This window comes from Numida meleagris, chromosome 27, assembly GCF_002078875.1.
Source record: "Numida meleagris isolate 19003 breed g44 Domestic line chromosome 27, NumMel1.0, whole genome shotgun sequence".
In the NCBI taxonomy this organism is placed as follows: domain Eukaryota; kingdom Metazoa; phylum Chordata; class Aves; order Galliformes; family Numididae; genus Numida; species Numida meleagris.
Genome location: NC_034435.1, coordinates 576,531 through 645,862, shown reverse-complemented (window position 1 = coordinate 645,862; position 69,332 = coordinate 576,531). Strand labels below are relative to the sequence as shown.

At 48.5% G+C, this 69,332-nt stretch overlaps 4 protein-coding genes across 15 annotated transcripts in view; 2 read left to right on the top strand and 2 right to left on the bottom strand.

Annotated features, from left to right (window-relative positions):
* Nucleotides 1-1,327, bottom strand: part of RANBP3 (RAN binding protein 3) — a 39,750-nt gene extending 38,423 nt beyond the window's left edge. For all 4 annotated transcript variants that reach the window (XM_021378552.1, XM_021378553.1, XM_021378555.1 and 1 more), the window contains exon 1: nucleotides 1,179-1,327. In XM_021378552.1, the coding sequence (XP_021234227.1) occupies nucleotides 1,179-1,200 (22 nt within the window). In that variant the 5' untranslated portion in view covers nucleotides 1,201-1,327. The remainder of the gene's footprint in view (nucleotides 1-1,178) is intronic.
* Nucleotides 14,396-42,876, top strand: SLC1A6 (solute carrier family 1 member 6). 9 transcript variants are annotated; one of them, XM_021378803.1, is made up of 12 exons: nucleotides 14,396-14,516; nucleotides 22,638-22,801; nucleotides 28,328-28,571; nucleotides 28,996-29,133; nucleotides 30,020-30,224; nucleotides 32,385-32,427; nucleotides 33,349-33,689; nucleotides 35,799-36,032; nucleotides 36,938-37,132; nucleotides 37,566-37,700; nucleotides 38,585-38,688; nucleotides 41,234-41,331. In XM_021378803.1, exons 3-12 carry the CDS (start codon nucleotides 28,358-28,360, stop codon nucleotides 41,263-41,265), a joined length of 1,641 nt encoding a protein of 546 aa, XP_021234478.1. In that variant the 5' UTR covers nucleotides 14,396-14,516; nucleotides 22,638-22,801; nucleotides 28,328-28,357; the 3' UTR covers nucleotides 41,266-41,331. The 9 variants fall into 9 exon arrangements, with proteins under 9 accessions (XP_021234478.1, XP_021234474.1, XP_021234475.1 ...); XM_021378799.1 differs by lacking the exon at nucleotides 14,396-14,516 and adding an exon at nucleotides 14,532-14,709; XM_021378800.1 differs by lacking the exon at nucleotides 14,396-14,516 and adding an exon at nucleotides 15,719-15,811.
* LONP1 (lon peptidase 1, mitochondrial) lies at nucleotides 44,515-60,866 on the top strand. Its single transcript, XM_021378651.1, has 18 exons — nucleotides 44,515-44,774; nucleotides 46,159-46,247; nucleotides 46,606-46,725; nucleotides 49,321-49,549; nucleotides 50,079-50,140; nucleotides 50,674-50,803; nucleotides 51,132-51,215; nucleotides 51,869-52,089; nucleotides 53,160-53,298; nucleotides 54,190-54,368; nucleotides 55,088-55,175; nucleotides 55,973-56,095; nucleotides 56,686-56,802; nucleotides 57,103-57,243; nucleotides 57,329-57,494; nucleotides 58,619-58,827; nucleotides 59,532-59,696; nucleotides 60,489-60,866. Exons 1-18 carry the CDS (start codon nucleotides 44,670-44,672, stop codon nucleotides 60,651-60,653), a joined length of 2,532 nt encoding a protein of 843 aa, XP_021234326.1. The 5' UTR covers nucleotides 44,515-44,669; the 3' UTR covers nucleotides 60,654-60,866.
* On the bottom strand, nucleotides 62,395-64,989 carry RPL36 (ribosomal protein L36). The gene is made up of 4 exons (XM_021378652.1): nucleotides 64,830-64,989; nucleotides 64,585-64,679; nucleotides 63,104-63,238; nucleotides 62,395-62,528 (listed from the first exon to the last, which is right to left on the bottom strand). Exons 2-4 carry the CDS (start codon nucleotides 64,675-64,677, stop codon nucleotides 62,439-62,441), a joined length of 318 nt encoding a protein of 105 aa, XP_021234327.1. The 5' UTR covers nucleotides 64,678-64,679; nucleotides 64,830-64,989; the 3' UTR covers nucleotides 62,395-62,438.

The following is a 69,332-nucleotide window of genomic DNA, read 5'->3' as shown; positions in this document are numbered from 1 at the left end:
GCACCAGATGACGAAATGCTGCTAACTTAGAACACAACTTCCAGTTTAATGTTTCCTTCTTGAACCGGGAGGTAAAGTGAAGGGCTTGCATGAACCATAACAGCCATTCCCAAACTTCTGGTGCTGAAAGAACACCACAAGACATCAAGATACATTATAAAGTCTTACATATAGTCACCAAGTTTCCCACCAATAATCATCACGTATTTCACTATTCACTGCTGTTCTCAAAACTACTTATTGCACCTCCCTGAGTGCACACAGCATCTCTTCATTTGGGAGCCAACAGCCCCACGTGTGCTGCATCAGAAGATTCATTGAATACCTTCAGTGCAATTCTGTGGTTAGCTGCAGGTAGGATCCTGTCCAAAAGCTATGCCAACTATAGATACTTACTTCCTGCTGTCTAATGTTAACATCAGAGCTGTAAATGCCATTGGTAGAAAGCCTAAGCATCAGGAAAAATCATTGAAAGAAAGCACTAGGCATTTTGCCTCCTTCAGTGCATTCAAAGCCTTCTGTTACAATGAGAAGGGAGCTGGACCCCATCACCCCCACGTGTCCCTCCTGCGACTGGGACTCTAGAAACGTTGCAGGATGCTGGGGGCTGAGCTGGGGCCACCGAGAGCCCACCAGGGGCTGCCCAAACTGCTGATACCCGGTGCCGTTTAAGCAACAGCCTGCATCCCTTGGAGCTGAGTCCTCACGTACTACACTTGTACACCCCACATCACCCCAACTCTTTGGAGTTCCTTACCCCCGAGGTTTTCAAGCCAAGAAATGACGACTACACCTCACCCGGCCGCACACAGCAGCCTCAAGGGCTCCCCGTGCCAAAAGGAGCAGCAGCAAGGGCAGGGCCCCGCCGGCCCACGAGCCCCACGCAGGGCAGCCCTCCGCCCGCGAGGACCGCGCAGGGCGGGCGGGAGGGGAGCCGGCAGGCCCGGCCCGGCAGGAGGCCCCGCGGGCGGAGCGGGGGGCACGGCGCGGCCCGGCGGCGCCGCCTTTGTCCGGCCGCTCTCCCCGAGGGCCGGGGCACGGAGAAGCCGCGCGGGGACGGTGCGCTGAAGGCGACCGGGAGCGGATCGCGGGGCCCGACTCGGGCGGGCACGCTCCAGGCTGGGGCAGGGCCGGGGTCAGGGCCGGCAGCAGCGCCGCGCACAGCAGCGCCCGCCTACCTTCGTTCGCGAGGTCCGCCATTTTACTTCCTCAATCACGCCCGAAATGCATCGCGCAGCCGGACGGCTTCCACCAGCGGGCCGCGCTGCGCATGCACCAATTTACGGGCACCCGGCGCATGCGTAGACGGTCGGCCTCGCGGGGGGCGGGAGCGGAATGGCCGATGCCTCCGCGCATGCGTAGGGCAGGTCGGGGTGTGGCGCGCGGTGCCGCCTTCAGGGCGGGCGCGCTGAGGGGTGGGTGTTGCCCTCTGGTCCGCAGCTGAGGGCTTGAGCGCTTGCAGCGGGGTTTCGTGGTTCGTTAATTGCTATTTACTACTTGAACTATTGCGCTACAGCTCTGCTCTTCCGGGATTTGTTGGACTTTAGTCCTGCGTTCAACTGTGACTACGTAAACTTTGAATTTCCCCCAGGCCGTTCTCCGGACAGAATTCAGACCGTTTCAGACTGCTGCTGCATCCCATCAAGCACTTCTTTACTGCTCTCTGGGAACTCTTAAGTCTTCTGCCGCTGATATAGCACGGTCTGGGTCTCTACTGAACTGCATGATGATGTGATAGTCAATGGCGGCGTTGTAGTAACTGCCAAATTGCAGCATTTGAGATCCTGAGGGCTGGGAAAAAGGCAAGAAGTGGAGTGAAACCCCTCAGGAGAACAGACTTTGGGTTATTCAGGAGATTGGTCGTTGAGACAGGCAGCTCTGAAAGTCAGAGGAGCTCAAGGGAGCTGGCAGGTCTTTACGGATAGCTTCCTCCAAATATAAGGGCTTTCTGGCCCTCCCAGCGTCAAGGAAAATAAGCAGATGTGTCAGGAGACACGCTGGGCTAAACAGAGAATGTGTGACTGATCAAAGAGGACAGGCTACTAAAGGGGAATATAGAAGTGTTGTTTGGGCATGCAGGATGGTGTCAGAAAAGCTAAGGTTCAACTGGAGTTGGAGCTAGTCAGGGACATCAAATGCTTCAGGTGCCACTGGGGAGGTCTCCCAGAGTTCTGTGCTTGGAGACAAGGTCGAGGAGAGGAACCAGCTGTGGAAGAACCTCTTGTGAACTCGCAGCCTGCCCACGTACATGTGATCCAATGGGCAGCATCACAAGGGGCTGTAAGCTCACTTATGTCACTGATCAGCCATTCTCTATCATCTTTAAAAGGTCTTGGAGATCAGGGGAAGCCACATCCATGTTCAAGGGGTGCTTTAAGCAAGCTTTAAGTAACAAGCTTTTTCCATCATGTTCAGCCATCCTTTCCTTGCTTGGACTAACTTGCCACTATATGATTGCAATGAGTGCAAGTCACCCCCAAGCCCTCTGAAGACAGGACTCTGGTCATGGGATCAACCGGCAGCGTTGCCCCTGAGGATGGTGGCACAGCACATTGTGTAATTCTCAAGGACCTACGTGCTTGAGATGAGAAAGCTCGCTCCCGTTTCAGCCTCTGAATCCTGTGGCATCACCTGCTTGTTGGAATGTTGTGGACAGCATTACCCAAGAGGTGCACAGAATGAAGGAAGAAACCTGCTCTAACACTGGGATCAGCATAGGCCAAAGCTGGAGGACAGGGCGGGGAATGTTGTTTTGTTGGCCAGCTTTACGAGCTCCTGAAGCAGGTACGGAAGAAAAGACTTGAGACTAACTAATTAGGAACTCTTTGGTCCCAGTTTCTAGCATAGGACTCCAGCCTCCTGAACTCCATGGATTAATAAATGCAATTAGGTGAAAAACCTTGTGATTCATCTAGTTGTGTCCTGCAGAATGGACAGCATAAGGGGTTACATGTCTCACTGTCACTCTTCAGTAAGAAAATTCCTATCAGACAAACCTCCATTTTGGCAGGGAAGTTCACTTAGATGTCTGGAGTACATAAGCAATTCTTAACTGTGTCAAGTACATCTAATATGAGCAGTCCTAGGAGCAGAGCTTTACTAAGTGAAAATAACTCTGTTTTTTATCAGTGATGAGGTTTGAGAGATGATCATTTCTTTGTATTGTAAGCTGAGCACCAGATGGTCTGAAATGTTTCCTTCTGCTCAGGGAAACTTTGGACCCATTGCTGGTCACTAAAGGTCTGGGAGATAATTTAGTCCCACCAGTGCGTGTTCTTCCCTCTCATACCCTATTCTGACGTGGGCACTGGTGAAGACTTCAGACACAGCACCTGTCAGGGAGGGAGAATGTCATAGGTGAGGTAGAGCTGCACATTGTATTGGTTTTGTCTCACATCGATTATTCTGGTGTGTTCATCAGTCGGGTGTCATGGAAAATAATGTGCACTAGAGGGATTGGTGCAATGTGTAAAAATTGCACTGGGATTTGTTCCTGCTGGTACTGCATGAGCTGTGTGTTTCCAAGCGGGAGCAACATTTCCGTGATCCAATTATTACTTGCTTGGCTGTAGGGCTGATAATCTAAGGGCAGTGCCATCCAGAGGATCTAGAAGAACTGACATGCCTTCTGTTTAAAATATTTTTCACAAGACATACCAAAAGCTTATGAAAAACCCTGGACTGAGAACCTGATCAGGAAGTCCTCGTGTGGATAAATGAGTGGTTAAATGGCAGGAAGTATGGAATACATGCTCTATTGGCACATCAGAGAGATTTCGGTAAAATCCATCAGGAAAAGGGCAGGAACATTGAGGTGCAAGAGTTTGCCTGCTATGCTAAGCTAATACAAATCAGTGAAAGTGATGAGGAGTTTAGTAAGATCCTCACAGTCCTGAGAAATTGGAAGTAGTGTGTACAGAGAAAGACAACTACATATAACAATGATTTATATACAGGCATGTATGTGAGAGTGTGTGAGTATACCCACACCCTTATGGATACACATATAATAACAACGACTTAGAACTGTTCAAAGAATTAAGTTGTTCTCTGAAAAAAATTGATCGATGATTAATAGCAAAGACAAATATCATGCCTGAAACTATGGGGCAGGAGAAAATGCAAACAAAAATCATCATTTGTTCGGGTTGCTACCCTTCCTCCACCTCACCCTTGACTTCTGCGGGGATTAAGCATCCGCATTCTGAAGAGGATCCAGGATTCTAAGTAAAATGGACACAGCAGAGAAAATTGTTCAAAAAAATAATAACTTACGTTGATTCATTTTTCTGTGTTTGGTGCAGAGTCTGAACGCAACATAATTGAACACAAAGCCTGATGTGTAATGCCCATGAAGAGGCTCAGATGGGAAGCTGGACAGATAACTCTGCAGTAAGAAGTGCTGCATCTGCTCCCAAACAGGAAAGAAGTTTGAGAAGACCAAGCTGCCATTGCTGTCCATCAAACATCCTATTCACAGAGCATCTGTGAGAAGGTGAGCAAGCTTAATGGTCTCTCCATGTACATTTTAGGCAGTAGTCTTCTACCCAGGAACAGGATTTTCCTCATGATGGGTAAAGCTGCAGCTGTGCTCATACTAAATCCAACTTGACAGAGACTTAATGCAACTTCTGACTTTCTTCTTCACAGAGAATAGAACTGCTCCTCCCCAGTGGGATGGGAAAGCTCTGATTTCACTTCTAGCTTTTTCCAATGCTTATGAAGAGAAACGATGACAAATGTAACAGTTTTCATAAAAGATCATGTTTTAAGCCCTACAGGTGAACTGAATCCCAGAGCCATGGGAACTTCAGCCTGTGTGAAGGGGAAGAAATGAGTTGGTGAGGCTGTAAATGCAGACAGTCAGTCAGTCCAGTTCTGAAATCCCCGTGGTAAATGCAAGTCCTTCCCAACAGATACATTCTTGTTCTTGCCCTCCTCATCTATTTTAATAGGAGTTTGGCAAAATAGAGACTGAGATTCCTTTCCAAATGAAAATGTTTTATTTCTGTCTGAGTTGTCATAATTAGATGCACTGTAAGCTTTTTATTATGAAGTGTTATCTGGGTTAGGAACACAACCTGCTGCAGTACCTTAGGAGCTCGCTCAGCCTGCAATGTGCCAGGACTAACATTATCACCTGGAGAAGTGAAGGGGTGCCTCTATTGGGTATTGAACAGCAATAGCAGCTGAACATTGAGCAGCTTTGCAAGATTGTATTATTTTTTGCACACCTGCTAGCAGCTTACAGGGCTAGGTGGAAGTGCTGGAAGCTGTGTGATGCCTGAACCTTGATGATGCCCAGACCGTGGTGTACCTCTTCACTGGAAAACCGGATCATGTTTGGTGCATACAACCTGCAGAGAATTTAGCTGAGAACATTAGCAGGTCTAATCATACGAGAACCGTCATTTTCACGGATACGCGGCGTGGCTGAATTTGCTCCAGTTTGCATGGAATTAAGTCTCTGTCCCAAAGCGGACATGTCCTACAAACTGAGGAAAACACTCATACTGAATTGGTGTGAGAATAATTACCCATTATGTGAGTATCTAAAAAACAGTAATTACATTTTGAACTTAAGCACGTATTCTGATATACTTTTCCATCACAGAAAATCTGGCTTCAGAGCATGAAAGCTGGTGAAACCTGTAAGAAACTGCAAACATGCTCTTATCGTGGAAGTGTTGGGAAACTTTAATTATAGGCACTGCTGTCCTGTGCTTCTCTAATGAACACATGGCATTGACATAGTGGGTCGTGTGACCTAGTTCAGGGAAGTGATTTAGCAAGAATTTACCTCAGAAAGTTATGCTCACTAGACCTTAAGAACCAGCAGGTCACAGTGTGTTCTCTATTCATGTTCTAATTAGAGCTCATACTTCTCTGGCATCATTAACATAAGAGAGGAAAATTAACAATTTTATGCTATCAGAGTTTGGAGGCCAGATTCTGATTTAATTTACCTTTGAGTAAGTCTATAATGATAGCAGGGTAGATGTGATTCTGGCACTTTATTATTTCAATAAAAAGTAAACTCCACCCATACCAACTTTACAGTTCCTGTGACTTTTAGAAATTAATTACAAGAGTTATCTGTACCCTGTGAGCTTGTCAACTTGCTGATATAACTAGAATCTATTTTGGGTGCATGCCATTAAGATACTATAAATGCCGTGCTTTCTGATTAGTACTATTGTTAGGTCAGCATTTCTAAAGGGACGTGGCCTAAAAGTCACTATGACTTTGACAAATTAAATATTTTTTCCACGGCAGAGCTCTCTCTCCCTCCCTCTCTCAACAACACCCTATTTGAAGGCTTTCTTTCTTCTGCGACTTTGTAATTTGGATGAGCTCAGGCCCTGCCTCCATCGCCTCACACCTCATCTATCCATCCCATTGCTTCGCCATGACATTCAGTTCAAACCTGTCTCAGACAACACCATCCCATTACTACATCATGCACTTCACCACCACCAAAGCTTTGGTGACAGCAAGTTCTTCATCATGACACTCTTCAGTACTCCTGCAAACATGCTCACATCCATCCTGTCACTTCAGTGACCACTTCCTCACTGCCACGGGCATCCCATCCCCATCGCTCTCACTTCAGTTTCATAAATTTTGGCACCTCCCCACAAATGGTCACCACAGTGTCCACCTTGCCATGGACATTGCCACCCCCATCGCTGCAACATTCACTTCACCCCTGTCAATAGTTTCCTAGTTGAAGAAATGTGGAAACAGCTATTCTGACCCAAAGCAATAACCACTGCTGCCTCTATACTGTGTAAAGCTGTTGCACTAGCACCGACCCTGCTGCCCATTGACTGATTTTGCCATCACCTATGAAATTGCCAAAGGTACCATCCATCCTATGTCTGGGGTTGTTGATGGAGATCATCCCAGCAGCAACCCTGGGGAACATCAGCTATAACCAGGTGCTAGTTAGACACTGAAATGCTGACATCTCCATTCTGAGATGATCCAACTAATCTTCCCCCCACCTCACACAGCACCCCATCCAGCTCACATCTCAGTTCAGCTACGAGGATATTACGGGTAGGACACATGCCAAGACATCTAATTCCCTTCTGATTACAGACAGTATTGCTGTGTAGTTTTCTTCATTTTATTTATTTTAATCTTTTTTTTTCAGTCTTAAATCTTGATCTGAGCCTCACAATGTATCTGTAGAATGGCCAAAGCAGTGAATCCAGGGGAAAATTCTCAGCATTGTTCTAATCATGGTAACAATGCAGTGCTTTTTAAACAGTTTTAAAAGACCCACATGATGGATCAAGAGTGTCTTTCCTTGTAACACATTTCATATTTCTTTTCTGGTGACTTTAACTCTATTCCTATGGTCTCTGTAAGGTCCAAAGACTGAAGCTAAAGTATTTGAAAACCGTAGATGGTAAAACTCTTGAGTTTGTTTTAGTTCTTTTCACTTTTGATTTTATCCCTATGAAGTGTCTTCAACCCTCCTCTTTGGTTCCTTTCCCATGCAGTGATTTCTGTTACAAAAAATAACAACGCCATTCCAGCATGTGATTTTACACCTCCTTAAAAATACAGAGCTGCAACACTTATTCACAAAAACTGTCTTCATCACTGAGGCTTTCTGCAGACATGCATGCACACATGCCTAGACACACAGAGGCACAAAAGTCATAGCAGACTGGTGAGGTTCTCACTGATTGGAAAAGGGGAAACATAACTGCCATTTTTAAGAAGGGAAAAAAAAGAAGATCCAGGGAACTACAGGCCAGTCAGTCTGTGCCTGGCAAGGTCATGGAGCAGATCCTCCTAAAGGCACTACTAAGGCACATGGAAAATAAAGAGGAGGTGATTGGTGGTAACCAACTTGGCTTCACCAAGGGCAAGTCATGCCTGACAAACTTGGTGTCCTTTTATGATGCAGTTACAACGTCAGTGGATAAAGGAAGAGCAACTGACATCATCTACCTGGACTTGTGCAAAGCGTGTGATACCGTCCTGCACATCCTGGTTGCTAAATTGGATTTGATGGACAGACCACTTGCTGGATATGGCACTGGCTGGATGCTTGCACTCAGAAAGTTGCAGTCAACAGCTCAATGCCCAAGTGAAGACCGGTGATGAGTGGCATTCCTCAGGGATCGGTGTTGGGACTGGTGTTACTTATCATCTTTGTAGACGACATGGACAGTGGGATTGAGTGCATCCTCAGCAAGTTTGCAGATGACACCAAGCTGTGTGGTGCAGTCGACATGCCAGAGGGAAGGGATGCCATCCAGAGGGACCTGAACAGGTTTGAGAGGTAGGCCCATGCCAACCTCATGGCGTTCAGCAAGGCCAAGTGCAAGGTTCTGCACCTGGGTTGGGCAATCCCAAGCACAGATACAGGTTGGGCAGAGAAAGGCTTGAGAGCAACCCTGAGGAGAAGGATTTGGGGGTGTTGGTGGATGAAAGACTCGATGTGAGCTGGCAATGTGCGCTTGTGGCCCAGAAGGCCAACTGTATCCTGGGTTGCATCAAGAGAAGCTTGACCAGCAGGGAGAGGAAGATGATTCTGCCATTCTGCTTTCATGAGACCCCACCTGGAGTACTGTGTCCAGTTTTGGGACCCCCAGCACGAGAAGGACATGGAGCTGCTGGAGCGGGTCCAGAGGACGGCCACAAAGATGATCAGAGGGCTGGAGCACCTCTGCTACAGGGACAGGCTGAGAGACCTAGGGCTCTTCAGCCTTTAAAAGAGAAGGCTCTGAGGAGACCTTATAGTGGCCTTCCAGGACCTGATGGGACCTACAGAAAAGCTGGGAGGGGAAAATATTTTAAACTGCAAGTGGGTAGATTTAGACTAGATATTAGAAAGAAATTATTTTCTGTAAGGGTAGTGACGCACTGGCACAGGTTGCCCAGAGAGGTCATGAATGCTCCCACCCTGGAGGTGCTCAAGGCCAGGCTGGATGGGGCTGTGAGCAGCCTGGTCTAGAGGGAGATGTCCTTGCCTGTGGCAGGGGGTTGGAACTAGGTGATCTTAAAGGTCCCTTCCAACCCAAACCATTCTATGATTCTGTGAAATACAGAACCTCTATATACTGATACATGTATGCATGCACTTGTACATACATTCCTGCACAGGTACACATGCATGCACACACATGCACTCATGGAGAAATACAGTACCTCAACTTTCTTAATGCCTTCCATACAAAAAGGAGTCAGCTTTGTACGTGCTGCATGCAGTTGTACCTGGCCCAGCCATCACTGAAACTAAATGTCACAACACCTCTTACTAGGTCTCTACTGTTGCATGCACTTGTGTTCACCATGGTGGAGTGTTCACCATGCCTGGAAGCTCTCTGCAGGGGCTCTCTGTGTCCTCCACAGCAGGTCTGTATCTTCTCAGAACATGTGCTGCTGAAGCAGGCAGTTGCCTCTGTTCTCAGAAGACTTGCTATCCTGCTCTTCCCCATCAGCTGAGTGTTGTTCAAGGGTTGTGACTTCATGGAGTCAGAGGCCAAGACTGTTATCCCCCAGACAATGTCCATTGCCAGGGTGCAATGCCTTCCATGACCTCCTCAACTACAACAAGATACAGGGGTAGCTTGGGTTTCACACTTATGTGTTATGCCCACAAAACTCATATGACTGAATCATCTGCATAGGGAGTTGGCTGGCAAGCTTAGCAGAATACCAAGAAGTGTCATATACAGCTGAGACGTAGTGTTAGCCACAAAATAGATCTCCTTTTCTTTGTGTTCTACACCACCAGTCACTCAAGAGATTTACACCTCCCATTGCCAACAATCCGTCTCAGTGTTTTCATTGCTGGTCACTGTTGCTGTGCATACACAGGTGGGTGACACCTGCCTCACCCAGCAGCCCTGGTCATATCCAGGGTCACCTGTTCCTGGTTTGCTGCTGTGATCTCAAGGTCAGAAACGATGGTGCAGTGATTCTTCCCTGGGCTCCTCAGGAGTAGGTGGCCATCAGCACGAGGAAGGGAAACCTGTTGCTTCAGAAATGCTCATGGCTTTTGAGCCAGAAAGGAAGGCAAAAACAAGGCTTGCCATAGAGACAGTCAAGGCCTATGACTGTGAGATGTTGTTTCACTCAACACACGTGGTGGATGATGGGAAGCAATGCAGGAAGGGTTGGTCTCACTGACCTGGCTTTAAAGGTGGCACTGTGTCTTTAGCTCTGCAGGGGTTTGACCATGTCCAGGTGCTAGCCACTTCCACCCTGGGACATTAGACATAATGCCAATTTTTGTCTTCAAATGAATGGTGATAGAGATATCTAGTGGAAATGCAGCAGCAATCTCTAAGATCTGCTGCACCTCTGCAGCAACAGTTGTAGAAGGCGTTGGCAGAGGCTGCTGCTGTCACGCCAGACTAGTTCTCAGCTATTTTGGTTGCCTTATGCCATCCATGCTGGATTTCTGAGGGGCTAATAGCGGAGGGGTGATGCACCATACAGGTAAGGTGTGTGCCCTTCCCAAAGCCCCATTCTGCTGGAGCAGGATCAGAAGCAGGCCAGACAGGTGATGTAGAAGCCAGGTTGCCCTCCTGCCCCTCTTCTAGGGAGGAACATCTAGAGATCTTCAGGGCACTGCCTCGCAACACTCATGTGCATCTGACCGCTGGTCAGCCATCCAGATCTGCTGTTGGCATCGCTGGGATGCCACAAAGCAGGTTTCATCGTTTGGAATTTTTAGGATACTGTCCTGTTTCCTGCTGGCACACAACTCTGATCATCAGGACATCACTCTTGGGTCAGCTCAGAACCTGGTCTCCATAAGCCATCACATAGCCCTTGTATGCGGCTGTGGTGTGATCACCAGCACCCACTAGGTGGTGGCCCAGCACAACAAAAGGAGAATTCCTGGGCCCTGAGAACAGGAGGCCAGGTGTCATTTGCTTGAGGACTTCAGGAATGTGCTAAAGCACAAGACTAGTGGACAGCATCCTAAAAACGCCACGGAGAGATGAACAAAACCGCCTTTTGTTTTGAGAGTTTTGTCACTTGAAGTTGTGGCTGACTTCCAGCAAGGTGCATATGTGGGAGGGCAACTAAGCACACTCGTGATCACGAAGAAATGTCTTAGGATGGTTCGTGGTCTGTAACACCCATGCCTAATTCTCCATAAACTCAAACCCAGCTCTCAGGATTTGACTCTCTGAACCCTCTAGTCCAAAACTGGAATCAGTGTGCGAGTTGTCCTCATAGTTCTCGGTGGGTTCTGCGTAACAATGGAGCCTGAAAGGATGAGCAGGAGCCTCAGTAATTACAGCTGTTCAGGGGCTGAACTCAGTGGCTTAGAACCTTCACTGAGGACCCTGCATTGCCAGGAGACCCTGGAGTTTGTCCCTGTGCTTATTCTGTGATTCTAGGATTCGTGTTCAGAAGACTGTCCAGAATGAGCTGCGTGGGTAGAAGGGGAAGAAGACTTGGACTGGTTCTCACTGGAACTGCCTTTCCATCTGAAGGGGATCAGTATGCAAAAATGCGTACCACCACATCTGGGGCCCTGAATCCCAAAGGTGAATGCATTCAGCCCCAGCCTTGAGGCCAGCAGAGGATTTTTACCAGAGTCCTCATCCTTCTGAGCATAACCACTAGATGGGGAAACAGGCACTTCATTTCACCGGATCTCTTACTCTGAAATTACACTTTCTTGCTCATGTAATGACCGCATTCTTGCCTCTCTCTCTGGCATCTCTAAATGCCTACCTTAAAGGCCCGCTATGAAGCATCAGACCACGGGATTTCAGCCCACCAGGGTTTGCTAGTGCTGCACTAGACCCCAAAAGAAAGACCCTGAGTCTGGAGGCACACAGTGCACAGGTGGGCAGGAGGGTGTCTTCCAGGGAAGTGATTTAGCAGAGGTTGCAGATACATTTGCAAACAAACGTTACCTTTAATCTCTTCTCTGTCTTCTATACAGCTATGATGTTTTCAAAGATTTCTTGGCAGTCTGGTACATTTTTACCTGTAATAGAAGCAGTCAAGGCCTGTCTTGGCTTCATGACCTACCTCTTTAAAATGTCGTCAAAACCAATTATTAAATTAGAAACAAAAGCTACAGACGTATGCTGTAGTGCATATTATGGGGGATATTAAATCTTTGGGGTGTGATGCTGTTGTGCTTGATAATCATTGTTCTGAATGACGAGGTTATCAGCTGTGATCACTTTTACCATGACAACTTTGTGCATTTAGAATGTTTTAGTGAAATATCTCTCTTGTGAATTCCAGTTTTTATTGTAAGTGGCACCTTCCTCCAATAAGATCATAGGAGACACTGCCCAAGAAATATGTGTGAGCGTATGGATGTTGTGTTGGAGATGGGCTGCTGATGGAGCTGGAAGGGCTGCAGATGATGTGGTTGCAATGGAGGCAGGCTGTGAAAAGAGCCAAGTAACTGTGGCAGGTTCCCTCACAGGCCTTCACCTAGCAGGGGTCAGGAAACTGAGGAAACCAGTTCCTGCAAATTAGCTGAGAAGCAATTAAGGTTGGAATCCACCACCTGTCCAGAGTTAGGAGAAATTCATTCCCACTGCCCTGTGTCCTGCAGACATCTGCCAGCCCAGCCAAAACTTTCCCTTCTAGCTCTTCCTTACCGCAGAGTATCTACAGAACTGGACCCAACAATGGACATGAAGCATTCACAACTTGGAATAGCCTGCTAGGGAGATTACACCCCAGAAAGATGGGTTTCAGCCCTACCTGCCCCTGAACAAAGCAATGAGACAGTTCTTATCGAAGCAGGGAGAAAAAAATATGTGTATATATATATATATATATAAAACTCTTTTTCAAAGTCACATTAAAGTAAAATTGATTTCTCTACTGAAATAGCACTGGCAACTTGGACTGTTCTCATGTTTTTCTAAGGTGACCATTCTCTGAAGATACAGAAATGACACTTACAAGGAGGTCACTTTTTTTTGCCCTCTGTGTTTGCCCGCTTTTTTTCTACAGTGAGCTTTACAATTGTATTAGAACATATCCTTGAGAGGAGATAGCCAATTTGGCACAAAGCACGCTGAATTAAAGGAATTCTCAATGCCCCGGCACATGATAGGCACTAAGAATTGTTATGTCCTTAAAGGTAACTGTTGTGAATATGTCTTCAACACCCGACTGTGGAATTTTATTCTGCATTTGATTTAAATTAATATTCTCTCTCTTTAATGATTCCTGATGGCACTTGACTACTTCAAGCCAATGCCTTAAGCTCTTCTTGAGAGATTGAATTCCTCAGGAGCCTAAAAAATCACCTCCTGCATACTGTGATCACACCTAGGACTTCTGGAGGACTGCAGCAGTGCTGTGGAAGACCAGCTTTCAGGATGCGGGGTCTGTGTACACTCCACAGCACACTGGACTGGCTGCACAAACCATGGGCATGAGATGCTCCTTTCCATTCAGATATTACGGGAGATTTAAACAATTACAGGCTAAAAGAAAATGACAACTGAAAGCCTGTGTCTAACTGCCATGTAATTAAGTATTTGTATTTCTCATTAGAGTTTTTCAGTTTTGTTGAGTTCGGGTCATACTCGAGTTATCTTTCCTAAGCCTTTCTCTACTGGTTCTTTACTACCCGATGAAACTCTTGAAGACTGCATTGCACCCGAGGTCCCTATTTCTCACTTAACATGAGGTTTTGCAGGATAGGCTGCACCTAGCCCATTGTGTTGGAAAATCATGCATAAGTACTTCCAAGCTCTTACAGTCTGTTTACCTCTTGCACAACTTCCTCCTCTGAGCTGAGGTGCCCCTGCAATTCTATAGAATCACTGAAAGACATGAAGTGATTGGTATCTTGAAAGAAATGTGGACAACACCCCCATGAATTGGCATGTAAACTGTGTGTGAAGCACACAGTGCAGCACTGGCTGAGCACTGCGGGACTGCATTCCCAGCAGGGTGCCTGCAGGCCCCGTGCAGCTCCATGCAGTGCACAGCCCTGCAGCTTGGCTGTCCTGGCCAGCAGGCATGGCAGGGAGAGTGGCAGCAGCACCGTCCTGCAGCTGCAGGTCAAGGCTGGGGTGTTCAGGGCTCGGGAAAGAGCCCATCTGGCATTTACCAGGGAGCCCTGTGCATGGCCGTGTGCTCTGAGAAGGTCATCCTTTGTTCTAACTTTGCACATGGTTCATAATTAATGTCAGACAGCATTAGTACCACTTGCAGTCACTTTTCTCTCCAGGACAAACTGTTTCCTTCAGCTCTCTGCATTGCAAAACCTGATTTTGGGCCTCCTGGCTCCATCCCTCCAGCAGCTCCTGCTGCCCTCCACAGCCCTTGCCCAACATCTGCTGGCAGCATGAGAGTGGGGTCTGAGTCATGCCAGTATCTGTGCAGCGGGGCAGATATCTGCGATGCACCACGGGTTGCACTGACTCTGGCTTCCAGCCCAGCTGGGAGGGTGGCAGCGTGGCCTCGCTCTTGGAGGCCAGCAGGAGTCAAAGTCATGAGAAGGAAAAAGAAGCAAGTCACAGACGTGATGCTGTGTGGGGCTGGTGGGTAACTGCTCCTCTCCGAAGGATTTCTTTCCCTCTTCAGCTTGGTGCCTGGCTTTTTTCTGCAACTAGGATTTTGCAAATGCTGTCACTCAACCTCAGCAGGCAGAGTTTGGCCTCTGGGCAGTGCTGGGCTCCCTGCTGCCTCCTGAGCCCTCCTGATGCTTCACTCCAAGTGTTGTTCTGCGTGAAGGTACGGTGATAGCCCTGTAAGGGTAATGCTCGGTTTGCTGGCTGATTTTGCATGAAGGCATTGTTATCCATACAGGAGATTCCAAACTTGGAGAGGACTCCTGTTCGAGGGGAAGCATTAAAGGTTCTAGGACTTGCAAGACTGGGAAATACTCATTCTTCTTCCTGAGGTTCATAGATTTTGTGCCATTTCCTATTCTCACAGCAGTGGGTGATGATGGGATGTCTCTAGTACAGTTTGCTCTTCTTACAAAATTTGTGCGTATCCAGGCTTTATGAGCAGAAGCTCACACACCTGCAACCTTTCAAGAAGCAGCTTTTGTTTTTGGTTTCATGTAAGCAAAAGCAGGACACTGACTGTCACCTCACTTGCTTTAGTTCCATCTTTAACATTTTCTGCAACAGCTATGCAAGATATGCACTTTAACCAGAACTTGAGAATTAAGTTATATGCTAGATGCCTGGAAATGTTGGTTAGAGTGAGCAAACTTCCCTTCTTCAAATGTCTGTCCTTCTTCTGATACCTTATTTTAAAATAGCTGACCTGGAAAGTGGTAACAGATCTCCCCCATCAACTCATTTTTGAGGCAATATTTGAAATGTGTGGATAAAACTTAGACATGCATCTAGAAACCTGTCAAAGGGGAAGCACGCGGTGGAACTGAAGCAGGGTGCACACTTGTTTCTTGGATAATTGTGGAGACTTGCTCTGCACTTCCTTGTGCATCCAGTGATCACGTGCAGCTGGGTGCCTTGTGGTTGTTAGCAAGACAGGTGCTTTTTTAGGACTGTAACATTAGAAGTCTCAAAAATGTTTGTTTCTTGACTTGCTGTTTAAATGCGCAGGTTTCTGAGATGCCCTCTATACTACTTCAGTACGTGGTATTTAAAGCAATGGCACATTCAAAGTGTGAAGCACAGTTTCCAGGATTTACAGCTGCCTAATTCCCATGGGATTTATTCCCAGTGGCCACTAACGGGTGTATGGGTGACCTGAGTGACATTGTAACACGAGGCTTTCCGCCCAGGCACTTGCAGGCATTTCTCACTTCCTAACAGGGGATGAAACGTACCTACAGTGAGCACAGCTGCAAATCCAGAAGGTAAGAGCATGCGGATGGGAAGGGAAGTGCAAGCGTTGAAGAGGAAAGGGGGGAAAGGTGTGCACGGGTAGGCAAAGAGAGAGATTGGGGCTGGTAGCACTTGAAAGTTTTCAAATTGTCGGCCTGCCAGTATTCCTTCAGCACTGTAAGGTTACTGTAAGGTATTTGTTAGGATTACTTTAGTCTTGATGGATAGTCAGAAGTAAGAAAACCCCACTGTAAGTCATTTTACCAATCTTACACAAGTTAGCAGATTTCAGGTTAGTCTGGGGCAGAGATGTCCATGGCTGATCACACAGCAGAGGTGCCAGCCGTGAAAACATCACACAAACTGATTTCTTGTGCACAGCCTGGCCAGAGCTGCAGGAGAAGCAGATTCTGCTGGAAGTCGTGTTCCAGAGCTTCACCCTTCATGTCACCCTGTACTGTCAGCAGTGCTAAAAAAATACAGTGAAACAGAGCAAAGGAAGCAGGACACTGCTTCATTGCTAGTCCTTATCATGTTGCTAAGACGGCTGAGCAGATATTGTGGGTGTCCTGGTAAATGTGACATGGAAGACAAGCAAAGCAGCAGCCCGGCGAGCAGATAATCACACCGCCAGCAAGGCTTGCTTCCTGAGTGTGCTCTGCCATGACCAGCGGAGTGGAATTTTCCAGCTGGTTAGTCAGACTGCGCGTGCCATGCTCCCAGTTCCCCACCGTGGCCGCTTGCTGATGCCCGTTTAGCTGCAGGCTACAAACTGCGAGATTTCTCAGGGGCTTCTCCTAGGTCAGGAACAATCACTGGAAAAATAGATCAGAGAGCTCACAGAGGAGGTGGCCTGATAAGCTGCGAACGTGCCTTCCCTTTAGCTCAGTTTCTGTAATGAGCTGTGAGACAGTTTGCGTTGCTCTGTTGACAGAGTGCAGCCAGCACCACTCCAAGATTCTCCATGCTGCTGCTTGGGCTTTGTGTGCTTGCCTGAGCTAAGTCTGACGGCCTCCTGGCCACTGCCTCACCCATTTGCTTTAGGGTCTGCAATAGAGGAGAGGAAGAAAGCTGAGAACTCAGCAGGGATGCTGGGTTAAGGAAGGAGGCATCTCATACAGTGTGATCATTTCCACGTTGCCATGCTGCACGCTGGCAGGTGCGGCCTGCTTATGGCACCCTGAGTGTGCACAGAGACCTCCTGAATCACAACCCAGTGCTGCATGTACAGCTGGGTTCACCCTGGGTGCTTAGGGAGACACAGGCCACATACCCACACAGCAGGCCCCAAAACCACATGGCAGGCCCCAAGCCCAGGCAGCAGGCCCCAAACACACACAGCAGGCCCCAAGCCCACACAGCGGGCCCCAAGCCCATGCAGCAGGCCCCAGATCCACATGCCAAGCCCCAAACACACACGGCAGGCCCCAAACCCATGCAGCCTTTCCAATGAGAAGTGCCCACAGGCCCTTCCATAGCACTGTGTAGGGCAAAATTTTCACTGGACACCAGTTCTGGAGATCTCTGTGAAGGGAGGAGTGTGCTTGCACCTGGAATTCTTCAAAATATTGGCTTTCAGAGCAAGGTTCAGCACCAAGGCAAAAAGGTGCTTTGTCAAAATTAGGAGCCTAAGAAATGTGACAGAAGGGTAAATTTTTTTTCACTCTTTTGAGTGAAAAAAGTCTTTGAAGAAGAGCATGATTTTCCTAGAAAGAATTGGTGGGAACAAAAAAAGTCCATCAGGAGTGGCTACAAGCAGCTGATTTTAGGGGATTCTGCAATTCAGTGAAGGAAAGCGAAGGGTGTGTATTTCCTACACAGCTGTTTTCTCTGAAATCCTGTGATTTTGAATTATTCTCCTTCAAGAAAGTTAGCTGGTAAATAACTGGATAGATTTCTAAGGAAGAGCAAATTGCAAAGTCAGACCCCAGAAGTCAATAAAAATAGTACTCGGGTTTGTAGTCAAAGATCTGACTTGGGAATAGAAGACAGGGAATCCATTAATATATGTTAAGGGAAACAATTGTTTGAGGCAGGGATCTGGAAGGAACTTGGAGCTGTCAGCTGTCTAGTGTCTACTGCAGGATCGTGCACATTGATTAAGCTTTTATATCCCAGATCTCATGCACATTTTAGTCTCTAAGTCCGTGTTTGCAAGTGCTGAATGCACAGGTGTTTCCATGTCCACACTGACTAAGGTATGATACAGCCCCTTGATGTGTGTCAGTATTAATATTAACATTACATTCCATTCAACTCATCTACAGTAGCAGCTGACTGCTTCTTCCAAATTACCATACATAAATTCAAGGGTCAGGTAGTCCCAGGCTTATATAATTTGCCTGGAATTGTGGTGAATTCATCACCACCAGGAAAGAGTAATGCAGGTTCAGAAATTTTTCTAAATAGTATATTCTACTTAAAAGAAAATTAATTAACACAGGGCTATTCCTGTCCTAAAAAAGGAGGTCAGACTAAATGATCACAAATGGTCCCTTTTGTCCTTGTAATATACACGTATACAGAGTTAGGAACTGATGGAGAAGAGCATAATGCCAATGGTAATACCATGTGGAGAATACCAGAAAAAATGGGCCAAGTTAAATTTGGATAAATATATCATCAGAGCAGCAGAAGTATTGCCACTCTGTTTTCCCAGCTCAGAGAAGGCAGACTTAACCTGCACTAGCACTGGACCAAGCCACTTGAAATATCAGTAAGGTTTTTTGACATTCTCCAACTTGTACATCTCAGTTATGTAGGATGTAATGTAATGTTGATGGAAAGCCATGTAAGCCATTCCCCTACCGTCATGAATTGCCAGTTGAGGCATTTCAGGATGTTAATATGGAGCACAGTACAGGAGAGTAAGTGGCTGTGCTGCATCACAGTGTCTCATCCTCAGAAACAAACCACAGGCAGAAGTAACAATTGTGCCCACTACTGTTCTCTGGACAGCTACTCCTGGCAAGAAATATTGCTCACTGTTTTTGCATCGCTTGGCTGCACAACGATTGCAGTCAGACTGTATGTTGCACGCTGCATGCAGCTCAGCAGCTTCCTCTCAGCCCAACAGCTGTTCCAGTTCTGCTCTTCCTGCCACGTGGCTGTCCTGTGGGATGCCGTTCCCCCACACTGAAGATTAAACCTTTCCCTCCATGACTCCCCAGGTGCCAGGGACCTGCTCACACCCCTCAAGCCAGAGACCATCCCAGAGCGGTAGATGCCAACCTAATAACCTATTTCCTTAGGAGTCCAACTCTTATTTGAAATTGGGTGAGATTCTCTTCTTTCAAGCTGCTCATGGCTGCCCCATCAGCACTCAACTGTGTGGGCAGGGAGGTTGGGGAGCTGGGGAGGGGGAGCAGTTTCTTCAAGACATCTTAACAACAAATGCAAGCTCTGTGCTGATGTACAATGAGGCAGCTGATGTCTGTTGGCATCCTTGCTGGAACTCAACAAACTGCAGCAGTGAATAGGGAGAGACCTGAAAGTAGGAGAGCTGGGGGAGCTGTGCTGTGTGAAGTACAGCCAGGCATGGGCTGTAGAGGTAGGACGGTGGCAGGAGGGAAGTGTAAGTGAAATCTGCTTATGGAAGAGAAGAAATGAAGAAAACCATTTTCAGTAAGACATGCCACGTGCACGTTAGAACCGTGTCTGCACTGCACAAAGCACATTCCCAACAAGATATTGAGTAGAGTTCAATGTAAAAACACCATAAGGGAAGTGAAACAAAGATCCTAAGGAAGAACTTCTTTATGGCATGAAACCTGAATAAAGCCTTCAAATACATAAGGCAGAACTGCTAGACAGTTTGTATTGCTGTGAGGAAAGCAAGGAGCTGATAGGAAGAGTCAGAGGTGGATTTGGGCAGAGAAGGAAATCTAAATGACTCCTTGTGTCTATTCCCCCTTATTGGTGGGGGGATTTGGGTGAGATTTTCATGAGAGCTGCCATCTGTACCAACAAGGTAAAAATCTGATCATGAAGCAATGTTACAGCTCAAGTGGGAGCAGATTTACATCAGTCTGATCCCAAACAAAACATTTCTTTACATTTCTGCTAAGATTTCTCTGCACTTCATGTGTTGCAAGAGTTTACATTTTGAATTTTTGTTTCAAAATAGGGGAAAAATAAATGTTGAAATATTGGCTTTTCCCATAGGAAGGAAATGCCATTATTTGAGCAGCTCTGCTTAACACAGAGGAGATTCATTTGGAGAAACTCTGCTAACTTGGAGTGAAGGTCATGGCTGCATAATTGGACTCTGCTCCCTGGGCCAAGAGAGCAGCGCAAGATATAAAATTAATTCCAACCCCCAAATTAAGGTTACTGTAACGAGGAGAACCAGACCGCAGAATTGCAAAATCCAGGGGAGGAAGATTTGAGAGATTGCTTAACATATCAGAAAATCACATATTTCCCTGTGGCAATTAGCAACGGGGAATATGAGTACCTGGGTTTTTGCACTTGAGATTCACGGCCTCATGCTTCCTAGCGTCTTCTTCTCAGCAGTTCGGAGAAACTGAGCGCTGTCAGAAGGCTGAAGCAATAAATGCTGACCGTTATGTAGTGAACCTGTGGGACAGTGGGCATAGCTTTCTGCTGGATGTTTTCCAGCCCAACACTGCAGTTGTTCTACCGCGCCGAAGTATCTCTCTGTTAGAGGAACAGAAACCCTGTGCAAACTCTATCTCTAGAACTCTTCGCCCAGATCCTCATTCTTTTAGGACTGAGATCTCTCCAAGTTGGGGATAGGCACAGATTGAGGGCACGCTTCAGGAAGGGGTGGGTGCAAAGCAAGCTGCCCTGCACCTATGGGGCATTTTTAGTCTACTTGTGAGATTAGCATAAATCTTTCTGAAAGGCCTTTTGTGAAGGAAATTGCAGGGAGCTGATCTGGGAAAGCAGTTCCATGCAGTGTCAGGTTGCTGCGTGTGTCCTATTTTATAGCTTGAAGGTGCCTGGAAGTTGCAGCAGGTAAAAGTCAAAATGAAATGTGGATGAAGTTGGTGAAAGAGAAGTTCTAAGGCTCTCTCCATCGTGTGTTCATGGCTAAAGAAAGCACAGGGATATTAAATGGTGTTTAAGAAACTGGTTAGGAATTAACACCTTCTATGAGCCAAGCTGAGCTTCAGGCAGAGAAGGTGGAAACACGCAATTAACCACCGTTAATCAACCATTTTGTGCAACTGCTGAGATGGCCAAGTGCAGGGCAGCTCTGCCCCTCTCTGGGTAGTGCCAGAAATGCACGATGCATATGAGGAGCACTTTTGTGACTGCTGCCAATCACCGGGGCCTGCAGTGGGCAGCTAACAGCAAGATCAGGTGCAATTCCATCAGGACAGCTGCTGGCTGAAAGCAGGGGCAGAAGCCACGAGCCGCCTCCTCTTCCCCCTGCTGCTGGAGTCTGTGACACATAACCAGAGGCATTTTGGAAGAAAATCAACTCACATTCCAATATGTGGAATGGAAGGGCGACTGACACTTTGCAGCACATGGGGCTTGGGCTTCCAGTCCCAGCTGATGCTCACATGAGCTGAGACCTCATTGAACTTGTGCGGCCTTCGATAGGAAAACCTGCGCCTGTTTCCTCCATTTACAAATTGAGTCACATGCAGCAATTTGCCTGGTGCAGGCAATGTGTCCTTGTCTCCTGATGCGGCAATGGCCTGTGTCCATGCTGATTTGGCAGATGGAAGAAGGAAAAGGATAGAACTAGTCAGGCCTGCAGGCTCCAAATGGCCCATCCAGCAAAGCCCCACATGGTCACCCTGTGGATGATCGTCTGCCTGCTGCTGCAGGAAAGCCCGTGTGTGCTGGGAGCTGTGATCTGAGGCTGAGGAGGTTTCCCTTTCCCAATCAGTCTGATGGGGACAGAGGGCTCAAGGGCATTTCAGCTCCAGGGCTCTGCCAGATGAGCCTCCACATGAGTCTGCCCCTTGCTGGAGGAGTCACACTCTGGGGCAAATTCTGGCTGCAGACACAGTGCATTGCTGCTGCTCCATGATGGGTACACAGTGAAGCCCCTGCTCTGGGGTCACCTGGCACAGAAGGGTGTACTGTCTCCCTGTGACCTGTGTGTCTGGTAGGAACGGGAACAGAGGTGCTGCTGTAACCTTGGCAGTGGGGCTTGTACTTGGGAACTGAATTTTTCATTCTGCCCCACCTGGTTGTGTGACTCTCACAACCTGACCTGCGCATTAATGTAAATATTGAAATGCAGGGCTGCTATTGAAAGGAAGCACAGCGGGAACCAACATTTCACAGATCAGTGAGCAAAGGCAGTGCCTCCTTCCTTGAAAGCAGAGTTTGGCTCCCTGACAGACTCTGTTGCTAACACATTCCCATTGCACATTCAGTGACTGTGTTCTGCCTTGGGACTTGCTTAACCCACCACCAGGAAACTGCAGCTATTTGGCTGAGGCACAGGAGCATATCCATCCCCTCAGGCTGCTGTGGACAAACCACATCGGTGTCTGGATCTCCGAGGTCCTGCTCACACGGAGGGGGTTGGGAAGGAGCTGCCTGCTCGGGGGGATGCAGGTGCTGCTGTTCCTGCACACAGCCACCCGAGGCTGGCAGCAGGGGATGGGGATGAGAATGAGAGCTGGTTCTTGGTTAACATCTTGCGCTGCTCTCTGTTACTGCTAACTCGCATGTGTGAGAAGGGAGAAGAAAGTGCAATGGTAGTGTTCAATCCAGTACGGACTGCGTGCAACATCACGGTGACAGGTGCTTCTGTCCTCTGTTCTCCTGCAATCATCGAAGATTTCTTCAGTCTCCTCCTCCATGCCACTCCCCCACCACTACTGCCATGTATCCCGAGCATATTACAGTCTTCCTTTCCTCTCTCAGGAGGCATTGCTCAGAGCTCTCTGCTAACGCTGTACCTTTCGAAGGAGAAAATCCTACACCCTGCCTTTGAGTCTCAAGAATCTAGGAACAAAACAACTCAGAATAATCCCCCAAGGAGAGAAAGACCCGCTGTTGTCCTGCCTGACCACTGACACTTGTTCCAGGTGAGCAGTTTTGTCAGCAAATCTGAATGCATGAATCAGAGCGGTGCCCGGTCCAGTGATGGGATAGGGGCAGGAGGGTGGATGGAGATTGCCTTGGGCACAGGCATGTGGGGCAACAGGGACAGCTCTCATCCCACTTTATGAGAGGGCACTGCCTACAGGGGAGTGCTTTAGAAGGGGGGCTGTGTTTGGGGCTGGGTGCAATGCCGGTGGGCAGGTGGAGAGAGCCAGCATTGTCATGGGACATTAGCATGATTGGGGGCTATGGGGAGAAAAGCACTTGTTCTTCCAGGGTTGGATTTAGGCTCAAACCACTGTTGAGTTAGTGACCACCATCAGTGTGCTCAGTGGGGATGGAATTCCTGCCCCATGCACATCCCGCTTGGTCCCCTTGCACCGAGAGCTGGTCCCCAATACCCATAGCTGGGCCCGGGCAGATCTGCTGTCCTGCAGTGCCTGTTGTGGAGGGATGGATTGACTGGCAAGGAGCTGGGAGACAAACATGGGCAAACCCTAGCACTTCCTGAGTGCAAAGCCCTGCCATGGGCTGCTATAGCAACTCAGCGATGGCTGAGCCCACCCCAATTGGGCTGGCGAATGGAAACCTTCAGCGTAGGCACTGACAGTTGGTGTCACTGCTTTCAGCGTTCACTGCCCTTCTAAGGACAAGCTACGGGCTGAGCTAAAGCTCCAACCGGCGTAGGGATGAGGGTGTCTCCAGCTCATGGCCCATGAGCTATCTCTGTCCTGTCCCACTCAGTACTGAGGGCAAAAAGCAGGTAACAGCATGGCGGCTGGATTCAGTGCCGCTGACAACAGACACTGAGCTACTGCTGGGGTAGTAGGACAGGAGGGGGGCACCCAGGGCAGCCCCTGTGAACTGCTAGCTCTTGTGCCAGTCCCTTTCCCAGCCCCTCTCCTCCCTCAGAGATTCCCCTTCCCTTCTCTCCCTGCCAGTGTGCCTCCCTGCTGCTCCCCAGGGAGACTTCCCTCCCTGAAAATCCTACCACTGTTGACATTAAACACGATAGCAGAGTTTCCTTGGAGACGAGTGAAACAGTGGGCTCCAAAGTGCTGATTATTTGACAGTTTCTGGCTGGCTTTCAGCAATGAAATAAAAAGAAAAGAGTTGTGTTAGCAGAGGGAAGAGGGAGCCCAGGGCAGCCAGTGTTGAGTGGGGCACTGACTTTGCTTTTCCAGTGCCAGCTCTTTACAGCAGGGTTTCCTGAGCGTGCCCTGAGCAGCAGTGCAGCAGCACGCGCCGTGCCGAGCAGCGCTGCTCTGGGACTGCACTGCCCCTCTTCCCAGGCCCCTGGAGGCCAGAAAACTGGAGAAAGAGTTTACCGTGGGCAGTTCTAATTTGGCTGACTTCTGCCGGTCCCGGGAGTAAAACTGGCTAATTAGATTAACCCTTCTGTGCTATTCTACATCAACATTAGCAGCAGAGGGACAACAGTGTCAGCATCAGCATTTGGATTGTTGTCTCCTCTCCGTTTGTCTCAAGTAGCAACAGTGAAGTTTGGTCCAAGATGGCAGAACTTCAGCTTCGTATTTACCATCCCCAAGCCAGACACTGAGGCAGGAGTGCCCTGTGGTGCCACATCCCACTGGTGGCCAGGAGCTTGCTTATCCTGGAGGAGCATCTCACAGAGAACCCACCAGACTGATAGCCCCCCTCTGCTGGGACACCCCTGGGGTCCTCATTTGGACATTTCAATGAAGGAGCATTTTCTGTTTTATCTTTCAGTCTGGTACAAGAGTGCTGAGTGGGGTTTAGAGGGTGAGAGGAGTGAGGAACCAGATCTAGTTCTGTGCCAATAGGTCAGCTCCAGGACACTGCCGGGGACAGTCCTGCTGAGCCTTGTTACACAGTGTGCCACCGTCCCTGGAGGAGCTCAAGGAACGTGTAGATGTGGCATGAGTGACATGGTTTAGTGGGCGTGGTGGGGATGGGTTGACAGTTGAACTAGATGATCTTAGTGGTCTTTTCCAACCTTAATGATTCTATGAATCAATGCTTCTACGAGATGGAGGGACTGCAGAATGGCTGAAGTTGGCAGGGATCTCTGGAGATCATCTTGTGAGCATCCCTGCTCAAAGCAGCATCAACCAGAGCTGGTTGCTCAGGACCATTGCTCAGGACCATGTCCTGGCAGTTTTTGAACATCTCCAAGGATGGAGAACTCATAGCCTCTCTGGGCAACATGCTCAACCACCCTTACAGTAAAAAATGTTTTCTTATACATGAATTCTTGTATTTCAATTTGTGTCCATTGCATCTCATCTGGTCTCTGGGCACCGCTGAGCAGGGTCTGGTCCATCGACATACACCGTACTGTTAGTTGCCTTGTTCCATCTGCACAGGGATCCTGAATTCCAGGAACCCACATCTCCACCACATCCCTGTGAGCCCAGTGACAGTGCAGCCCTATCGCATTACGTGGATCTCTACTTTCTACTCTTGGTTCTGTGATGCTGTGCCCATTAGTGCAGAGGCACTACAGGGGAGCTCCCATTTGCGCTGTTCTCCGCAAAGAAGTGTGAGTTCTTTGTCCCTTAGTGCCATGTGCACACATCTCTTCAATACCTTCAGGGAGAAGGGCTCCACCACTCCCCTGCTCAGGCTGTTCCAACACCTGACCACCCTCTCCACGAAGTAAATCTTCCTAATGTCTACTCTAAACTGCCCCCTGGTGCAACTTTAGGCTCTTTTCTCATATCCTATAACTTGTCATCCGAGAAAAGACCGATGCCCTCCTTGCTGCAACCTCCTTTCAGGCATAAAAATACTTTAAGAAACCGGCCCTAGTGCTGAGCACTGGGGAACTCTGCTGGTGGCCAATTGCTGACTGGATTGAACTCCATTCACTGTGGCTCTTTGAGTCCATCCAGTTCAATGCACCCCAAAATGTGTTTTGCCCTTGGCTGCCAGGGCACATTGAGTTAATTGTGCATCACCAGCACCCCCAGACCCCTTTCTGCTGAGCTGCTCTCCAGTCACTCGCCTCCCAGTCTGTACCTGTGTCCAGCATTACTCATCCCAGGTGCAGAACCCCAAAATTTCCTTTGTTGGTCTTCAAATCATTGCTAACCTCTCTGTGCTCCCATGTATCCAAGGCTGCTTCTCCCTATATCTCCCAGTTTAGTATCAGGGGCAAGACTGCCCAGCATGCACTCCACTCTTGCATCCAGATAATTGATAGAAATGGTGAATATAGAACTGAGCCCCGGAGAACACCACTAGTGACCATCTGCCAGCCACATGCAACCCCATGCACTATGACCCTCGGAGCTCTACCATTGCTCCAGTTCATCACACAGCATAGTGTGAACTCTCCAGCTCTCAGCTGAACAATTTTTCCAGAAGGATGCTGCGAGGGATGGCACCAAAAACCTTACTGAAACCCAGGAAGGTCCCATCCATCACCTTCCCTTCATGCACCATGACCTTATCCCAGAAGGAGATCAGATCACTGAGGCAGGACCTTCCCTTGATGAGCCCATGTTGACTATGCTGATAACAGCTTTGTTCTATGAACAAAATGGTAAATGGGAAGATGGGCACACAAGACTCTGCAAAGAACACGACCAAACAAAAATAATACTGTAAAAGCCTTCCTTCCCCATTTTTTACTTTCACCAGTTTCTGACTGCTGGCCTTAAAATAGTCAGCATTCCACTGATTATGTGAAACCTCATTGCCAGGAACTAGGCATTAGTTTTGCAACACCGGGCTTTCTTACAAAATACCCTGTGCTTCCTGATCTGGCCTTGAAGTTACCTCCAGAACTGCTCTCTTGGATATCTTGATTCTTCTGGCAGAGCAGAGGCTGGAGAAGCAGCCGTGGTTAGGAAAGCCTTCACCGAGAGATCAAAGCTACATTTTTCCTCCCAGGAAGGAAAATCCATGCCATTGCAGACTGCTTATCTGCAAGAAGTGTGTTTTGACGACTTACTGCAGCAGCCGGAGGACTTCCAGCTGATGCAATAGAGAATATTTACACAATTTCAGGCTGGCGATGCAGCGGGAATGTGCTGTGGAGGGGGCTGCTGGATTGCAAAATATACAGATGGAGAAAGGCAGCTAGTCAGCAAGAGGGTGGGGACATCACAGGCACAAGTCCTGGTGGGCTCCTCCTGTGCGATGAGCGTTGCTCCGAGAAGGCTGCTGAGCATATGGTGGAGCATGGCATCCTAGTGATTCATCCTGAACTTTTCTGTATCAAAATAGAAATTTCATTTTGTTTGCACAAAAATACTTTTTCCTGGTACATGTGGATGGGGAGACATCTGGAGAACAAAGCAGGTGAGTCCCTCTGTAGGCGGGGGTGCTGCTCCCACCTTGTCATTGCTGTGATGTGGTCTAAGGAAGGTGAGGTCTGGAGGAGAACTCAGTCTGTATTCTCTTCGGTCAGTGCGGTCTCCTCAGGTCACCATGGCAAACGGGAAGCCTGCTTTGCACCTAGCAAGCCGTGGTGGTGATTGCAGATTCCATTCACTGAGAAACGGGAGCTTTGCATACAAAGTGCCCTTTGCCTTCCCAAGGTGGGCAGGGTGCTCTGGTGGGGAGCAAGCAATTCAGGAGCAAGAAAGTCTCGGAGGGTCTGACCCTTTCCTCGGCAATTCACTTTGCAGAAGTTTGTTTGCAGGAAGTCAGACCGCATCCCTCCAGCAAACAGTTTCTCACCATGAGGCTCCAGGGCAGACTGCTGGAAATCCCACAGATGCATTTGATCCTGTTTGGCTCAGGGAAGGAGTTGCTCAGTGAGTTTGTGACAGCTGTGGGTGAGATGTGAGAGGTGATGCTGGTAACGTCAGACAGGAGGACACGAGATATGTTGAGAGCCCTGCCTCATTCAGACCTGAAACTGAAAAATTTGAGTCGCCAAACCTATTGCTAGAAGGCTCTTCTGGGGCACAGGGACTGTTTCTTAATGTACCATGAAGGCACAAACACTCCTGTGTGGCCGAAGGCTGGATGCTTAAAGCCTTCTTTCTAAAGGTGGCTGGATTTTAGGGAAGCAAACAGACACGTGGAGGGACTTTCAGAAGCATCAATGCATCTTCTGTGTCTCTCAGGTCTTACATACATTTAAAGATCTGCTTCTCAGTAGCAACTTGGGTAAAGATGGAAACATCTATTTAATAACTCGGTACCAAAACTAAAATTAAAAAATAAGAAGGTGTCCAAATAAAACAAGTCATACTGTGAAGCATTGGCTGTTTAATGCCTTGATTTCATGGTAGGTGTTCATCTGGTCCAATGGCAGAGGTGGTGTGCACTCCATAGAGAATGGAATCTCGGTGTCTGGGGGTTTCTTTGACTTAAATTCGGGATTGCAAATGGAGAGGCTGTCATTTGCATGGCACCACCGAAGAAAGGTCTCTCAGCAGCTGCCGAGGTTCTGAGGTGCCCTTGTGCTCCTTGGATTGTCTGCATGCATCTAGTCTTATAATTTCTTCGCAAACTCTTGGGAACAAGACTCACTTTCAGCTCCCTTCCCTCCTGTGCTCCTCCCTGGCCAGCATAGGCAGAGCGGCGCGCGGGGGCCGACCATGAGCGAGCAGAGCCACGTCAACAGCCTGTTCCTCAACGAGGATGCAGCCAAGCGGCTCCACGCCGAGGGCCGGGTGCAGCGCCTGCGGCAGGTGGTCCAGAAGCGGGCGGCGCGGGCCAAGAAGCGGATGAGCAGCATCACTGCTGACAGCGCAAAGAGCTTCTTCCGCAGAAACGCCTTTGTCCTCTTCACCATCGCTGCGGTCTTGCTAGGTATGGGGCGGCGCTGAGCACCGGGTATAAGTGTGGGGAAAAGCCCATTTACTCCGTAAAGATTTTATTTTATTGTAATGGTTTGTCTGAGGAGATGGAGCTGAAGGGGCCCTGTGTCTGTCACTGCTCTCATAAGAGTGAGCACTTCCATGGTAATGGTCTTACAGGGAACAGAGCCCAGAGGAGCACAGGGAGGTGGTGGTTCAGCACAAGGCTGCCGTGCACATACATATGTAGAGGAGGAGAGAGCAGACAGAGAAAACTAGAGCAGAGCCTTACAGATAAGAAAGAGCATTAGGCCCCTTTGGGGAGGGGAGGAGCAGAAAGGGGAAGAGGAAGAGGGAAGCCACGCTGTAGGATGGAGTGAAGACAGGCCACTGGCTCACTCTGACCGTGCCCATTTTCATCCCTTGTTGATCCACAGGGATCATCCTGGCCTTTTCCCTCCGGCCCTACCAGCTGACCTACCGCCAGATCAAGTACTTCTCCTTCCCAGGAGAGCTGCTGATGCGCATGCTTCAGATGCTGGTTCTTCCTCTCATTGTCTCTAGCTTGATTACAGGTGAGAAGAGCTTTCTGGTGCTTTCACCCAAGGCGATACTCAGCAAAGTCTGGTGCTAGCTGTTGGTGGAGTTCCCCTTCGTGCTGCAGGTGCTTGGATAAGCAGGGCTAGTAATGACAAGCCTGAACCTACAGCTGTAGTGACTGTGGTTTACACTCATACCCCTGCTGGTTCAGTAGGGGTGAAGAGAAGCAGGCAGCTTTGTGCTTTCTCAGAAGGCTGGGGAGGGCACAGCGTGGTGCTTCCAATTCCCAACAGTTGAGCACTAAGAAGGATTTACCTGTTCTAGGTATCTCTCCTTGAGCAGGGTGTTGGACAAAGTGACCTCCAGAGGTCTCTTCCAACCTTAACCTTAACTGTGATTCTGTGATTTCATTCAGCATAACCTCGGTCATCACAGTTTGTTGTCCAAGTGTGATTCAGATTTCCTCTAGCCTAGGGGAGGTTAATTTGTGCCAATCCAAAAGAGTCAGAGTTGATCCTCGGCTGGAGCACCTGCCTCATCCATGTCCTCGTAGAAGACACCCCAGCCAGGCAACCCTTCAGGGAGCAGAAGGGGCTGCAATGCATTCCACTCTATGAAACATCCCACCACTAGGGAATTAAAGACCCTCTGTCTTGGGGGGGGGGGGGAGGGGCACTATTTCCCCTCTGAGAGCTTTAGGAAGAAGTCGCTATGTTCCCAAATTCAGCTTAAGACCTACAAATGTTCTGCATCTTCATAAGCATAAGCAACTTCCTCCCATTTCCACATCATCCTGGAGCTCCAAAGTCTGCCCCTTGTGCTTCCTAGAGACCCAACACCCCAACCCCGACCCCTGCACACTTTGAATCTTTCTCTAAGATAACAGACTTGCTTACCTTGTCTGTATGCCTGACTCCCCAGGAATGGCCTCACTGGATGGCAGAGCCTCAGGGAAGATGGGTATGCGGGCTGTGGTCTACTACATGGTGACCACAATCATAGCAGTCTTCATTGGCATCCTCATGGTGATCATCATCCACCCAGGGAAAGGATCTAAGGACAAGCTTCACCGAGAAGGCAGAATTGAGCAGGTGCAAACCACAGATGCTTTCATGGACTTAGTGAGGTAGGTGGACCATTTGGGCATCTGTGAGTCCATATCAGTGAGAGCACACTCCTCCACTGAATATCCCTTTGAAACGCCACAGCTTTAGGTGCATGCAGTCAGGGAAAGAGGTCTTTGGCTGAGTCTTTCCCAATGTGCTACTTTTAGCACAGTAGGGGAGGCCTATCACCTTCCTGCAGAGCTGCAGCCTCTGTCCCATGCTTGAGGGAATGGGGATTTTTTAGACTGGGAAAATTTGGGGGTGATCCTTTTATAGTTTTATGCTGCCTGGACAGGAGCTGAAGAGAATATGGAACCAGATTTTTCTAAGAGATGCACAGTGAAAGGCCAAGAGCAAGCTGGAACAAGCAAAACTGGCTGAGCACAGGGAATAAACCATTCCCCACAGGTAGCGTAGACTGGGTACTAGGAGCTAAGGAGATGGAGGAATCTCTGTTCTTGAAGATTCCCAAAACTCAGCTGAACACCCTGAAGAAATCTAGCACTGAATGGGGCCACCAGCAGTCATTTTTCAGTGATTTCCATGACTTAGAATAATGGTGATCAAAATCAGTATTTAACAATGAGGTCAGGCCAACACTTCTTGGTTTGACTACATTTGATGCCAAGCTTGGAGGACTGCAAGTTGCTTACCCAGCTTTGCCACTCTGAGATACAATGCTTGGTCTGGAGCTCTGGAGTCCTGCCCTTCTGTGAGGGGGACTAGTGCAAGAGGCCAAGGTGTGCTCAGCAAAACAAGCCACAAAAACTGTCAATGCATTGCTTTGCCGAGATTAGTTTTAATCCAAAGGCTAACAAACTAAGAGATGGGACTGAGACCCGATGAGTGCACAAGTCTTGTGCCCCTTCTCCACTGGAATTTCTGAGGTGTGCTATGTCTGACAGTGTTTCATTTCCTGCTCGTTTTACTTAAGAGTCTCTCCTGTTTGGGAAGAAAGGAAGGAGCGCCTCACAGTACAGTGGTTACACAAAATAATCTGAAAGGACTGGAAAACAAAAGACTGAAAAACAGTCATGAGGGAAATGTCAGAAGCAGAATTAGCAATGACCGCATGCACTTCAGAGATTCACCCAGCAAAGGCTGCCCCAAGTATCCAGCAAGTTGAGGAGCTGATCCCAACATGCTGCCTGTCCCTCCATTGCCATGACATTCCACAGCTGACTGTGGCATGAAGCTTTGTTTCTGAGGTACAGGATAACAGAGATCAGATGGTCGCTGTAGAGATGAGGCTGAGAACACACCAGTATTGTACTGTTTCAAGAATCAGTAAGGTCTGACAATGCTTTTACAGTGAACCCATGCCCGGTTGAAAATCTCCAGCCAGTGCCACATTCCAGGAACCAAGTGACTGGTTATGATATCTAAGTGCTGACTTTACAGAATGGGAAACCAGTCAGAAAACACCCAGGAGAAATAAGGCTGGCTGCTGGATGCTCTGGGTTCAGCTGGGAGTGATAGGATGGGATCTAGAAAGAAACCATTCAGACTGAACTTCACGCTTTGTGAGGACAGGCTGAAGGAACTGACCTGGTTCAATATGGAGGCCAAGGGGTGATCTAATAGCAGCAGAGAGCTACTTCAGCAGAGTTACAAAGATGACTTAGCCAAACTCCTCTCTGAAATGGCAGAAATCTGCACAAAATTTGCAAACCAGAAATATTGGCTTAGGAGGGTCAGGGGCACATCAGGAAATCTTTTTGCCCAGGACTACAGTGCAACCCTAGGACAGCTTACCAGAGACGTGGGAGATCTCTATCCTTGGGAGTTTTCAAGACTCAGCTAGACAGAGCCAAACGTCGTGTTTGCAGTGGTTCAAGGTGAACCTCCAGAAGTCCCTTCCAACTGCTCCTGTGATCTGTGACTTGTGCTTAAAAAGCCAGAAAGATAGAACAGATCGTTTCTGAGGTACACCCCCAAGTTATTTCATTGCTCCCTCCACTTTGATCTTGTAGGATTTTGCATGCATGTGTAGAAAGGTCATCTAGATCCAGATCAGCTCCAGATCTTCCACCAGACAGAAAAGGCCTATCTGCTCCATAGCCTGGCACTGTGGCTGTTGTGACAAACAATATGACTCTCAGACAGAAGCTTTGGCCATGAAGCCCATGTTTTCTGGCAAGTCAAACAAGACAAAAACTCTTTCCTTGTTTTACCTGCAGGAATATGTTCCCGCCCAACCTGGTAGAAGCGTGCTTCAAACAGGTAGGAGATCCCACCTGACCTATGGCCTCCCTTCATGCACTGTGCAGTAGAATGTATTCCAGCCTAATTCCACGAAGGGTGATCACAGGGGTTGCTTTTGTATGGCCTTCATGCTTCCCTAATTCCAAGCGCTCAAGGAGGCCTTGTGTCATTAGTCTGTATTGTAGCATCCCCCATGCAAGTGACCATGAGCCTTTATCCTGTGGTTAAACGGTCCTGTGTCAGGCCTGGATTTCCAAAGAAAAAAAGAAGGAGTTCATTTCTTGCTGGTATCTCTCACTGCAAAGAGAAATGTTGCATGCGGATTAAATAATCTGCTTTTTACAACTGTAAAAATTAGAAGATATAGGAAGTAGCTATGGTGCAGAGAAAAACTGATCAAGGATTAGATACAAGTGAACAGCTTTAGGGGATCTGACTGTTTAGTCCATCAAGTAAAGACAGAGCATCTGACTTGCAAGGTTATAGATGCATCCAAAGGAGAGAACGATCCTATCTTAAGACCTAAGAGTAGATATGGACTTAAAAGTAACAATGACTTAGAATGAAAGCAAGAGTTCAAATGGAGAATGTGATGCAGATTTTAACACTGAAACAAACTACCCAGGGAGGAATGGAATTCTGTCTTTTAAAAATGAGATAAAAAAAGAGGGATGTTTTAGCCATACATGAGTCAGCAGATGGTGTCTAGATGAAGTTCTCCAGATGCTCCAGGGCTCTCTTTAGCTTTAGGCTCTGTGAACTTTTCAGCCAATGCATTAAGGCTGGCAGTTTGAGAACATGCATGGCAAGTTTCCCACCGAGGTCAGTGAGAACTTGCAGTACTCTCCATTCCTTGGGAAGGGGTGTTCTGCCTGGCATGTTGTCCTGAGCTCCTGAGCGAGGGCCTGGGAGTGCATCTGACAATCTGTGTCATTGCAGTACAAGACCCAGTACAGCACCAGAGTCTTCACCAGAACCGTCCTCCACAGCAGCAATGTCACAGCAAGCGTGGCAACCACTCAGCTCCCCGCGCCTGAGAACTTCACCGGCATCCTGGAGAATGTCACTCATGCCCTGGGGACCATCTCCGAGGTGCTGACCTTTGAAGAAGTCATTCCCATCCCGGGCTCAGCCAATGGGGTGAACGCGCTGGGGCTGGTAGTGTTCTCCATGTGCTTCGGTTTGGTGATCGGCAGCATGAAGCAGAAGGGACGGGCCCTGCGGGAGTTCTTTAACTGCCTCAACGAAGCCATCATGAGGCTGGTGGCCATTATCATCTGGTGAGGAGCACGGCCGGTTGGAGCAGGAGGTCTGCAGGTGCAGTTTCCGCTGACCTGATGAGAAATGGAGTAGCTTTAAGGATGACATGCATAGGAAAAGTAGATTGGGCACAGCTCTCCTTTGGCTCCATCAGGCTGGAGGGAAAAGTCTGGATGGGATATTTGTTCACATTTCATTTCCTGTTGTTTTTTGTTTGTTTGTTTGTTTTGTTTTTACCTTAGAAATATCAGGTACACCAGGACTTGCTTTCCCTGAGGCTGCTGGAAACATCCTTGGAAGACCAGAAAGCTGAAGTGGAAGATCTCTTAGCCTTACCAGCAGGGGTAGGGCGTGAGGCTTTCCCACAGAAAGCTTTCCTTCCAGCTGTGTTCCAGGAGCCTGACTTAGCTGAATCACAGTCACCACTGCCCATTTCCTGCCGCTCAGGGCAGCACTCTCGTGCCTTAGCTCTGAAAGCTGAGATGGGTTGACAAGATCAACTCCAAGTTACTGCCTTTCAACTGGAGGTCTCCCACATCCCACCTCCTCCAGATCTCAGCTCCTTGTTGCTTCCTATGCCTGCGCTACACGGTCCAGACAAGCAAGGCATTGCTGCAAAAAGTCTTCTTTGTAAGCAGGATTTTACCAAATCTTGTCATTTTAAGTTCCTTACCTGCCCGTAACACAAGCTCTAAATGGGAGCTTGTGGTAGGAGGGATATGGGACTGGCAGAACACATGGAAATGCCTGACAGGAAAGGATCTGTCAGCTCCACATCTTCTCCCCCATTCTCAGTCACGCCAGCTTTCTTTCCCTGGTGTCCTAGTCACAGTCCTGAGCTCACAGCAGAGCCATGCGCTGCCTGGGAACCCCAGCCCCTCTGGGATCTTTTCCTCCATGGGTGAGCCAGAATCTGGGGCCTTGCTTTCCTAAGGGGAGATAAGAGTTGCCCAAGGGCAAAGAAGGGAGAGCGGAGCGGAACAAGAGGACCCGCACACTGTTCTCAGAGACCATTTCCAGCTGCCTTCAACTGCCTCAAGAGGCAGGGTGCTGATGGGTAGGACGTTGGTTATGCTCAGGAAACAGCCTGTGCAAATACATTAGGTAATGTTTGAAGACACCCCCTGACTCACCAAAACGCTGCTGGTACAGGAGGCAGGACTGTCCCCCGAGCACGCCTTCCTGAAGCTGCAGTCTGCAGAGCATCTCCCAGGAGCTGCTTTGTCCTGGGGAGATTTGGTCACTACCTGCAGCCAAGAATGTCTTCCAAGAAAAAGGTCAGAGGAAATGAAATATTTGTGAAATCCTTTCCTGAAACTTTTCCAAACCTCCCAGGCTAAGTTGGAGTTTGGCATGTGGACCTCTGAGCTTTGTGCATGAGTTGCATGTGAGCTCCTGAGCTGCAGAAGCCAAGCCCTGAGAGGGGTTGCCCCAGAGCTGGGATTTCCTTTGGTCCAGTTATTTGTTCATGTTTAATTTAGTGCCCATGATATTCCCCATGTCTGTGTTATGGCTTCCTTCCCGTGGAGCCTCACTGCTGTTCATGAGATGCATTGTTACGGGGGGCAAAAGCTAGAAGAAATGGGAAGGATGCCTCAAAAAGAGGTTGCACAAACTACAGCTGCCTTCACAGATTGATGTGCCAGTCCTCAGTACACCAGCTGTGGGTGCTCTGTATGTTCTTATTCCCTACACGTGAATCTCTAAAGATAACAAGGTATACTGCTAAGCACACAGGACACTTGCTTTTACTCCCCCTGCCCTCTTACTTCTGTAACTCCGTGCCTCTCGGTGAAAAAGATCCCCTCAGCCCAAGCTCTGCTAGGAAAGGAAGGGACTGTGAGGGCTCCTTATAACCCCCCCCAGAAATGCCACGAGGAGTGTTGAGGAGAGATGTGGGAACCTGGTAGGAGGAAGAAGCTTCCATCAGTGGCCAAGCTGTGCACACAGCTGGTTTTTGACTCTGGGATCTCTGCACATTGCCAGAAAAGAAACCAGCTGTACAGTCCACCAACCAACACGCTCCTGGTGTGCTGGCTTATGGAGGGTGTGTCCAGAAAGCATGCACTGTAGCAGGTATGCCAGTGTGGATGTCAGTTCTGAGCACTGTCCATATGTTTCCGCTGCAGGTACGCCCCAGTTGGGATCATGTTTCTAATTGCTGGCAAAATCCTGGAGATGGATGACCTGGCGGTGATGGGGGGCCAGCTGGGGATGTACACGCTCACTGTCATCGTCGGGCTCCTCATTCACGCCCTCTGCATCCTGCCGCTGCTCTACTTCATCGTCACCCACAGGAACCCCTGGGTATTCATTGCAGGGCTTCTGCAGGCCCTCATCACAGCCCTGGGCACCTCCTCAAGGTACAGTGGCTACATCGCCTCGGGGAGAAGTAAGGTTGGAGATGGTGTGGATGTTCCGGGGCTGCTGGTCAGTGCTTTGGTTGCCCTCAGTGCAGCGCTCAGGTTTCACCATTTTGGGCACTGCCAGCATTTTGCTCTGGTCCAGACAATTCATTTGAGAGTGGAAAGATTCCCAGGAGACCTTATTGTGTGGTCGTCTCTACTCATCAGCACATGACCCACGGTCCTCCTTACAAACATGGTGCTGACTATGCTTGCAGCCCTGAAACACTCAGCTCAGGACACACATCAAGCCCCTCTGAATCCCAGCATTATTTCCTGTGCACACACCTCCACACACATGCACTCACACGCATTTGCACACTTCTGTTTCCCAGGCACACGCGCTGTGTGCAGCTGGTGTTAAACTGCCAGGAGTGTCCTCAGTGACTCACACAACCAAAGCAATAGATTGTAGGTTGCTGTCGTACCAGTTTCTCCTACATGCATTTTCACACTGAGACACAGAAGGTACACTCACACATTCTTTCCTTATGCGCTGAGTTGGGGAGGGGAAAGAGCTTAAGTTTTTTTAAGAGCTGGAAAAGGAGTTTTGGTCCTGAGGCTCTGTTCTGTGCACCCAGAATCCCCCAGATCCCCTTCTTTTGGTGTTACATCAGCACCACCAGCAGTACACAGCCCCTGCCCAGCCCCCTGAGGAAAGCCATGTCTGAACGTGCAATGCAGCGTGCACCATACCGAGGAACCCTTGCTTAGACTGTTCTTTCTCCTAGCAGCATCTGGCCTCTGGCTCACATGGCAGGGTGAAAAAGCAGGTGGGTAAGGTGACAGCCCAGGCAGCGGCTTGGTCCCCCCGGCACAGCCAGCACATACCTGATTCGTGGTGTTTTCTAAATTCCTTTCAGCTCAGCGACTCTGCCCATCACCTTCAGGTGCCTGGAAGAAAACAACGGTGTGGACAGGCGCATCACGAGGTTTGTTCTGCCTGTGGGAGCTACCATTAACATGGACGGCACCGCCCTGTACGAGGCCCTCGCTGCCATCTTCATTGCACAAGTCAACAACTACGAACTCGACTTTGGGCAGATCATCACAATCAGGTGACTTTTGAAAGGGTTATGGGGTTTTGAGAGGGAGCCCTTGGGTAAGCCAGTTTTGTTGGCTTGCCTGAGCGGCTTTCAGGTGCCTCTTGTATTCAGAACTGTGGAAAATGAAGGTGAAAGTTCCAGGCATGGAAGCTAACAGGGCTTGGATGCCATGTCTTTAAGCCCTCCTTGAGACCTTATTGCACTTCCAAGTCAGAGCAACCCCTTGGGCAGAGCTGCTGTGTGCACTCTGCTATGCATGGTGCCTGGCGGGGGGGACTGGGTTCTGTTTGATGCCCCACACATCACCTTCCTTCACTGTGACCAGAGCAGAAAGGCTGCAAAAATGTTTTGTAGGTAATACGCTGAGACTCTTCCTAACACTTCTGCAAACACGACTGCCTGTATTGTTCCTTCTGCTGAGAGCTGTGCTTTGCTTTCCCTCCAGCATCACTGCCACAGCAGCCAGCATCGGCGCCGCGGGCATTCCCCAGGCAGGGCTGGTGACCATGGTTATAGTGCTGACATCAGTGGGGCTGCCGACTGAAGACATTACGCTGATCATCGCTGTGGATTGGTTCCTGTGAGTTCTTTGCTCAGCAGCATGCCCTGCTCTGTGCTCCCTGTGTCTGCGTTCCCAGTGTCTCTGCTACAAGCAGGCTCAGTGACCTGTATCAGGAGGCCTTTGCACAGAAGCCCTCTCTGTTCATTCTGGAGTCTTCACCATGTACTTCAGTGACCCAGCGCATCAGAGTTCACTTACAGATCAGCTTGATGACTCAGCAGCATGTCCTTAGTTTGCTTTGTTTTACAAGATAGCTATTGGAAATGATTTTCAGATCAACAGGGACAGGCTGTGTCAGTAACATGCACGTTCACACTGCTGAGTGACAGCGGCTCTGTGCTACCAAACAAGGACAGTGGGATGGGATGGGACTGGCCAGACAAACCTGAGCATCTAACCAGCCACACTGCTCCATTCCCAGTTCTATCCCTTTTAAACTTTGCGACAAGTGATTTCACAGGAGCGCTCTCAGGAACTGCATTAAAGAATGTTCTGTCTTCTTAAACAACAAAATCCTAACTCAGGGATACACTGGCAGTGTTTCCTCTATTCTTCTGTCTTGTGTATTGTTGGTTTGTAGCCAAAGCAGCACAAGTATGCTCCCAGCCACAGCCAAACAGTGGGAAACAGTCTGGCCAGCACCTCCAAAGATCAGAACTGTCTGGAAAAGGTCACACCTCCTCAGATACTGAGTTACCTCTTCCACTTACCCAGAAAGATTGCTTTCAGTAAGGTACCAAAAGTCCCACCTGCTGTTGTAACTGCTGCAGGCTATTTTGGTTTGCTGGGCTGACAACAGGTTTTCAATATTCAGATTTATATATCAAGTTTTCTTGAAATATTCTTCATCCCCTTAGCTGATGGTAAGAAGCTACATTTCACTTTTCTCTCTAATTTTTCAGAGACCGCCTTCGAACGACCACCAACGTCCTGGGGGACTCTCTGGGTGCTGGCATTGTGGAGCATCTCTCCCGGCACGAGCTGGATGCGCAGGACTGCGAACTCGGTAATTCTGAGATAGAGGAGAAAGAGCAGCCCTGGCAGCGGGTCTGCCCGCACAACGACCACCTCGGGCACCCCAGCAGGGAGACAGCACTGTGAAGTCAGGCAGCATTACACACTCGTGCTGTAAAAAGCCAAGACTTGAAGCAGAAGTCTTGGAGGACAGAGTGGAGGACAGAGCAAGACAACATCTACACCGCTCTCCTCCCCCACATGCAGTCTCCCCTGATTCCTTTTATTCCCATCTATCTCCGACTGACATTAAAGAGGAGAAAATTAAACAGCAAAGAAGCTTTTGTTCCACAGAAGCCTGATTTAGTCATTCTTCCTGGAGTCCAAGAGTTAGACCTGAGTAAATAAGGCGCAGTGAATGAGCTGGACCAGGAGCTCCCTCCTTTCTGAGCTGAAGTTGAAGCATAGTTAAGTGACAAGGAGGGTCGGTGACACCCCCACCTGCGGACTGGCACCAGGATACTGGCATGATGAGTATTGCTAATCCTGCAGGACGCAGCTGCGGAGTGGCAAAGCCTTCACTTGGTCAGTGGCTTCTCCTGAAGTTTTTGGCAGCTTTGAGATCTCTAGTGGGCACCAGCACTCCAGTTCAACTCTTCACTGGCCAATGCTTGTGAAAACCCAGTGTCCTTGTGTACAATCCCAGCGTTTGCACAGTAACACCACTAACTTCTGAAGTCTTCTTGCTCCTCTGCCACCCTTCTGGCTGTGGGTATCGAGGTCTCCTATCTCTTGAAAGAAGATGGGACCACAGAGTAGGGACTGGGCTGTGCTGTCTGGTAGCACAGAGATCAGAATGGCTTTCCATTAATGGAAGCAGCAAAAGAGTTATGAAAGTAGCAAACAAATAATTGAATAGATCCACTATCCAGCCTTTGAACCAGCTCTCCTCTCAGCCAAGCTTTGCCAAACAGCAGTTAACTTCATTTCTTTCTAAAAATCTGTTCTCAGTGCAAGTAGAAGGGGAAGCGCAAAGCTTAAGAGCAGCCTGCCTCCTGGAGCAGCTGGTGCTGCCTGCATGCCAGGGGTGCTCCCTGCCAGCTGCTTCTCAGCTCAGAGGCATGGACAGGATTACAGAGCTGTCCTGTACTCTCTTTGTGTTAATCACCTTCATCCATGCCACGGTATCGCAGGGAGAACGCTGCTGTCTTGGGCTTTTCTCACACTTAAGGCTTAAACTATGCTGCTGAAGCTCGTTGGACTGTACCTGAAATGTCTGCTGCTAAAACAAGAGAAAAGTGATGCTCTGTTTCTTACTAATTTTTATAAACTTTGATTTTGGAGTCCAAATTTTGAGGCAAAACTGAGCCCTCCAGGTAGAAGGCCAGAACATGCAGTGTTAGTTACTCTCCACATTCAAGTAAAGGATTATACATGTTCCAAATACCTGAGTATTTGGATAGTAATTCTGGGAGTATAGCTGCAGTTACAATTACAGGAGTGCATCATTTGGGAACGTCTGAAATGTTGAAAGGCAGCAAAATCCAGCTGACCAAAATCTTGGCCATAATTACTTGCCGTTTCTACTCATAAATAGAGCAGTTTCTATGGTTTTCAGTATATATGGGGAAAAAAAAATCAGTCTTGTATAAGACTGATGGAAAATCGAGCAGCAAAAGAACCCCAGTACCCAGGCAGGAGGAGCGCAGGCAGTCTCAACAGGCTCTCGTTGGGCAATGCTGATCTCCAGGTTATGCATTCCAATGCATTTTTTCCCTCCCCGACATAAACTTCTCCTTGTCACAATGTGAGAATGTCACTTCTCATCCTGTCTCGGTGAGTGGGATAAGAAATCATTATCCTCCTCCTCTTTGCATGAACATAATTATAACATCTGCTCTTCTCCTTTCTAGACTAAACAGAGCCAGTTCTTTCAGTATGCCCTCACAGGTAATAATTACTCACGTTCCTGTCCTCTGGACTTTTCCCTCCCTGTTCCACACCTTTCTCTAAGTGGATTAAGGACAATTGGACAGAACTGAAGATTTATTAGCACCAAGCACTGAGGAAAGAACATTTCATGCACACTAAGATTTAGACCTTAGCTTAGCGCAGGTAACAGCACGCTGCTCGATGTAACTGCCCACACCTGCAACAAATTCAAGTCTGCTCAGCTTATCTTAAATCCTTGCGAGGATCCTAGTGACGTTAGACTCGAACTTTGTTGAGATGGCTGGTATCTAAAGACTGGATCTTAACCTAAGAGCTCTAAGGCACTCTGTGTTAGCTTGCATCTACAGTGGGCTAAGGCAGCACTGACTTACCATTGACACAGCCCAGCTGACATGAGTCTGAAGCATCAGAAAGAACAGACCTTATAAAATCCAGCAGTGCATGATGTGTTCACAGCAGCACGGCAGCATTGCCTCCACTCCAGTGATGATCCGCAATAATTCCTGCATCATTTTAAGTAGAACTGCTGCCTAGCTCATAATTTCCCTGCCTGTGTTTGTTTGTTACCTAAATATAGTAATTTCTATTTGTCCGTATTGAATCACATCTTGTTTTTCTTTTCTTTGTCTTTTTTTTTTTTCCAGATTATTTGTCCAATTTCTCAAGAAAGCATTGAATTCTACTCCTGAAGAGACTTCCTGTATATATATGTATAAAGGGCAAACCAAGGGATGAATTAGAAGAAAAGAAAAGATCGTTGGATTGGACTCTTGCTCAAATGGGAATTGATTCTGGGAAGCCCTATGGCTTGGGTTAAGCAGAGAGTCAGAGAGATTGCGAGGGTCCCTTCTGGCTTTGTAATATATGCACGTGCTTTCTGGTTTAGAGATACTGCAAAGGGTCCTTCTGATCGCTTCCGAAAGGCATCTGAAAGGATCCTGCTGGTAACTTAACAAAACTCAGCAGGACTCTAACCTGTTTTCAGTTGCTGTTAGCAGATACGTAAGCATACCACAAAAGGGGCTCTCCATACCGCATTGCATCGGCATCGTCTCAGTTGTTCCCACCAAGCAGCACGCTCCAAGCCTTGCCGTGTGATTTCCTGCCTTCAACAAAAGATTAACGGAGCACGAACAAGTAGATGTCTCCTTTCCCAATCCTGCAAACCAGTTTGCCGCAGGGAATATCGGAATTCAGCCGGTATTTTTTAGCTCTGGCGTCCACCCGTGTTGTGGACCAATTTATGGTTGGGGTTATCCTTTTGTTTACAATACCCAAGCAGTATTGTCAGGAATTTGCTTATGTATATACAAATATATCTATATACAGGTGTGTGTGTGTGTGTGTATGAAAGGGGTGCACGTGCACCCATACGTATACACACACAGTTATTTTGTTGCTGATCCAAGAAGGACAGGCAATGCTGAACTCTCACTCTGTGAAGCTGCATACTTAATTTTGATACCTGGTTTGATTAGCAAAACTGCATCTCTAGAGCAACAGAGGCTGTTTTACATTACAGTAATGAGTCCTCTAAAGCAAGGTTTATATGGAAGGAGCCTGCTAATTATGAGTTGTAGCTTCTCCCAGTGTGTATATCCCAAGGTCTCGAGTCCACGCACTGACTTTGCGAGGAGGCAAGCTTGTAATTGCTCAGCCAGGAATACAGAAGTGTTTGTACTCCTTCCAAGCCCAAACTCTGACCTCGTACTAACTCAGCCTTCAGAACTGTGTAACTGAAAGTATTAAATCATTTTATCAGCTGTCTTTTTAAGTTACCGGCTATTTGTGAGCTTATGCCGTCTTTTCTTTACTGCAGTACTGCTGCTTCTAGTTGCAGACACACAGCAAGTTTCTTCTCTTGGCAAATAATTTATTCCTGATGATTAGGTGGGCAATATTTGGGATGAAACAGGGAGCTCCTCAGTGCATCCACGCACGAGGAGCTCTTGGATTAGGACACATCCCTTCAAAGTGAATTTTAAGAGAGAAAATACACAGAATGTGGATTTTCACACATCAGGCTGTGAATCACATTAATTACGTGGTATGTGCACGTTGTTTCAGAAGCCAGATCTGCCCATGAAATCTGTCCTGGAATCATGAAATCTTTTGCTCTCCCCAGGGATGAAAGCAGTAACTGGAAATCACTGCTGCATAGTGTTGTTGTCACATTCGGGCAGTTTGACTGTGTTAATTCCCAAGGCCTTTCTTTCCGTGCTGTGAGTTTCAGTGTCAATAAAGATAGTTTGCATATTTGAAAAATAAAGGGAATCTTTTTCCACAATGCTTTTATATGATCTTTTTTCTTTTTTTCCTACTCTTCTTCCCCAGAACCATGACCCCACAAAGTCAGGGATGGCACGTTTAGCATCATGTGTTGCATGGCCTTATCTCTGTGTCTCTGTGTCATGGGTCAAGTGCTAAATCTGGATTTTTACAAGGCCTTTCCCCTGAGCTTTTCCTTTGATGCTGTCTTCAGCATGTATCTGCTATGGCACAGCAGCACAGGGCTGGCTTACTTACTGCATATGCTGTATGCAGCACACATAATTTTCATCTGGGAAATCTACCCAAAGGTTTCTGAGGCTTAAAAATAATGAATTTATATTTCTCTCCGAAATGATGCGTTAGTGGAGAGCAACACTTATTTCCTTCTCCCCTTGATAACCCTTCTTGTCTTCTTTCTGCTCCCTAAGGAGCCCAAGCATCTCCAGCTCAAATGGGAGAAGAAAGTCTATGGAATGTGGAAAAGGGGTTTGGCTGCAGGGGAGGAAAATAGGAGCACTGTCAGGGCATGCAGGGGTGGCACAAGGAGGACTAAGGCCCACTTGGAATTATGTCTGGTGAGGGAGGTAAAGGAGAAAAAGGGCTTTTGTAAGTATGTCCATAGCAAAAGGAAGACTGGGGAAAATATGTGCCTGCTGCCGAATGATGTGGATGACCCGGTGACTGAGGACACTGAGGAGATGAGGTTGCTGAACACCTCTGCTTCAGTCTTTATTGCTAAGGCTGCCCCTCGGGAACCCCAGACCCTGGAGATAAGAGAGTCTGGGGAATGGAAGACTTCCCTGCTTCAAGGAGGATCTGATCAGAGTTCATCTAGGCAAACACCATGCACAGAAATCCATGGCCTCGAAGGGATGTACCTATGTGTGCTGAGGGAGCTGACAGAGGGACTGCCAAACTGCTGTATATCATCTGTCAAAGGTCATGGAGAGCAGGAGAGGTGCCTGAGGACCGACTGCAGGATAGCCAATGTCTGTCCAGCCTCTGGAAAGGGCAAGAAGGAGGATCTGGGAAAGTCCAGGCCGGTCAGCCTCACTGCTGCCCCAGGAAGGTGATGGAGCAGTGACTCTGGGTGTCACCTCCAAGAAAACAGAAGAGAAGAAGGTTATCAGGAGTAGTCAGCATGGATTCACCAAGGGGAAATCACGCTTGATGAAGCCGGTAGCTTTCCGTGTTGTTGTGGCCAGCTGAGGGGAGAGCAGTCGGTGTTGTGTACTTTGGCTTCAGTACAAGGACATTTCACACTGTCTCCCACACCATCCTTGTAGTGAAGCTTAGGAAGCGGGTTAGGGTTAGAGCAGTGTGGCCAAGACGGCCAAGGGCTCAGACGCGAGGTTTGGACGCCGGACCCGTCCCGCTCCCCCCGCTCTCCCTCAGCACCGGGCAGCACCGGGACGCGAACCCGCGTCTCCACCCTCGCTCCCGCCGACGTGCGCCGCCCCACGCTCCCCGCGCCGCTCTCTCACTCGGCGCCTGCGCGGCGCCGACCGGAAGTTCCGCCGCGCTCCCGCCGGCAGCATGGCGGCCGCGCGCTGCTTGCGGCTGTGCGGGCGCTGGCGGCCGGCCCTGCTGGGCCCCGCGCGGCGCCGTCTCCCGGCGGCCGCCTCCGCCGTGAGCCCCGTGATCCCACCCGGCCCCGCGCCGCCGCCCCGCGCCGCCCTTAGCACCACCCCGCGGTGGCAGCGGTGGAGCGCCGGCGGTTTGGCGGGGGGTGACGCGCTGGAGGGCGGCGGAGGGGGCGAGGAGAGCGGCGGCGGCGGAGGGGCGGACCCCGGCGGGAGCGCTCCGGTGATGACGGCGCTGACGCCGCTGCTGGTGCCCGAGCACTTCCCCAACGTGCCGCTCATCGCCGTGACGCGCAACCCCGTGTTCCCGCGCTTCATCAAGATCATCGAGGTGGGCGGGGGGCTGCGGGCCGGGGGGCGGCCTGAGTTCCGCCGGGTGTTTGCTGCCTGGTTTCCCGTAATGCGGGGCGGTGCTTGGCCGTCACGGCCGCTCACTTCGAGCCGCGGAGTGGTTTGGGTCGGGGGGGGTCACCCCTCGCACCCCCGCTGTAGACGGAGGCACCGCCCGCCGGACCGGGTTGCTCGTGGCTCCGTCCATTTCCAGAGCCGGGCCTGGCTCCTGCACGCTGGCGCGGGCTGCAGAGCATCAAACAGAATGTTTTTTCCATCTGGGAACGTGAACTTGTTCAAGGGATTTCTTAGGAAAGTGCTTGCTCCGCCGGCTTTTCTAACGGAGCTTCTCCAGGCTGGCCTGCCACCAGCTGCGTATCGTAGGATGCTTGGAGTTGGAAGGGACCTTTAAAGGCCGGCTAGCCCCACTCCCCTGCAGAGCACAGGGACAACACAGCTCGGTCAGGTTGCCCAGGGCCTGATCCAGCCTGGCCTTGAAAGTCTCCAGGGATGGGGCAGCCACCACTTCTCTGGGCAGCCTGCTCCAGTGGCCGCACTCGCTTCCTGTGCAGAACCAGAGCCACAGCACCAGCAAGCCCTGGCTGTCAGCTCTGCCCCTCTGGGTCCTGACAGGCAAACGGAGACGCTGAGCGCCTCGGGGTGAAGCATAGAGAATGGGGATGCAGAAGCTTGTGTATTGGAATCTTTAGGTGTGCAGTCCTGCAGCACTTCTATGTGGAAATGGTTGATGTCAGTGCACTGTGATCTCAGCCCGGCAGCAGCTCAGCGCTGCTCGGCTGCTCTCCACTCCCCGTGCTGGGGTGGGGGAGAGGGCTGGAAGTCAAAGTGCGAGGGCTCGTGGCTTGAGATAAAGAGAGCTGGATGCGTAAAGCCAGAGCTGCGTGCACAAGCAAAGCACAGCAGGGAATTCATCCAGCTCTTCTGGATAGCAGGGCTCACCTCAAATCATGGTTTCTTGGGAAGACAAATGCCATCTGAACGTCCCCCGTGTAGCCTGGTTCTGTAGTTCAGTGTGACATCAGGTGGTGTGGGATATCCCCTTGGCCAGTGTGGGTCAGCCGTCCTGGTGCTGTCCCCCCCAGCCCATCAATGGCAGGGCAGTACAAGGAGCAACAACTGAACGTCGATGTGTTACAGCTGCTATTTTAATCAAAAACTCAAAACACAGCGACTTCTTAAATATTCAGCGTTGGCGTTTTCTGGTATTCTTCCATGTCTGTGTTGCTGTCTTCTAACGTAGGCAAAACTAGAACAAAGATTAGGCTTCATGATAGAGTCAGAGGGTTCCACCATGCGTGGTTTGGTGTGCTGAGGGTGCAAAGCTGAAGGAAAATCTACCCCTGACTTCATGCTTATTGTTCTAGGTGAAAAATAAGAAGCTGGTTGAGCTGCTGAGGAGGAAAGTTCGTCTTGCCCAGCCTTATGCTGGTGTTTTCCTTAAAAAGGATGATAAGTAAGTTGTTTCCCTTCATCTTTTCAGCAATAAGATCTTTCCACGCCTTTGCACTAATGGCTGTGCTCTGAGGTTCCTTGCCTGTGATAGGAATCCAGGAATGATGCTTAGACCTCCTCTTAGCACAGCAGTTTCCATTACCACCAGCAGCGCTGCGGGCTCTGAGTGTTGCTGGGAAGGTTGCTGCTGTTTGGGAAGGGCAGAGGGGCTGCCTCACCACGAGGACAGTGTGACATCTTTGCTCCTGAATGCGGTTTAAATTTCTGCAACCAATTGCTTTTTTTTCCTTTTTTAACATTTACCTGCTTTCTCAAGTTTCTGAATATCTGCTTTGATTTTTTTTTTTCCTCCTCGATAGCAATGAATCAGACGTGGTGGAGGATCTGAACGAAATCTACCAGATGGGAACGTTTGTACAGATCCACGAGATGCAGGACCTGGGAGACAAGCTGCGCATGATAGTCATGGGGCACCGAAGGTAGTTACCTGGCGGGTGAGATGCACTGGAAGTACTTGACAGACACACATCCCTTTATTGTTTTCACCACGCATATGCTGTTTCGTGTGCAACTCCTGTGTGACAAGCTTTTGTTACCGCAGTGTATTCTGATGCTGCTGATTCTGTCTGCTGTTCCAGGTGAGGCAGTTTCGCCCCAAAAAGAAAGAGCTAGCACATATCATAAACCACGATGTGGTGCAAGCAAGCATTCGTTGTTCTGAGGTTCATCAGTTTCTTTGACAAATACAGCAAGAAAAAAGGGAGAAGGAAAAAGGAAAGAAAAAAGGAGAAAGTGGTTCAGAACTGTAGTTATGATTTATCCACCAAGCTTGTCCTGGAAGAGGATTGAGTAAAACAGGATTGCTTCTGGGGATGTAGGTTTAGCTGTCTGTGCTAAGTATTTTGAACTAAGACAGTGTAGGACTGTAGTTCTGACAGCCACAAATAACTAATTTCAGGCTGTGTGTTGCTTTGGAGCTTTGCTTTTTTCTTCCCTCTTGCTTTGTTGCACCAGTTCCTTTTTATTCTGGACAGCCAAGAAGAGGAGGTGCTTCTCAGAGCTGAGTTCTCCTGAACTTGCAGCTCCTTTCCAAACAATGTCCTGGATCATGTTTGATTCGATTCTGGAGACAGGCAGGCTTTGTTTTTTGCTTACTTGAAGTAGAAATATTTCCATGTAACTTGGAAGATGTGGGGAATCGGTCTCTATCTGATTGAGATTTCCACCACCAACCATCCTGCCCTCCATGGAAGTACAACCTATATCCTGCACGTGGTCTTGTAGCCCACAACAGGAGCCTGCTGCAGCACAAATCCTGTGTTCTGCTTTCAGGATGCACAGCCTTGGGAGGGAACTTGGCTGAGGGGTGTTAACAGTTCCCGCATGGTTGTCTAGTACTCATCTCTAGTGAGGAGCCTTTAAGCCAGGGAAGAGAGTGAGATACTGATCCCAACCTGGAGAACTATGGATCATGCTCTGTATTTAAGATATCTGACATGAGGCTGTTGGTATAAGAGGCAAAATTCAAAAAAATTTAAAAATACAAAGAGGGAAATGGATTTTGTTTGGAAGGTGGTAAGGCTGTGTATCTAGCCCATCCCTTTTAGGGATTAATAGTTAATTGCTGTAGAATTCACTGTTGGTTTGATCTCCTCCAGTGTCATAATCTAGGAAATAGAAGTGACAGTAGAATTTTCAATGTCTGGTTATGGAAAGACTTCGTGATACATGTAGTATTTGGAATCAGGGGAGATACTGCAGCAGGCTGGTTTAAAGCAAAGGATTGCTTGCTAAGAATCAGAAGAGTGAAAAAGCAGAACAGGATGTTCAGAAAGAAGGTGAAAGAGTGAACCAGCTTTTTTGGGAGGGATGAGGAGAGGGTGGGAATCCCCTTCAGATCATTGGTTCATATAGAGAAGCCAGCTGTCTGAGCAGCCAGACTAATGATGATACCTTATTAATTGTCCTGTTTATGTGCTGCAATATTTCACTGTGTAGTTGGTCTGTGATCCTGGGCTTCATCTGTTTGCATTTGTTCACCAAATTGTTTGGTTGTAGGTTTGTTAACTATTTTAACTCTTAGAAATCTGGCTTTGCAGTTCCACAGCTGGTCTGAGCAGGTGGAGCTGGTGATGAAGATGGATCTGTGCCCTTGTTCACCCTGTGCTTGTGCTGACCTATAGAAGGGTATGGCAGCAGCAAGGTGGCAGTGGGGAAAAGCTTTCTGCCAGCTGCATCCAAATGTGGTTCTGCACTGGAGATTCTTAAAAGCCTTTAGTGTTACAGATAAATGTTTTTTTCTCATGCTCGAGTCATTTAGTAAAGCAGGCTCTAATAAAATGTAGTTACCTCTGATTATCAGGTCTATGTGACAAATAGAAGTGTTATTTAGGGTGAGCAGTTGCACTTAATTTTCAGGAGATGAAAAAACATTCAACATGAGCAGCTGAACACAGAGAAGTTTAGTGATAATTTGGACTGGAGATGGAGCCAATTCTGTCCTATGAGTGGAAGTTAAAGAGAACATATTTCACGTGATTTGTTTTAATCCTGGAGCTCTTTCCTTTCCTGCTTGCAAGACTTGTAATAAGAACTTGAGGAAGGAAATGGAAGAGCTACAATCTGAAAAGGAGATCCCTCTTCCCTTCCTTCTTTCTTGCACGGAAGTGTCCCCCTTCCTTCAGACAATCTTCCTGTGACTTTTCCAGCTTCTCCTGCTTTTGTTTGAGGATCCTTGTTAAACCAAACCAGCAGAGCAGATACAGAAGCAGGCTAATTCTGTGGTCGATTAATTTTTGTATGTTGCTGCTTACTCGTTGTAAATTTACTAAATAAGACCCAATGGTATCTACCACTTGAGTGTTATGGTTTTGCTAAATCACCCCTTATTTTAACAGAGTGAACCAAAAAGTAAATCCTATCAAAATGTGTATCATCAATTAGTCATCGTTGTCAAATGTTGGCATTTCAGCTTTCTCAAAACGAAAGGCTCCTGCCTTTCCAGGCTGAAGTGCTGAAGTCACATAGAGGCACAGAAGGGAACTGATTGTGTCTGGTTTTCCTTTGGCTTTCAGAATCCGTATAAACCGGCAGCTGGAGGTGGAGCCCGAGGAGCCTGAGAGCAAACAGAAGGTCAGGAGGAAACAGAAGCGCCCTAAGAAAGAGGCTGAGGAGGAGCCTGGAGCAAAGGAGCAGGCTGTCGAGGTGGTGCTGGATCCTGTAGCTGCTTCCTCGCAGGAAGTTCTCATGGTAGAAGTAGAGAACGTGGTTCATGAAGACTTTCAGATCACAGAAGAGGTTAAAGTAAGTGAATTAAGCGTACCAGCCTTGACCTGTCCTGTGGAGTTGCATCTGCGTTGCTTGCTGAAGAGTTCTAAAATGAAGCTCAGATTTCAGGCTTTGGAAACCAGTTCCTTCTTCTCACGGGGAATTTTATGAGAACAGTGAGTTCTCCTTACAGTCGCTCGATTCCTTAGAACCAGTCACCTCCAAAAATTGCCACCTGGAGGGATCGAGCTGTGCTTAAGCCCATGTGATAACCGATGTCAAATGAAGTCTTTGCCCCAGGGTGATCTGAGTGGTCAGCCTGACTGCATCTTCTGTCCCAGAAAAAGATAAGTGCATGCAGAAATTCTGCCCCTCCTGCATTGCCTTCCCTCCCAGGAGGAGTAACTGCTGCAGCACAAGCACCATTTCAGCACAGCACTGAAGATAAGTGGCCGGGGGCTGCGTTCCTAGGCTCCGTAGTGGGGAAGTTGAGGAGTGTTGTGTTTGTACTGAGCCCTTGTCCTTTTCCAGTCTTTTTCTCATTAAATCTTTCTTGTGCTTACAGGCTCTTACTGCAGAAATTGTCAAAACAATCCGGGACATCATTGCCTTGAACCCTTTGTACAGGTCTGTATTTCCCACGTGTGTTCTGGGGCTGGAGTACCCTGAGGTTTTCTGTTCCCCTTGACATTTTGGTGTAACAAAGGGGAGACGCTCACTGCATTGCTGCCCAGAATTTGGTTTGGGAATTAGCATCTGCTGTTGGAAAGTTTTGTGAACCTTATGCAAAATTTGAATATCAAGTAGGAGAATAGGACTCGCAGCAGATGGCGTGGGTCTGAGTGGAGCTCACTGCAATAAGTGTCACAGTCCTGTGCATGTGTTATGGACGTGAGGCTCAGCGTAGTGGGACACAAATTGTACATAACCATTAACATTTGATATACTTGGTTGTATTTATCAGTGATCATTTCTTTTATCAAGGGCTGTGTGTATTTGTCACTCAACACAGCTTTAGTCAAACTTTTAAAAGCTGTTTTGCTATGAAGCGGAGTTGCATTTCATTTCTTCACCACCACCACAAGCAAATAAGGAGGTTACGAACCTTATAAATGTAAGAATTTACTGAACATTTTGGGTTTTATCACCATTTTTTCCAGAGAGTCTGTACTTCAGATGATGCAGGCTGGACAGCGTGTGGTAGATAACCCCATCTATCTGAGTGACATGGGTGCAGCGCTGACGGGGGCAGAGTCACACGAGCTTCAAGACATCTTGGAAGAAACCAGTGTAAGATGAAGCTTTCAACTAAAGCTGTACTAGCAAAACTGTGCCTTTCATTTGTCATATCTCTAGCAGCCTCAGTACGGAGCAGGCTCCCATGCTGCATTTGATGATAGGTTAATATCAGGGCGTAGATCCCTGCTTAAGGACATACTGAGTAATTAACAATCTGCTTCCAGGGAAAGTCTGGATGCTCTGTGTCTTTGTGGCAGTTGTCTCTCACGCTTTGGTTGCGTGTTGCTGAATTGGTCTTTCTACACCTGTGGGTGCTGGGGGGCAGGGAGCTGTCAAACTCTGCACTCATGTGAACTCATTTTGCATCTGTGGTTTCCAGATTCCCAAACGGCTTTACAAAGCCCTTTCCCTTTTGAAGAAGGAATATGAGCTGAGCAAACTGCAGCAACGTCTTGGAAGGGAGGTGAGTCTTTCAAGTAACTATATCTTACACACGCTTATATCCTGCCCACCACTGTGGTACTTAGCACTGCCAGCAAAGAATTTTAAAACAAGACCGTGGTACACACTCGAAAGGAATGACATTAATGCAGAGTTAATAACTTGATACTCTTTTTCCATTAGAAACTTATTTTTTCTTGCATGTTTGGAAAAGTAATACGGAATCTGCTATTGAATCTGCTTCCTCCTGGAAGCCCTGCAGGCAAACGAAGGAGATGATTTAGAAGAGGCAACAGGGATTTTTGGAGAGCAAACTGTGCTTATCCAACTTGATCTCCTTCCCTTATAAGAAGGCCTAGAGGACAAAGGGAGAACAATAAGTACTGTTACATTGACTTTAGCAAGGCCTTTGTCATGGTCTTTTGGACAAATTGAGGTGATGTGGACTGGATGAAACTTTTGAGTTTGATGTAGAGGCTGCGAGAGTAACTGGGGCACAGTGAGACTTTGAAATGGTGCAGCTAATTGCTTGTTACATTAGAGCATGCTGCAAACGAAGATCTCTGTTGTATTTTCAGCTGCTGAAAAGCTCATAACTCAGGTGTTAGAAAGCATTTGATGTTTGGTGGGTGGTGCCAGGAACAGAACAGTTACGATGCTTGTTGCTGTGTTTAGGTTGAGGAGAAGATCAAGCAGACGCATCGCAAATACCTTCTCCAGGAGCAACTGAAGATCATTAAAAAAGAGCTAGGTCTGGAAAAAGAGGACAAGGATGCTATAGAAGAGAAATTTCGTGAGCGACTGAAAGAGCTGGTAGTGCCAAAGCACGTCATGGACGTGATTGATGAGGAGTTGAACAAATTGAGCTTGCTGGATAATCACTCCTCAGAATTCAAGTGAGTGCATGGCTGCATCCTGTCAGGATTAGTTAGGAGAATGAGAGAAATCAGCCCAGTTCTCTTAAGCCCTTACCTGAAAAGTTTTTCTGTCTTAATTGTTTTTCCTGGATGCATCATGTGATCACATCCCAGCTGTGGGATTGTTCTCTAAATCTCCCTTGTTTTACCACAATTGGCCTTTTGTTGAGCATCATAGCTCCTCCCTTGCAACCTAAAGCTGCATGGAAGTACTGTGCCATTCCTTCCTCCTCATGAAAGTGCAGTGATTCCTGCAGCCCTTAAGTGTAGCTCTTCTCTCCTTGGGTGTTTTCATGAGATGCAAGAGAAGAGAAGCGAGACTCAGCTCCCTGAGTCGGTCCCTGAAGCTCTGGGGCTGGGTTGGAGCTGTGAAGGAGCAGCTTTTGTCTTTTATCACATAATCTGTGGCATGGATTGTCAGAAACTGAAATTGCTTTGAACATTCATGACTATTGAGGTGGCATCTGCTGTTGCAATGAGCAGTCAGTGTGGTCACCAGTGCAAGTTTGCAGGATAAATATTTGGGAGGAAAACACCAAAGCTACACACAAAGCTGGTATTACTTTTTCAAGTCTAATTCCAGCATTGCTGTGCACCCAGTGAATAACAAACACATCTTGCTTCCAAGCCCTTTTTGTTTCACTACGAATAGGATTTTCGTGCAGCATTTACTGTGACTGTGGTTCCAGTTATAAAATGGTGATGTGGGGTTATTGTGGCAGGCTGGCAACCTTTGTCTCCTGAATAATGCAAGCAAAAGAGAGTAAGCTGCCAAGGGAGTTCAACAGAAGAGAATCACCACCCAGGCCAAGGTTCTTGTTCACAGGTTTTGCTGTTCTGAGACAAAAGTTTGGATTTTCTGGGCAAGGGGCAAGGGACTGAAGAGCGCAGTTAAAGGCTGGCAGTGCCTGCCCAGACAATGGGGGTATTTTCATTGTCTCCCCTTTATGAGTCCGATTCATCCCCTGCTTTTTGGGGGGTGAGGTTTTGGACAGCAGTGGAGGAAGGCGTGGGTTTGTTGCTGAATCACTTTCATTTGTTTCTGTCAGTGTTACACGGAACTACTTGGACTGGCTGACATCCATCCCGTGGGGTAAGTGCAGCGAGGAGAACCTGGAGCTGACCAGAGCCCGAGCAGTTCTGGAGGAGGATCACTATGGAATGGATGACGTCAAAAAGCGAATCCTGGTAAGGTGGGAATAGGCAGAGGGCACAGCTTCAAACTCAGCCCAACGTCAGGCAGTTTGGTTACCTTTCAGCTCAAAGCTCTCCATTAATTTCCATTAGTTCACAAATCACAGAAAGCCGCAGGAATGTTCTGGTGATGAGTTAATGTGTTTAATTGCTATTGGCAATGAAAGCCGTGTTCCGATTTCAAATGACAATATGCTCTTTTGTTACTTAATGCTGAGGAAATGAATAAATATCCAAGGGGAGCAGTGTCAGGATTTTATCAACGCACTGAGGAGTTCCTAAAGTGATTCATCGTGACAGGCAAAGCTTCTGCCTTCCCAGAGCACACTGACCCTCAGTTAAGCAGGGGAGGAATGTTAGCTAACAGTGAATTGTTGGTGTGTGTAACAAACAGTGAATTCTTAGGCATCCTAGAACTTTGCTTTTGTTAAATTGCTTTGCTCCAGTCTGGAGAGAAAGATGGAGGCAGTGAGATGTCTTTTCTCTCTCAGGGGAATTCTGGGGGTATCTTTCCCCCAGCAGTACTCCAGACTTGTGACTTAATCTCGCCATGTGATTCGTTATTTTAAATGATGATCACCTTTTTGAGCGTCAGCCTGGCACGTTGCCTGTCAGCACCAGTGCTGTTCACACTGAGTAGCCCGACAGAAATACACTGAGATGCATCGTGCAGGTCTGTGGCTTTGATTACTGATAGAATTAATTCCATACAGTGGAAGTGTTCTGCTGGTGACCTCAGCATCTTCCCTTGCCATCCCCAACTCTTTTGAGGACCTGTTTTGTGTAGGATGCTCATTTTGGAAGCGCTGCTTGACCCGATAACAAACGTGTTGTGGTGTTGCTGCCGTTGCCCTGTTCATTTTTGGTGCTTCCTTTGCTGTGCAGGAGTTCATAGCAGTCAGCCAGCTGCGAGGATCTACCCAGGGGAAGATCTTGTGCTTTTATGGCCCCCCTGGGGTTGGCAAAACCAGCATCGCCCGCTCCATTGCCAGAGCCCTAAACAGGGAGTACTTCCGCTTCAGCGTCGGAGGGATGACTGATGTGGCAGAAATCAAGGGACACAGGTCGGTGGCCTTGATTTGTATTGACGTTGTCCATATGGAAGCGTAATTGAATTTGAACAGCGCGTGTAATTTAATCCTCCATTCTGCCAGCTCCTGCTGAAAGGACTTGGATGTAGGAAGAGGTGAAAATTAAAGCAAAGGAAGGGGTTAGTCGTCATCGTGTTCGTGCCTCAGAGTGCAGTTGGTTCTTGTGTGTTCTTACAGGAGAGCTTTGGAAAGCTGTGTGAGCTTCTCAAAGGTGTCAGACTTAAATGCCAAAGTCATGTTTGTCTATAAATGTCACAGTTTGAGCAAGGTGATTCCCGTGCATTCAGGCGCAGCTGAGGCCGGGTTTCTGAAGGATCGGGAGGGAGGTGCTGGGGAGGAAACCTTGGGAACAAGAAAATGCATTCTGGTGTTTTTAACCAAACCAACACGTTGCTTTTCGACCCTCTTTGTGCTCAGCCTTCCCTGCTTGCTTCTCTCTGCCTTAAGAGGATAAAACTAAAGCTGAAAACTGCAAGTTCAGGAGCATTCTCCCAAAATTCAAACCTGCTTTCTACTAGAAACAGAGAGAGTAGTTGGGTCTCAGTGCTTTGTGTGGCAATGGAGAATGCTTTTGATAGACAGATAAACTTCTCTCCCAGCAGGATATACCTGTTCCATCAGCTGCCTGTTTTGTTGTGTGATGTATGCCATGCTTCATAGTTCTTCCCTAAATACAGTCTCTGGTAAAACAGGAGGACGTATGTTGGAGCAATGCCGGGAAAAATCATCCAGTGCCTGAAGAAGACTAAAACAGAGAATCCACTGATACTGATTGATGAGGTGATGTATCTGCTCTTGTAGTTTTCGCTGTTAGAAACCTGTGCAGCAACTATTGGCCCCTCCTGCTGGAAGGTGCAGCAGTAACATTCCCAAAAGTCCCAGATTTGAGGATGGGGGTTTAAATTATGTTGGACTGTAAAGTTCTTTGGGTAACGATGATACCTCAGACACTTGTTTTCTCTTCCTGTAACAGACTTCAGCTTTTACATTTCAGTCATACCTTTCTCTTTCTACTGCAGCTATGAGGTTCATAGAGAATTCAGTAGCTCTCGTGTTCCCCACCTCGGTGTGGGTACACCACTATGCACAAAACCACTGTTGTCCGTGTGATATCAGAAAGTGTCACTCTCTCAGCAAGTCTGGAACAATAAGAAATAAGTTGCTTACAGTCAATTTCAGGTCTGATTTGAGAATAGGGAAGAGGTCTTCCAGCCTACTGCTTTGCAGCAAAGCAAGCAAGGACAGGGTGTAACAGCAGGGCTTTGGGACAGACCAAAGGTCTCTGTGGCTTCATTGTGTGCCATGCCTGGGAAAGACCAACAGCAGATGGCTTGGGAATGCTGTGGAGGATGAAGAAGCAGTTGTCTGCCCTGCTGTTCAAGCCCCGTGTCCTGTCAGTGCGTTGCGTGCTTGTTGCATGTAGGGTGGTGGGGAACTGGGGAACCCGCAGCAAACTGGTAGAATGGTGGTGGCTGTTTGTTCATGAGGATTTTGAGATGAAGCCCTTAAGCAATCCTTGCATGAGAACCTGCTGCGGTGAGAAGTTTCTTAGAGCATCTGAATTTTGTCTCCTGTAGGTGGATAAAATAGGAAGAGGATATCAGGGGGATCCATCCTCAGCCCTGCTAGAGCTGTTGGACCCGGAACAGAACTCAAACTTCTTGGATCATTACCTTGATGTCCCCGTGGACTTATCCAAGGTATTTCCTCTCTTCTGCAGAGTTGTGGAGCTGGAGGGTATGAGTGTGCATCGGTGCATAAACCTGGACATGGCAGCAAGAAGAGTCAGGAGTTTGTTTTTTCATCGTGACAGGCAGAGTTGCTGTGGTTTCTGCTGCTGTCTAGCTTTTGTATTTGCCTTTACACACCTGGGTGTTTTGTGCAGCTTCCATTAGTTGTAGGACTGGTGGATTATCAATATGCATACGTAATTTGCTTCTGTGCTAACTTCTTAGATGGTAGAAGTAACTTAGAGGTGAGACCTAGATCACCCCACGTGTGGAGGCAAATAGATTCCTGGCCCACGTCAGACCATTCAGATATCCCAGTTCGGGCTGCATTTATTTCTAAACGTTTGTTTTGGTGGGTACAGAACGTTCTGCTACATGATTTTAGTACCCAGAGCTTTATCTGCAATAAAAACTAGGCTTCACAGGGAAAATGAGCTTGCTCCAGCCCTTCAGATCTTGCTCCAGCCCATCAGCCAGGGAGACACAGCAGTAAGGAGTGCTGCTTGGAGTAAAGCAACAGGTTAATGAAAATACCTCACAGGATCTTGTTGTGCTTCCAGGTGCTTTTTATTTGTACTGCCAATGTAACAGAAACCATTCCAGAGCCCCTGCGGGATAGAATGGAAGTCATCAACGTGTCGGGATACGTCGCAGAAGAGAAACTCGCAATTGCAGAGGTAAGAGGAACTGCTCCAGTGATGTGCTGTGAATTGCATCTGCTAAAATGGTTTTGGCAGTTTCAAGCTTACATATTTACATCCAACCATATCAACAAATATGAGGCACATGGTATGTTGGACAGAGTTCCCCTAATATTCAAATTCAAATTAAAAATAATTCCAGCATTCTATAATAGGCAGGCAGTGAACTCTAGAAAATGGCATTGTGCTAATGGCAGAACGAAGGTAAGCAGATTGGAGTCATTAGGCTTTTTTCCACTAACACTAACAGAAGAACGTGTGCATGGACTCTTTCAGAGGTACTTGGTCCCTCAAGCGCGAGTTCTGTGCGGCCTGGATGAAAACAAAGCCAAAATCACATCGGATGTGTTGACTGTTCTCATCAAGCAGTACTGCAGAGAGAGTGGGGTGAGGAATCTACAGAAACAAGTAGAGAAGGTGAGGGAAAACGGCGTGTAACCATGACCTCTTTGCTTCAGCATTCTCAGCTTTTTCTGCAGAAACCAATTCCTGTCTCACCCAGGTACTGAGAAAATCAGCCTATAAAATTGTGAGTGGAGAAGCAGAGACGGTCCACGTGACACCTGAAAACCTGCAGGACTTTGTAGGAAAGCCCATCTTCACTGTGGATCGAATGTACGAAACCACTCCTCCGGGGGTGGTGATGGGTCTGGCTTGGACAGCTATGGGTAAGAGTTGTGCAGGCACGCAGTGTGCAGTTACACAGTGACTTCTGGGTTAATGTGTGTTTCCAGGAGAAACTGTTAATCTTCTACGCTGGAGTGAGGCTGCAGGTACTGGAAGATAAGGACTGGCTCAGAAACTCAAATGTCTGTCTCCATCTTCATGTCACCGTGAAAAACTCAGTGTAGTCGTCAAACTGAATTTTTCTAACAAGTCCAGTGAAGCTCTTCTGCTGGCATTAGCAATACTAACTTCTGTGGCTTTTTAAAAAGATTCTGACTTCCACTTTCCTGAAGAAAGGACCCTTTTTTAATTAGCCCAGGCTGATTCTGACATCTCTTCGTGCGCTGTACCCCATGTGAACCACATCCATTATGAATGGTAGTGATCAAAAGCATAAGCTTTGCTAAGAGCAAGGACAACACTTTGCTTCCTTAAAAAAGGAGGTGCTGTTCTGACTCGCAGCGTGTCTCGGCTGTGCTGTATCTCTTCCAGTGATGTATCACCACAGACTTGGCTTTCAATGCCAAGGGCAGGTGCAGGTGTTCTAGCACTCCTGGAGTGGGTTAAGGTGGTAGTTACAGTTCACTGTATTACTCCCCTGGTTATTTGGGGTTTATGTCCACCACTGAGTGGAAATACAGCACATGTTAAAGGATTAGACGTCGAGATGTGGCCCCTGTGTTCTCTAATTGACACTTTGGGTAGAACTGAAATCCTGGAAGTGGTTAGAAAGGGAATAATCATACAGTGCAGAAGGTAAATAGGTGCCTGGCACCAGGAAGCGGAGCTGGGAAGTGTGGTGTGCTGTGAGCTCGTCTTACTTCGTAGCCAGAAAGTGCATGAAGTCATTAAAAGATTGTTTCCACTAAATATGGGTTGTGTCTGTGGGTGGACTGTGAGGTCTGAAGGAGCAATAGAGACCGTCAGTGCAGTCCTGTTGAGATTTCTAGGTGAGGTTTCTGAAGGGATTTGGAGAGCAGGCTTCAATTGCTCTTTCCCCAAGAGCGAGTGTCTCATTAGGAAGCCCTGACTTCAAATTCCTCACATCGTTTCTGCTTCACCGAAGCCGTCTGCTTTGATTTTCCTTTAACTTTTCTCAGGGTGTCATTTTTCTTTTCTTTCTCAGGGGGTTCCACTCTGTTCGTTGAAACATCCCTGAAGCGCCCCAAAGACAAGGAGAGCAAGGATGGGTCCCTGGAAGTGACAGGGCAACTGGGGGACGTAATGAAGGAGAGTGCCAAAATAGCTTACACGTTTGCAAGAGCCTTTCTGATGCAGAAGGAGCCCAACAATGACTTTCTCATGTCGTCCCATATCCACTTGCACGTGCCAGAGGTAATCTGATGTGGAATTCAGAGACACGCGTGGCTGCTCGGCTGTCATGCTTTAACATAGTCCACATTTTCCCTGTTGCTTCCTCTAGTGCAATAGGAACTTGGTTGTTAGCAGAGTGTTGGTTTCCTGGAGGAGCAGAAAGCAGTGGTTGTTTTCTCTGCCTCTGTTCCTCTCAAATACTTGTTTCTTCCATCTCAGAGATCTGTTTGACCTCAGACCCATGCAGGCTGCCACTAGTTGAGGCCTGGGTTGTGTTGGGTTCCTAAACTGAGCAGTGTTTTCTTCCTTGAATGATTTTCAGTGTTGTTCTCCAGTATTTGTGATTCTTGATGCCGCCTGCCCTTGAAATACTGACCTCTGCTGCTTGTTTCCGTGGTTGGCTTAGGCCAGCAAAAAGCATCAAGGTATTCATGCTCATTTTCTGCTTAATTGATTATTCAAAATCCTGAGCTTGATGAATGAGCATTGTGGTGGCATCAGGCCAGAAACCAAACTGTAGACTCAGTTGGTTTATTATTGTGAATAAGATGAGGAGTGATGAGGAGTGACACGGTGTTACTGGATGTGCCAATTGAAATAGCACTCACTTTCCCCCAAAATTTCCCCCTGAAATGGGTGCCATGTTAAAACAGCAGTGGACAAAGGTATTGTCTGGCTTTGCTGATCTGTGGATGGGTTAAAGGAATGTGCTTTTTTTTTGACAGGGAGCAACACCAAAGGATGGACCAAGTGCAGGGTGCACCATAGTAACGGCTTTGCTGTCGCTGGCCATGAATTGCCCAGTGAGGCAGAACGTGGCCATGACTGGAGAGGTGTCCTTAACTGGGAAAATTCTTCCTGTTGGTGGCATCAAGGAGAAGACTATTGCGGTAAGAGCTCGTTCCGTGCATCGTCTGTGGGACACAGCCCCACATTTGTCTCGGGGTGACTGGGACAGCCAAGCAGGTTGCTCCTATAGTGGTAGGGAGAGGCAGTAATGTGCTGGGGAGGAACCTGCTGGGTGGGTGTGGGCGTCTTGCTGGTGTCTCCGGGTGTGAGGAAGGAGGTGGGAGCCAAGGCTCCGTGCCAGGATGTCCCCATTGATCAGTAAATGAACAGACTGGTGGAATTAAGGGGTCATCTGCCCCTTCCAGCTGCCTCCTCTGTGGCAAACTATGATGTATAATTATGCTGGGATAAAGTGCCTTTTCAAGGAGAGCATCCAGTATAGATTTGAAGGTATCATAAGATCATCCTTAACATTAAGGCTCTGATTCTGGTTATGGCTTGAATTTGTCTCGCTTAAAATTTCACAGAGACACCCCACTGTCTTTCTGTTTTAGATGAAGGGGATTTACTTTTAGTACCTTGCATTTCTCCACTGTGAGCTTTCTCTGTAAAACGTTATGAATTGGCACAGCAGTCCCCAGGTGCGCTGTCACTGCTCTGCTGACCAACCTCTCAGTCCGTGCAGCTGCTGCAGTGTGTGCCTGGGGGGACCCTGATGGCAGCTTCTATAAGCAATGCTCTTACTGCTCCATGTAGGAGAGCAAAGCCAGATCGTGCTCCTAAACAAATGTGCTTGTTCTTACTTTCCAAAACAGGACAGTCTCTGCTCCTAGCAGGCTGCTGGATTTCTAGGACCAAGTACACAGACAACATAACTTTCTTTCTCCCCATAGGCGAAGAGGGCAGGTGTTACCTGTATCATTTTGCCATCAGAGAATAAAAAGGATTATTACGACCTTGCTGGATTCATTACAGAAGGACTCGAAGTGCATTTTGTCGAGCACTACAAGGAGGTATTCGATATAGCATTTTCAAAACAGGACTCAGCTGCAGGATGATGTCCAACCCCCTGGGACTGGAGGGCGCTGTGTCCCTCAGTGCTCTGCCTCTGCCTGGACGTGGGCTGACCCTGACGTGGGGCACGGAGCTATTGCTGCTGCGCAGCTGCTAAGTGAGTTAGGGCTTTGGTCGAATAATGTATTTCTCCTTCTTTAATATCAAATTACAATCCAAATTATGTATTTCCAATAAAATTAAGTTGTGAAATTTTACCAAGGAATGTGCATGTTATCGGCCACCAGCAGCAGAGCTAGTTCAGTCTCTTACACTCCAAGATTTTTCAGTTCTTTCACTGGAAACCAAGTATCTGCTTCAAAGAACACGAGCACAACTGGAACGCAAGCGGTGGCTGAGCAGTTCCCAGGAAGCTCTCCCTGCCTTGGTGGGGAATGCTGGAATTCGTCGTGGACGCTGAAGCAGAGCTAGCACGTTCTGCTGTGGAGGGACATGGATCTCCTCTTCCAGTATAAATCGCAACTGCAAGCTCGAAGGGAGCAAACTGGAAAAAAGAGCAGCCTGCTCGGTACCAGCAGTTAGTGCTGCACCCCACTGCTGACTCTTTGCCACTGCAGCAGCTGTATTATGTTCACCGAGTGAAAAAAGGAATGACACGTGCTAGTGTGACTGTCGTGGTACATCAAGAAACACAGGCTTGGGCTAGAGAATTCGAGCCTTCATCTTAGGGCGAGCACTAGAGAAACTGAGGTTGAACGGGACTTAGTAAATTGGAGAGGAGTAGTTCCATGGAGCATTTGAAATGTGTTCCTGCTGCTGGAAGAACTGCAGTTGTCCTGTCTCTCAGCTAGGTAGGCCCAAGTGGGGAATAAAGAATTTTCCTGCTGAAATTCAAGCAGCTTTTTGTGACTGCATTTCTCTCCTGATTTGAAAATGTGCTGCTGAATAGGCAGAGACTGTCTCTGTGTCTTGAGAAAGACAGTTTAGTTTGGAGCTGGAGGAGCATTCCTCCTCAAGAATGGATCAGTGGGATGTGATGAAGAGCGGCTCCAAGCTGAAGTGAGGGGTAAGGATGTTCCAGAACACAGACAAAGCCCCTGCTCAGCCTGCTGCTGTGCTGGGATGTTTGTAGGTGCCTACAAAGTCCCTGGGGGACAGATGCACCCTGGCTTTTCATAGGACCCTGCAGCCCCCAGGACTGGCAAAGCACAGTTCCCTAACCCCTGCCTCCTGGTTTGGGTTTGTTTTTGTATTTATTGCATCAACTCCAGCTGTGGGAGTGCTACGCTTTGCTAGAAAATAGGAACTGTATTTTGCAAACTTCTGTCTACATCCCCAAACCAGGGTGCAGAGGCAGCACTTTGTCTCCCAGACAATTTGGGTGAAAGCACGAAGATGAAGCAGATTCCTTTGTCTTTGCCACAAGAGTTGGAGTGGCAGAAGAGGCAGGCAGCAGCCACCCACCTGCAGCCATCCCCCCCTCCCTTTCACTAGTACTGATAAGCTTGCTTGTTCTGCCCTCTGCAACTCTCTGCTTCTCCTCTAGAGCCTGTTCTGAGGCAGAATTATTGATACAGAAGTCCACCTACTACTTAGAGGCACAAGAAAGGAACACTGAAAGGAGGAGAAATCCCACGCTGTCGGAATGGGTGGAAGGAGGGAATAAAATAGTGACGCAAATTCCAGATTACCGTATTTTAGGGATTGTCAGCACAACCCCTCAGTGTCCCCAGGAGCAGCCCCAGTCCTACGGACTGAAGCAGGTACACCACGGAGTCATTACACTGCTTTTGTGAGAAAGGGCTTTATTGAGCTCCAGGCCATACAGCTCAGTCCTTCTTTGCAGCAGCTTTCCTCATGGCTGCCAGGACGTTACTGAGTTCTTCCCGCTTTCGCTTGGCCCGAATGTGAGTGCCAACCTGCAGAGAGCAGAGCAGCACGGTCAGCATCAGCCCAGCAAAGAGCAGAGAAAACCAGCTGCTTGGCTTCAGGCGCTCACTGAAGGATGCTTAACTCGAGAAACAGTAAACACAGTTCTAGAAAACGCAGATTTGAACCCCAGCAACCTCAGCTGGCCAGCCAGGAACTACTTCACATGACACTTCAGTGGTACTTCTACTCTAGATTTTGGGGGGGAAAGGCAGAGAATGCTCCCAGCCACCAGGGCTGCCTCCAATGAACTCTCTTTCAAGTCAGCTGGTTAATGGCACCCAGCCTCCACCAGCATCGCTCTCCTCTTCCCAGCACCAATTCATCAGTAATGCAAGACGAGCAATGGAAGCCTGGATTCCTGTAGCTCAGGACCTCATCAGCGTATCTCCAAGTCCAGTATCTATGTCCATCTCCCTCCCTCCCACGCTCCCTCAGGTCAGACACTAAATGCCCAAGCAACTGGAAAAAATAATAAAGCAAAGCTTCCCTAGGACAGGACAGAACACTGGCAGCTCATCAGAAGAGTTTCTGACAGCCTCGTTAAAGCATCAGATTGACGCACCCGTTTCTTTATGAACTTCAGAGCACGTTTATCTTTGGAAACTTTCAGCAGTTCCATAGCACGTCTTTCATAGGGTGCGAAGCCGCAGACCTCCCTGATCATGTCTCGCACAAACTTGGTGTGTTTGGTCAGGCGCTGTTGGAAGGGGAAAAAAAACAAACAACAACATTCACAATGAACATAAGCACAAACCAGGCAGCTCACCATCGAAGCAGCTCCTCTAAACGACATCTGTTTAAAAGCTAGACCCAATGTGTCAAAGCCATCCCTTGCAAGGAGCAGGATCCCCACATTCCTTCCATGCGCTCTGCAGGGCTCTGAACCAAGAGGGCTAAGGAGATATTCAAGACCCGCCTGGACACCAACCTGTGTGACCCACTGCAGGGAACTGCTTAGCAGGGGCTTGGACTCAGTGACCTCTTAAGGTCCCTTCCAACCCCTGTTATATGCAAGTCCAAAGCCACATGTGCTACTTTAGAAAATACAGTCAGAGTGCTGATGCATTACTGCGTGTGTACCAATCCACAATTAAGGAATTAAAAATAAAAGGATACAATGAAGTGGGAGGGCAGAACTTGTCTTCCTGAACCAAAGGGCTGCAGAAAACCCTGGGCTCAAGCTCCCAGAGTAGCTCTGCTACGAGCACATCTCAGGGCAGGAAGATCACAGGCAGGTGCCGGGCAGCACCGTGCTCTCAGTGAGATGCGCTGCTCTGCTCGCTCTGAAACAGCAGCTGTGATTTTGGACATTTGCAGGCACCATCATTTGTAGCAAAAAAACAGGGCCATAAGAAATCAAGGGGGTGCACTGCTGCGCATCTCAACCACATCTCAACTCAGCACTTTGTGAACAGGTGACAGAAGCTGCAAACAAAAATTCTCTCTCACATTAGCACACACTCACTGAGCCTCCTCAATCCCATCAGTGATCACTAACGTGGAAAGCACCTATTGCCATTACCAAAAGCAGCAGGCCAGGAAGGCCGTCTGAAGTCACCCGGCCCATTTTCTACTTCACCGCCAGCTCTTAAGCCGTAGCGTACACGTATCCATCTTATTCCTCCATTACAGGGTGCTCCACTGCCAATTCTGCAGCCAGCTTTGACTCCGCACCTACCTCCATGTATTCAATCCTTGCCATACCCTACGCAGCCCCTCCCTGCCGCTCAGCCATCCCCTCGCTGCACGTTCCAGCACGTTTCCTACCGCTCCCAGCTGCTGCAGTTCGGTGCCACTCAGCGCTCTGCATCCCCACGACCCGGCGCTGCGAGCAGCCCCGGACCCCTCGCTCAGCACCGAACCCCGCCGCCCTCGGGGCACGGCGGGAGGAGCCGGACGGCGCGGCCCGGGGCTGGCACAGGGCTCCGCGGGCGCGGTCCTCCCGCCGCCAAGGGCCGCTCCCGTAAATCCGCCCCCCGCGGTCACCGGACCGGGGCCGGCTCCTGCCCCAACCCCCGGCGAACGGCGGAGCCCCACACTCACCCCGCGGCGGCGGCAGTGCCTGGGCTTGGACACGTTCTTCGTCACCTTGTAGCCCTTGTTGAGGCCGACGGCCATAGGGTAGCGGATCGCCATGTCTGCGGGAGAGAGCGGTCAGCGCCTCGCTGCGGGCCCCGATCCCCGCCTCGCTGCGGGCCCCGGCCCGACCCCACGGGCGCGGATCCCGGCCCCGAGCCTGACCGGCCGCAGATGGACACGGATCCCGAACGCGTCACCCCAGCACCAACCTGCAGCTGCACCGCTGGCGCCGCACCGGAAGAAAGGAACGCGCGACGTGCTGGGACAGCGGAACTTCCGGTCCGGCCCCAGAGGGCGCTCTATCCCGCGGCGGGACCATAGAGGCGGGGCGGGGAGGGCCGTCGCGTGGTGGCGGCGTTGGGCCTGCTGCTAGCGGTGCCGTTCGGTGCCAGCAGGAGGACGGTGCGGACGGGTCCGTAGGGCTGTGGTGGGCCCTTGGGGCTCCAGGGCACGCTGCTGCCTCAGACGCAGCTCGCTGTCGAGCAGAACCCCCAGGTCCCTTTCTGCAGGCTGATCTCTGACCTCGCATCCTCCGTCTGCACCCATGGCCTGGGCTGCCCGCCCAGGGGCAGGATTTGGCCTGTGCTCTATCTTGATTTCATGCTGCTGGGATTGCCCAGCCCTGCCCTGCGTCAAGGTCTCCACAAGGCCTCTCTTCCCCTGAGGGAATCAACAGCTCCTCCAATTTAGGGTTGTCCTTAAACTCAGCATCCACTCAAGTCCTGCATCCAGACACCATCTCCAGACCAAACTTCTCCTTTATAGATAAGGCACTTGATCCTATAGAGAGGGCTGTGATCTAAGAGGCTTAGAGAACATCACTGATCTCATTGGATTGCTTTTTAAATTTCTAAAATATCAAATAAAAGCACAGGCATGAAAGAGGGGTCACACATCTCCTGTTTATGCCATCAGCAAAATACACGTAGTGTCTTTTTCTAGTTGGACCTCTGGAGCAGCCTCTGGGAGACTGCTGGCATTGCAAAGCATTGCCTGGGTACACAGCTATTCCCTTGCAGAAGCTATCCTATGGAAATCACGGAGCACTTGCAAGAAATGGCATCAAACTGGGAAGAGATTGCTGTTTTCTTTGGTGGCCATTGCTTGGGAAACTGATTTGCATATCTGAATAGAGAGCCAGAGGGACATCAAGAGGCCAGCAGGGAGCTAGGGCTAGGTGAGGAGCGATCCCCTCTCAGTACAGCTGTATTTGCTTCTTGACTCAAATCTCCCGTGGCTCCGTGCAGGACCAGCACCAAGTGCTGGTCAGCAGCATCAGCTCTGGCTGCTCCGACCAGCCAGGCTTTGGGCACCGCACAGTGCTGTCACTGTGATGACACGGGGGCATCTCCCACCAGAATCCCCAGGCAATTCAGTTGGGTTTCACTTGCCGACTGGGAGTCCAGCTTGTCGCAGAAATGGCTGGAAGTGCAGACTTCTGCCAAACTGAGACAGGAGGAATTGAAAGCGAGGCACCTACAGCAGAAACAACTCCTGGTGCTGATCCCGAGAAGCTGGTGGAGCCCTCCAGCTGCCCTTCTCCTGATCCTCCAGGACAGCATCATGATCACCTTGTGATGATGCTGTACTGTTAAAGCTGGAAGAATATTGGAATATCATAGTACTGGAACTGAAGAATTCACAAAATGTTACTGATGAGACACAAAATGTGTCCCTCCCATTTCTTCTGAGGAGAGCGCTGATGAAGCCACTGCCTTCTCCCCCCTCAGCTTTCCTCAGAAGCTCTGGGCACTGGCTGAAAGTGATGAGTTTAAGAGCATTTGGTGGGGTGTCAGTGGAAGCTGTTTTGTCATCGATGAAGAAATGTTTGAGGTACAGGCACTGGGAAGAAGAGGGCCTCTGAGCTTTTTTGGGAAGGAAAGCATGAAGAGCTTTGTTTGTCAACTGGAACAGCATGGGTTCACCAAACTAAACCCTGTCTGCAAAGGACCTCCCTCACTGCCTGAATTTCCAGCAGAGGAAGAAGCATTTGCTGCTCCTGGGAAGGTATGTCAGCTGCCCCACATGTCAACCCACCAGCTCAGTGTCCCGGTGGGAGAGACGAAGGTTCCAATAAAATGAGCCTCGGTAATGGAGGAGCTGAGGATGACAGTAGATGTTCTGATGTCCATTTCTGTCTTTGGCTGTTTCCAGGTATTTCAGAGGTAGCATTGCTGTGGTAGAAGGATGGATCAAATATATTTGGGTTCTATCTGAGTTTGAACCCACAGAACAGAAAGATAAATGAATGAGGATACAATGAGGCTACTTATTTGTCAACAGTTTACGGGCGTTAGGCCCAATTCCGTGACAAAGGGGACGGGGGACCCACGGGCCCATGTCCCGGGAAAAGGGGAAAGGGGAAAAGGGTAGGGAGATGGCCCTGAGAGCAAAGAACAGCGGCAACAATCTGAGGAGAAACAAACTAATTTACTAAATAAAATATCGGAATGCAAAACAACACACTATAATACAATATAATTACAATTTAAGCTGATAAATCCAATACAGAGAGAGAGAATGTCCCAAAATCAAGGTAGGCCTTACTCTACTACCGACGATAAGACGGCTGGAGAGCGAGGTGCTGCCAAGACGAGAGACGGCGGAAAAAAGGGACAAGGTCTCGTGATCTGCAAGTTTTTATACTGCAAGCTTTTATCTTTTCCCTCCGGCTGGAAAACGGTAACAAAGGAGCAAAGTGCCGTGGGGAATGTAAAAGTCCTTCTCTTCTGAGAACCAGGTACATTCACTACATGATGTTATGATGTGGAGTACCAATAACCAAAAATCATAAAACCATGACATTATTTCAATGTATTTGCAATGTACCTTGTTTTAGTCAGCCTAAGCTGTTGGATTACACTGACAGATAGGCCCTTCCAATACCCATGTTTGTATTTAGCAATTAAAAGTCTTAGTTCCTCCATCTTGTCACCTTTCAGCCCCAATCTGACAGCAGCTAACTCTTCTCCTGTGTCTGTTTCAGGTGGTCTCCTACTACAGCCCATACATCAAGAGAGGTTCTCCACAGCTGCTGGAGCACTGCAGCCCATGCGTTGCCCTGAAGAGATGAGCCCTGGCTGCCCCTGCCCTGCAGGGAGACCTGAGCGAGAGACACCTGCCCAGCAGCCCAAGTGCCCAGCCCATGCAGGGAGCGGCTGCTGGGCAGGAGAGGAGCCTGCTGGCAGCAGCAAAGGGAGAAGGCGCAGAGACAGCGGCGCCCATGGGGCCCCTGCCATGCAAGCGCTGTAAGAAAGCCACAGCCCGAGCCTGAGCCAGTGCTGCTCCGACCCTGGCAGGCCCTGCTGCAGCAGCAGGGAGGGAACAGTGCCGGCCTCTGGCCCCCTCCCTGCCGCCATCGAGCAGCAGCCAGACCTCGGGTGCCGCTTCTCCTCCACCTGACGACGCTCAGCCCAGTTCTACAGCCAGCCTGGCACAGCAGGAGCTTCCCTGGCACCTGCGAGCACCAGAGCCGCAGGCTCTCTGGGCCGCCCTGCCTTACCTCAGCCAATCCTTTGCAATGGCCATACGGGCAGCAGCCATCCTGATGCCACCTGCCTGGCAGCTCCAGGCAGCCCCACACTGCCCAGCTTGCACCTGCAGCTCAGACTGGGCACGTGGGGCAGATGGGCTGGCACCCAGTGCAGGACCTGCTGCAGCCAGCAGAGACAGTGCACCCAGTTACCCATCCATCAGGTGGTAACTCATAGATAGAGAGGTCTGGAAGTAAGATGTTGGAGCAATAAGCCTTCTCAGTTGTCATATCATTTTCTGTATTTATTGATCTATTCATTTATTTAAATGTGTTGGAAATAAAATGCTGGAATAAGAAACCTTTTCACTTGCCGTGTCCTTTCAGTCATTCCTTCCTTCCTTCAGGGCTGAAACTGAATTTGTATTTCATCTCCCAAAAGAAGTAGAAGCAATGGTTCCAACATCAGTGTAATGGTTTTCTGCAAGAATCAAGCTCTAGGATAGTAGCTGCAGAGATGCACAAATAAATGATAATCACAGCAAAATACTGTTAATTTCAAGAGACAGCTTCCCTCATGGAATATGAGTGGTACTATGGCAGTGCTGATCTGTCCTATGGGAAACTTCTCAATACATGGGGAATTCTGAAGATCCCATGAGAGATGCAACAAGCTGACAAAACATGAGATTTGTGTGACACGTTCAACCCAGTGGGCTGTCTTCTACTTTCTCCCATTCCATGAGAGGTAAACGCCTTCTCCCATATTTCCAGCATTTGCAAATGGTTTGCATCTCAGCAAACCTCCTTTAATTAAATTTCCGCACTCTTTGCCCAGTTACTTTCTCAGAGCTGTTATAAGCGAAGTTCCCATGAGGTGAGCACACATGGAGGTTCTGGCTGACCCAGGTTCAAGAGGGATGGAGGCTGTTCCCAGGTGAGTCACCCATTCTTTCACCCAGAGCTGGAGATCAGCCAGGTTAGACAAAAGGGCTCGCAGATATTCTCAGGCAGGGATGAAACTGAGCTGCTCTCCAGAGCTGGTCATATCTTGATTCACCAGGCATATAAAACCACAGAAATGTAATGTCAGAGTTGTAAAATAGGGAAGTCTGGGGGTCTTTTCATTCAGAATCTCCTTTTTAGAAGTGGTAAATGTCCCAGTGACTCCAGGATGACTAATTCTTTTTCTTATATACAGTGACTGTCTTTTGCGCTCTGTTAGGCCTATTTTACTTGA

Bases quoted from the DNA above. Each gene is read 5' to 3' on its own strand.
- SLC1A6 (XM_021378804.1), top strand. From the start codon at position 28,358: ATGAGCGAGCAGAGCCACGTCAACAGCCTGTTCCTCAACGAGGATGCA. The intron at 30,225-32,384 runs GTAGGTGGACCA...TTTTACCTGCAG, and splicing joins GCTTTCATGGACTTAGTGAG to GAATATGTTCCCGCCCAACC. The intron at 32,428-33,348 runs GTAGGAGATCCC...GTGTCATTGCAG, and splicing joins TAGAAGCGTGCTTCAAACAG to TACAAGACCCAGTACAGCAC.
- LONP1 (XM_021378651.1), top strand. From the start codon at position 44,670: ATGACGGCGCTGACGCCGCTGCTGGTGCCCGAGCACTTCCCCAACGTG. The intron at 46,248-46,605 runs GTAAGTTGTTTC...CCTCCTCGATAG, and splicing joins TTCCTTAAAAAGGATGATAA to CAATGAATCAGACGTGGTGG. The intron at 51,216-51,868 runs GTGAGTCTTTCA...TGCTGTGTTTAG, and splicing joins AGCAACGTCTTGGAAGGGAG to GTTGAGGAGAAGATCAAGCA.
- RPL36 (XM_021378652.1), bottom strand. From the start codon at position 64,677: ATGGCGATCCGCTACCCTATGGCCGTCGGCCTCAACAAGGGCTACAAG. The intron at 63,239-64,584 runs GTGAGTGTGGGG...CCCTTCCAACAG, and splicing joins GGCACTGCCGCCGCCGCGGG to CGCCTGACCAAACACACCAA. The intron at 62,529-63,103 runs GTGCGTCAATCT...TGCTCTCTGCAG, and splicing joins TGAAGTTCATAAAGAAACGG to GTTGGCACTCACATTCGGGC.